The sequence below is a fragment of the Peromyscus californicus genome, unplaced genomic scaffold (assembly GCF_007827085.1).
Source record: "Peromyscus californicus insignis strain IS unplaced genomic scaffold, ASM782708v3 Scaffold_10__1_contigs__length_136768540, whole genome shotgun sequence".
Taxonomy (NCBI): Eukaryota; Metazoa; Chordata; class Mammalia; order Rodentia; family Cricetidae; genus Peromyscus; species Peromyscus californicus.
Genome location: NW_026294391.1, coordinates 115,459,459 through 115,531,547, shown reverse-complemented (window position 1 = coordinate 115,531,547; position 72,089 = coordinate 115,459,459). Strand labels below are relative to the sequence as shown.

At 42.9% G+C, this 72,089-nt stretch overlaps 1 protein-coding gene across 2 annotated transcripts; it reads left to right on the top strand.

Annotated features, from left to right (window-relative positions):
- The first annotated feature begins 33,348 nt into the window (after nucleotides 1-33,348).
- Nucleotides 33,349-59,954, top strand: Mospd1 (motile sperm domain containing 1). 2 transcript variants are annotated; one of them, XM_052739652.1, is made up of 6 exons: nucleotides 33,362-33,511; nucleotides 49,145-49,397; nucleotides 49,501-49,576; nucleotides 51,066-51,283; nucleotides 56,679-56,840; nucleotides 58,538-59,954. In XM_052739652.1, the coding sequence occupies exons 2-6, from the start codon at nucleotides 49,244-49,246 to the stop codon at nucleotides 58,567-58,569; spliced, it is 642 nt and encodes a 213-aa protein (XP_052595612.1). In that variant the 5' UTR covers nucleotides 33,362-33,511; nucleotides 49,145-49,243; the 3' UTR covers nucleotides 58,570-59,954. The 2 variants fall into 2 exon arrangements, with proteins under 2 accessions (XP_052595617.1, XP_052595612.1); XM_052739657.1 differs by lacking the exon at nucleotides 56,679-56,840 and having other exon boundaries at nucleotides 33,349-33,511.
- The last annotated feature ends 12,135 nt before the right edge of the window (nucleotides 59,955-72,089 follow it).

The window sequence follows — 72,089 nt, the reverse complement described above, 5'->3', positions numbered from 1 at the left end:
ATGATGAAGAGCAATTGTGAAAGACACATCAGCCTCTGGCCTCCACGAACATGCATACACATGTGCAGGCACATGCCCATGCATATATATAAACACACATACACACATGTATCTACACTACACACACACATACATGTAAAAAGAAGAGTCTAAACTGAAAAGTGCAAGCATTCCAGAGAGAGTTGGATGTGTTGATGAAGGCCTATAGTATCACATTCAGGAGGCAGAGACGTGAGGATCAGCAGTTCAAGGCCATCATTTGCTAGAGAAGACCCTGTATCAAACAAGTGTTGTAGCAAATCCTCTTACTGTTTTGAAGGGAAAAAGAAACAAAGCTACAAAGTCAAAAGCTAAGTGATGACTGCATGTGGATAATTTCATTAAAGGTCTGGAGCCCAGAAAGAGAGGGGGGAGGGAGGGAGGGAGGGAGGGAGGGAGGGGAGAGAGAGAGAAGAGAGAGAGAGAGAGAGAGAGAGAGAGAGAGAGAGAGAGGAGAGAGAGAGAGAGAGAGAGAGAGAGAGAGAGACTCTGAGTGGATGGGGCTCTGGCCACCCAGCCCTGTGACAACTAAAGAATTTTCGCTTTTATCTGATATCAGTATTCAGTTTTCCAGAGAACAAAACAAATAGGATGTAACTATAGAGAGACAGAGTTTATTCAATGAATTGGCCATTATGATTACTGAGACTGACAAGTGATGAGATATGTGGGATGAAGCCGTGGGCTGGGGACTTGGGAAAATGCTTTAGCTCTAAGTCAAAGGCAGGAACAAAGCCAATATCCAACTTCAAAGACCACCAGCCAAGAAGAAGTCTCTCTTGCACAGGGAAGTTGAGCCTCTTTCTTCTTGTAAGCATTTAACTGACTGGATAAGCCCACCCACATTACGGAGGCCAAGCGCTTTCCCCAGTGTACTGATTTAAATAGTAAGCTCATGCCAAAACACCCACACAGACACATCTAGAGTAATGTTTGGTCAAATATTCTCAACTCTGTGGCACAGCCAAGTTAACACATAAAGTTAACCATCACAATAGCTAAAAAAGGTTTGAACATCACTGACCTAATAAAAAAAAATCCACCATTTTACTGATGACTAATCTGAAGCCAGGGAGTGAGCCTTTGATGTTCTCATTTTCTGAGCTATATTTATTTTTGTTGATCCATTTCAGGGTGCAGGGCTTCATTTCCTTGTAGAGGTGCCAGAAGAATCCATTTCCTTGTTTTGTTCAACTTCTAAAGGCCCCTACATTTCTTGGCTCACTACCTTCTTCCTTTCTGGTGAGAGAGGCAGGTTAAGTCCCCTTTATATCAAATCACTATGGCAGACTCTCCTGAGTCCTTCTTTTACTTTTTTTGGGGGGAGGGCACTGAGGATTGAACCCAGGGCCTTGCATTTGCTAGGCAAGCGCTCTACCACTGAGCTAAATCCCCAACCCTTCTTCTTTTACTTATGAGGACCCTTGTGATTATATTCGTTCCACTTGGACAACTCAGAAGATGCTCTCAATCTCAAAGAGGTCACTGATGGGTTAGCAAGATAAATTCCATCTAACTTGTTATTGATGCAGGGTCTCATGGAGCCCAAGATGCCTTTGAATTAGCTGTATAGCTGAGGATGAGCCTGGAATCCTGACTTCCCTATCTCCACCTGGCATTACAGGCATAGAACACCTAGTTCTTTATTTTTAAAGAAGATTTTAATGCCAGGCATAGCGGCACACGCCTTAAATCCCAGCACTCAGGAGACAGAGGCAGGCAGATTTCTGTGAGTTCAAGGCCAGCCTGGTCTACAGAATGAGTTTCAGGCCAGCCAGGGCAACACAGAGAAACTCTGTCTCAAACAACAAACAAACAAACAAACAAAAATATTTTTTTAAAAAATTATGTGTGGGCTGGAGAGATGGCTCAGAGGTTAAGAGCACTGACTGCTCTTCCAGAAGTCATGAGTTCAATTCCCAGCAACCATATGGTGGTTCACAACCATCTGTAATGAGATCTGGTGCCCTCTTCTGGCCTGCAGTGCAGGCATACATGCAGGCAGAACACTGTATACATAATAAACAAACAAACAAACAAATAAATCTTAAAAAAAAGTATGTGTATGCCTGCTTCTCTCTATGGGCACCATGTACATGCAACACACAGGGAGGCCAGAAGAGGGCATCAGATTCACCGGAACTGTAGTTACATGTGGTTGTGAACCACTCAATCTGTCTTCTGGGAACACAACTTGAGTCCTCTGCAAGAGCAACACGCACTCTTAACTACCGAGCCACTCGTCCAGCCTAACAATTTTATTTATTTCTGAGACACACTGTCCTGTGGCTCAGGCTGGTCTGGAACTATGTAGCTGAGATTACAAGCATGTGCCACCATGCCCAGTTTATGGCGTACTAGGGATCAAAGCTAGGGCTTCCCACATGCTAGTGCAAGCACTGTACCAACTCAAATACATACCCAGCCTGCTCTACCTAGATCTCATTCCTCTTTACCTTGGAACAACTTATGCACGGATGCTGCCTGTGACAGTCAGTGCTGTTCACTTGACAAGGTTGGGAATTACCTAGGATATAAGCCCCTCCCACTTTCTGGAATCTAGGTCCTCCTACAATAGGGTCTTACTCTCCTGAACCAGCATTATCATCTCAGAATTTTTTCTTTCACTGATTGTCCTGTCTAGAAAGTGGTTATATCTCTTACAGCCTAGATTATAGGACCAATCTGATCCAACTTCTCATTATCAAATAGCACACTGAACCAAATTCTAAGAAGGCTCTGTATACATCAGAGCCTTTATACTTACTGTTTTCAGTGCTGGGAGTGTTGTTCCCCCATAATATGACACTCTTTCTCTCTTCCTTCAATCTCTACTGCTTTCAAAGTTGTCATGTGGCCTGGAACAGTGGTGCATGCCTTTAATCTCAGCAGTTGAGAGACAGAGGCAGGCTGATCTCTGTGAGTTCAAGGCCAGCCTGGTCTACATAGTGAATTCCAGGACAGCCAGGACTGTTACACAGAGAAACCCCGTCTTGAAATTAAAAAAAAAAAAAGACTGTCATATAAAAATGGCATGCCTCTATTCCATTCTGCATCTGCCTTGTTTTATTTTCCTGCTTAGTATTTATCATGACCTCATACACCATATGTGAAATTCCTTTTTTTTTTCAAGACAGAGTTTCTCTGTATAGTTTTGGTGCCTGTCCTGGATCTCGCTCTGTAGACCAGGCTGGCCTCGAACTCACAGAGATCCGCCTGGCTCTGCCTCCCGAGTGCTGGGATTAAAGGCGTGTGCCACCACTGCCTGGCGAAATTCCTTTTTGAAAGTTTATTTTTATTTGTGTGTGTGTCTGTGTCTGTATGTCTGTGTGATTGTATGCCACATGTGTGTGAATACCTATGGAGGCCAGAAAAGGGTGTCAGATCTGAAGCTGGAGTTACTTGATGTGAGTTCTGGAAATCAAACTCAGGTCTTCTGGAAGAGTAGTAAATGCCCCATGGAGTTGCTTCTTTGGGGTTTGTCTGTCTGTCTGTTGCTTTGATTAGGTACTAGTAATCAATCAAACCTAAAGCCACAAACATGCTGGGCAAATGCTTTACCTAGCTACATACCCAGCCTTTCTATTTTGAGAAAAGGTCTTATTAAGTTGCATGGGCTGGCCTTGATTTTACAATTGTCCCGCTTTGGCTTTCCAGGCAGCTGGGTTCCGGGCTTGAGCCACCAGACACAGCTTAGCACTAGAATGTGAGGTCTGCCAGTGGAAGTTTGTTTCATTCACTGCAATGTCCCCATCATCTAGGACTAAGCTTGCTGTCAACTAAGTGCTCAATGATTTTCGGAAGCCACCTGAGTTAATCTTCTTATTCCCCTGTCATACATAGCTTCAATGCACGATATCTCGAATTTGGATATTCATTACGGCTTCTATGCAGCCTTCCTTGCCCATTCTACAGTCAAAATGACCTTTGAAAACAACAGATATTTTGCCTTGGTGACTTTGGTGGTGCAGGACCATAATCCTAGCACTTGGGATTCAATAGCAAAAGATCACCACAGGTCTACATGGCAAGTTCCTGGCCAGCCCAGGCTGTATAGTCTCAACAACAAAATATTCAGATATTATTTGCTTGTTCATTTGTTTGTTTGGTTGGTTTTTTGAGACAGGGTTTCTTTGTGTAGCTCTGGCTGTCCTGGAACTCACTCTGTAGACCAGGCTGGCCCCGAACTCACAGGGATCCACCTGCCTCTGCCTCCTGAGTGCTGAGACTTAAAGGCGTGTGCCTCCACTGCCTGGGTTCTTTGTTTTTTAGATAGGGCTTCCTTATTTATCCAAGGCTGGCCTTGAACTCCAAGCAATCCTCCTGCTTCAAAGTTCTGAGGTTACAATCATGTGCCACAATATTCATTTTCATTTTGGTTTGGTTTTTTGAGACAGGGCCTCATTCCGTAGTCCTGGCTGTCCTGGAATTTACTGTCACACAGACTGGCTTCAAACACTCAGCAATCCTAGGAGCCATTTCAGCCACCTGTAATTTATTACAAGAAACAAAGAAATTTGCCTTACAGCAGCTCACCATGGCCTATACTCCTTTATTGATACAAGGTGGAGAGGACGGGCTGGAGAAATGGCTCAGTGGTTAAGAGTACTAGCTGTTCTTCCAGAGGACCAGGGTTTGGATCCCAGGACCACTTGGCTGCTCACAACTGTCTGTAGCTCCAGTCCCAGTGGATCCAATGGTCTTCTGGTCTCCCTAGGCACTCTCCCTGGGCACCAGGCACATAGACATACATGTAGGCAAAACAATCATATACATTAAATAAGTAAATGAAGGTTTTAAAAACACAAGGTAGAGAGGACAGTAGTTTACCTCTAGGAGACTAGGCAAGTACCAAGGCATCACCTGGAAAACAGTCTCAACTCTTTAAATTTTATTTTCTTTTAAATTATGTGTATCTGTACATTTGCATGAGCATGCTAAATGGTTCCATTCCATAATTGACCTTTGGGGTAGATTAGGGAGGTTCTTGGTGGATTAATGGAACTTACTAGTAAACAGAAACTGTGCTTTAGACCTCTGCCCAGTCAAAGGGCTTCTGTTTAGGACATTGTTACCAGTACTGTCATTTGTGGGGTGGGGCTGCTTTGAACCTAACAAGACTTTAAAAAAAGAGACAGGGTCTCATACATGACACACTGGCCTCAGTCTTGCTATGTAGCTCAAGATGAGCTGGAACTCCCAATCCTCTTGCCTTCCCCTCCCAAGTGCTGGGATTACAGGGATGCCCTGTTGGAGTTACCTTTGAACCTCACTAATTCTAGAGCTAATACAGCTGAGTCTGTTAGTGTCCCACTAGCTTGATAAAGCTTGGCAATAGATAACTTTGATGTTTCTGACTTATGGGATAATGATTGACTAGGAGACTCTTCGTGGACTTGAAGGCCATTTTTGTTAAAACCAAAACTCTACTCACATGCATTTGGTGACTTCTTGATGACAGAAGGAGGTTAAGTCCACCTTCAGATCATTTTAACACTGTCATTTTCTTTACATACATGCCATGAAGAGCCACGAAGTTTGATTCCACATGTTTAGACAACTGACTACTTTTAATTCTCTTTCCCCATGTCTGACCACTCTTCTTTTCCTTTTCTTTCTTTTTCTTTAGACAGTGTTTCATGTAGTATGATAGGCTGGTCTCAAGCTCTTTATGTAGCCAAGGATGACCTAGAATTCCTGTTCATCCTGCATCTACCTCCCAACAGCCAGGATTATAGGCATGCACCACCATACTCAGATCTTTATCCCATAAATACCCCTAAGTCCTCTCTTCAGGTTTGAGAGTCTGGTCTTCCCCCTCTATGCTCAGCCATCTTACAAATAATAAATAGATTCCTTTGCAAGACTCATTGTTTTGGTAGTTGACATACTATGAGATGAGCAAAGTCGGCCCAGATTAAAGACATGGGCCTTCAATGTCATCCATTGTGAGAACGTCCCTTGACTGCTTTCTTGAGACAAGAAAGGCATAAAGTTTTTCAAAGCTTGACTGTGAGGCTCCTTTAATTAGAAAGCATAGAGTTTTAGAGTTGTAATGAAAGACCCTAACCCTTCAGGCTTACACCCCCAAGCCCCAGGAAATGAGAAACTAAAAATCTAGTTCCAAGGGCAAGCTGACTCAATCATTATTCAACCACCCCTGCCACAATGTAACAATGTAAAGAGATCTCTGTTAAGAGATGCGCTCAACTGTGACTGGGATAATTGCAAGTGTTCCAGGAAGGACCACTGTGACCTTTGTGTAAACTCCACTCCTGCCCTGATACCCCACTGGAGGTTTTGGGAAGAATGTACATGCGGACGTGACTGTACCCACTCTGTGATCAGACCATGATCTTGTGAAACGAAATTGTATGAGAATTGTAATCTTATGGCTTTTGTGGGTTTTTCCTTTAAAAGTACCCATGTGATTGCAATAGGCGCGACTCTTGCTCTTTGGAGCTGAGTTAGCCCATCTGTACAGTCGCTTCTTCAATAAACCTCGTGCTGTTGCATCAATTGGACCGGAGTCTGGGTTCTTGGGGCACCCACTCAAGACTCTAAACTTTGGGGTCTAACAGTAAAGGGTCCTGAAGGTGTTGACCTTCACTGAGTACAGAGTATCATAGGTCTAATGGGACTGAACTGCTTATATGGCAGATGAGACTTTTCATCCCCTTTGCCTTTTGATATGATCATAGATAAAGGAATGGCAAGGCCTATGATGCCTGCCTTCAAAGGCTATGGAAAAGATTCTAGGAGATGGAGATCACTGCAATAAAATAATAATAGCTAATGCTTACAGAAGGGTAGGTTAGATACAGCACCCTTAACTGAGGTTGTCCCTATAATTACCCCCAATTTGCATACAGAGAACCTGAGACACTGAAGAAGTATTTCGAAGCACTTTGAATGCTCAAGAAACTAGGATAAAGATGTTGAGGAATATGGGGCTGGAGAGAGGGCTCAGTAGTTAGGAGAGTGTACTGCTCTTGTAGAGGACTGGAGTTCAGTTTCCAACAGCCTACACTGGATGGCTCACAACTGCCAGTCTAGCTGCAAGGAGATACAACACCTCTGCCCTCTTCAGGTATATATACTCATGTGCAAAGAATCACACACAGCACATACATACACATAACTAAGAAATAAAATGAATCTGTTTTTTTTTAAATAAATGTTGAGGGATAGAAATACAAATATGTCTCTGAGCAAGTCATATCCCAAATTGAGCCTATTTTTCTCATCTGTAAAATGAGAAGGTTGAACTACTTCAAAATGCACTCCAAAACTTCCAGGGAAAGCTTCTGGAGTTGCACCAGGCATGAAAGCTCATGCTTGTAATCCCAGCACTCAGAAGGCCGAGGCAGGAGGATTGCAAATACTAGGCCAGCATGGGCCACATAGCGAGACCCTATTTGAAAACAAACACAAACAGGAAGTGGAGAGGTGGATCTGGGTGAAGAATACTTGCTGCTCTTGCAGAAGAACAAAGTTTAGTTCCCAGCTGGAGTTGCCTGTAACTCCAACTCTGGGCATTCTGACTCCCTCTTCTGGCCTCCATGTGTATCCACATGTCACACACACACCGAGAGAGAGAGAGAGAGAGAGAGAGAGAGAGAGAGAGAGAGAGAGAGAGAGAGAGAGAAATAAAAAATAAGTAAATCATTAACAAAACCAGAAACTAATGGAAAAGGCTTGGAATGTAATTTGTTGACAAACTGTAAATTATTTTTGAAAATCCTAATCAATTCATGGATCACGATTTCTACAACAGCTCTATTAGATTCACATGTTGAAGCATACATTGCCAAATTACCCCTTATTTTATGTTTATTTGACAAGCATGAATGCTTCAAAGTGTTCTGAATATTTCCTCCTTAGAGTGCAATAAAAAGGCTGAGGAACATTCTCAGTAAGTCTGCTTAATGCAGACTATAATTTAATAATGCATTTATAGCTCTTTTGTTCTGCCTCACTGAAATAGTTAACGTGTACTGTCCTGTGAGATGAACAGAATGGTCATTCCCCACCCCAACACATCCCAATATTGGGAACTGAACCCTGAGAGTTGCACATGCTAGTCAAGTATTCTATCACTGGGCTAATAATGACTGGGTTTCTTTTTACTTTTTATTTTGAGACTGAGTCTGACTAAGTTTCCCAGGCTGACCTTGAATTGACTTTGTAGGTTAGGCCCGCCATGGACTTGGGATGTTCATGCCTCATATTCCCAAGTGCTAAGATTGAAGGTAGACATCAGCATGCTCGGCTTCTGTTTTTTTGTTTTTGTTTTGTTTTGTTTTGAGACAGGATATCTCTGTGTATCCTTGGTTGGCCCAAAGTTCCAATTTGGACCAGGCTAGCCTCAAACTCACCTGTTGCTGCCTTCTGAGTGCTGGGATTAAAGGCACACAGATATGACTTTTTTGAGCACCACTTCAATGAAGACATTGTCTAGTTGATACACACACATTTTAATGCCTTTTATATTCAGCTTAAATATGGCCCTCCTGGGGTTGAAAATACCATCTTGTCTTCATTTTACACTGGAAGGAACAGGCTCAGACTGAAACAATCTAAAAACAGCAGCCAGTCTTTTTCTATGCTGTTCCCCAAATTTCCCTTTACTCATGGGATAGAGTATTACATTGCCCCCATTTGAATTTGGGGGGATATGGAGGGCATGCTCAATTTCTTTCTGCTAGCTAGCTTGCTTGTTTGTTTTGGGGGTACTGAGAACTGAATATAGACCCTTTTGCATGGTAAGCAAGCAAAGTATTGCTTACCTTCATCTTCAGCCATCTGTTTTGGAGAAAATCTTGCTATGTAACCATGGCTAGCCTGGTACTCACTATGCAGCCTAGGTTGGCTGTAAACTCACAGCAATCCTCCTGCCTCAGACTCCTGAGTAGCTGGGATTGTTCCATAGTAACATCCAGGTTTGAAAGGAGACAAAACTAGAAAGGAAATGATATGCAATTTAGATGAATTTAAAGAAAATGAACCTCTTCCGTTTTTCCTTTTCTCACCTCCTGCCCTGCCACTGTAGCACTTATATTTGAAAAAAAAAAACATGAGAAATGGCACAAGCTATTAGCAGCAGCCTGAAACACAAATGACTGGGCTGCAGTAAGTACACTGAATATTCGAGGAATGTCAAAGGCTCATAGCTTTATTACATACATGCGCCAGTGCTTGAAAGGAGGCCAGGGTCACCTTGAACCCTTGAAATATCACCAAGGTAATAATGGCAACAAAAACAAGATTCTAATAATAAGAATCTCTAAGCAGTCGTGAAGCTCTTAACAGACTCAATGGCCTGTCGAGCAGCTTCTCAGATATGAGCAATGTGTAGGCCCTGTCTATCAGGAAGAATTTACTGAGCCCCTTAGTGTTGATGCTTTATTTTAACATTAAATATACAACATCATAAAATGAGATATAAACTCCTTATGCTTCATGCCTTTAGACAACTGTAATATCAGAAGGATTTTGCATGTTAAATGTAAACAAATGAAAGAATCAATACAACTTGAGTTATCAATATTCAGTTAATATGATGGATAGTATTGATTTGTTGAAATAAAACCCCATTCTCCAATGTGAATATTATTATGTGCATTGTTAAAAAACATTTCCTTTGAATTGATTTGATATTGTCTGCCTTCATGTGGAGTAAATATTTATGAATTGGGGTTGACCTCTGTTCTTTTTTCTCTTGGATCCAAAATAGTACTCTCTGGCACTATTAGGATTATGAATGGAGATTCAGATTCTGTTGCTAACTTCATGATAGTACATGGTTCTGAACTGATCATCCTGGGATACAGCTAGAGGGTCAGTTTTGGAGATACAGGTGAAGAAGGGCATAAGCATTGGACTCTGGCAGACTGAAACTGTGTCCTGGCTCTGGCTTTTCCATGTCCTAGCTGTGTGTGCTTGGGTAACTCGCCTAACCTCTCTGTTCCTCAGCCTATCTCCTCTATAAAATGGGGAGAAAAATAACAGCACTTTAATTTTACCAACAAGGTCAGCAAGATGCTTCCATTGTAAAGGCACTTGCTACAAGCCTGACAACCTGAGTTCAAGCCCTAGGACCCACACATGGAAGAAAAGAACCAATTTTTATGAGTTATCCTCTGACCTCCACACATGCCCCATGGCACGCACTCACAGACGCAGACAAAATAAATAAATGTCATTTTCAAAACCAGCCAGCTAGTATGTTGGTATACACCTTTACTTCCAGCACTCAGGAGGCAGAGGCAGGTAGATCTCTACAAGTTCAAGGCCAGCCTGGTCTATATCGTGAGTTCCAGGCCAGCTAGAGCTACACAGTGAGACCATGTCTCAAAAACACCAACCAAGACAGCCAACCGAAATAGGCACCATGACCTACTTTCTCAACATGTGCAATGTTTTAAGAGTAAAACTCTAGAGAAACCAGAAGTCACTCAGTGTCACTTCACAGCTCCTCTGTAACTGGAGAACTACATGGGCAAGATGCAAAAAACCATTCCTCTGCCCCCCACTCTGCCTTCCCGATGTCTGCAACTACTGAGCCAGGTTCATGTTTTAGAGCAGAACTGGAAATGGGATTGAGTCCATAAAGGAGACAGAAAAAAAGACAACGCAAATAAAGAGTTGGGATCAGCGGAACCAATGCCTCCAGACAGCTGATGTTATCTAAAGCCCACCGACAGGGCCTTGCTTATTTGCTTCCTGGCTTGGAACGAGTCCCTTGATTCCTGAGGCCCCCAAGGTTGAAAATAGCCCAGCCACCTGCCAATGGTTGGTGTATTTTTAGGTCTAGCGGGACTGGAAATCCAGCTCTGTATGCCTGGAACTTGAGCCAGACCGCTTGGTGGGTCTTTCACCTCCACTGGGTGGCTTGGTCTGGGCTGCTAGATATATCACAGTGGAAGAAAGAGCTGCTATAACAGGCTGGAACAGAGGAACGAAGATGTGTTTGTTTGGGGAGCATGTATACAAGGTTTTAGCTGGTGGGTACATGGTGAAAGGATATAGGTGAGTTTCATAAACAGCAGGACCCCACAACAAATAGAAATCAGAGCAGTAGACTGTTTCAAAATGGTATTGGGGCTTAGAATGTAATTCAGAACATTCGCCTACTGTACAAGGGCCTGAGTTTGATCCTTAGCATTGAAAAACCAACAACCCCCCCTACACACACTGTGCTGGCCAGGCCTAACAGCACAAATCTATAATCCTAGCTCCTAGGGGAGCTGGGGGAAGAATATTGAGAATTCTAAGATTTCCTGGGCCACAGGAGGAGTTCAAGTCCAGCCTTGGCAACTTTCTGAGACTGTTTCAAAGTGAGAGAGGGATGGTTATTTCTCCCAGTGGCAAGTTCTTTTGACTATCAGGTATGAGGCCCTGGGTTCAATTCTCAGAACCATAGAAAAATTTCTAACATGCCAAAGTAGATGGGGAAAAGTCCATGACAGAGACACTGTCTCAAAAGAAATCAAATGAGAGGCTGAAGGTATAGCATAACGGTAGAACACTTGTTTGGAATATATGAGATCCTAGAATCAATTCCCAGTAATTTAAAAAAAAAAGCTAGATGAGTCACCTCATACTTATAATCCCAGCACTCTGAAGGCTGAAGCAAGAGGATTGTTGAAGGCCATTCTGGGATATATAGTAAATGCAGGCTATCCTAGGTTACAGAGTGAAAGTCTGTCAAGAACAAGAAAAAAAAATGCTGAGTGTTGTGGCACATGCCTTTGATTCCAGCACTCAGGAGGCAGAAGCAGGCACAGGTGGATCTCTGTGAGTTCAAGGCTAGCCTGGTCTACCAAGGGAGTTCTAGGCCTGCCAGGGCCATATAATGAGACAGACCCTGTCTCAAAATACCCTTGAGCAAAAATGTCTTTATCCTTTGTACATGGTAGGCAGGCGTTTATTGCAGCCCAGCTCAGCCCAACACACTTGAAAGTATTTATACATTATGATCTTGTCAAATTATATTAGAATAAGCCAAATTATGCTTTCTTATTTTTAAAAGACAGGGTCTCATGCAGCCCAGGTTGGCCTTCAATTCTCTGTGTGGCCAAGAATGATAGAACTGCTGGTCCTCCTGCCTCCATCTTCCAAGTGCAGGAATTACAGACATCTACTACCAAACAGCCCAGGTTTTTCTCCTCTCATTTATCACCATGCTACATAATAATAATAATAATAATAATAATAATAATAATAATAATAGGAAGAAGAAAATTGTCTGTCTCACTATTGTTTTATCTTGATAATCTGAGCCCTTCTTTTAGCCCAACATGACATCCCATCTGTGTAGAACACACACATCCAGATAAAGAAGAGATGAATAGATGAGATAGTAGAACAGAAGAACTCAAGCTAATAAGGAAGCCAGAAAACACTTCCCTGAGCTGGTTTTGGTGGCCTGTGTCACCAGCACTTGGAATACTGAAGTAGGAGGACTGCAAGTCACTCCAAGACTGGCTAGGGTTAGAAAGTGATAGCCTGGGCAAAACCTTGCAAAAAATGAAAAATAAGGGCTTGGAGTGAGAGCACACCTTTAATTCTAGCACTTGGTAAGCTGTGAGTTCAAAGTCAGCCAGAGTTATATAGCAAAGGCCTGTCCCAAAACAAATAAGCAGGGATGGAGGTTTAGCTCATAGCATGTCTGAAGCTCTTGATATTCAATTATTGTCTTAGTTAGGATTTCTATTGCTGTGGAGAGACATCATGACCACAGAAACTCTTATAAAGGAAAAACATTTAATTGGAGTGCCTTACATTTTCGGGGGTTTAGTGTATTATCATCATGGTGCCACTTGATGGCATGCAGGCAGACATGGTGCTAGAGACAGAGCTGAGAAACCTACTCTACATCTTGACTTGCAGGCAACAGGAAATGGTCTGTCTCACTGGGCGTAGCTTGTGCATAGGAGACCTCAAAGCCCAACCCCACACTGACACACTTCCTCTAACAAAACCAGCTGGGTAAACTTCAGACTCTGCATCTCCTTGTCTGATGTCAAAATGCTCTTCAGATCTCCATTTCCTTTAGCTTTGTTGACTATAACACACTTCTTTCTCTTGGGCTGTTCTACTCCCTGTTAGCAGCTCTCCTCAGCAGATATCACATAGCTCTGGAATCTCTAACATCTTGGGTTCTCCAAAGCAATCCAAGCTTCAACTTCACAGCTTCACACAATAGCCTCTCTTGGTCTCCATTCAGGGACACGCCTGACCTCAGTAACTTTCCTTAGTCATGGAGGCCAATTCCGTAGCCTTTTTCTTCTAGCCTTTAAGCCAGAACCACATGGCCAAAGCTGCCATGGGACTGGAACATGGCCTTCTCATTCAATTACATCTTCACTAACTTTCTGTTTTTGATGGTTTCCTTCACTGCCTAAGCTTGGCTGTCCTGAAGCTAGATTGGTAGACCAGGCTGGCCTTGAACTCAAAGATCTCTCAATTACTTCTTCACCAGCTTTCTGTTTTCAATGATTTCCTTCACTGCCTAAGCTTGGCTGTTCTGGAACTTGCTGTTTTGACCAGCTTGGCCTCAAACTAAGAAATCCACCAGTCTCTACCTTCAGAGTGTTAGGATTAAAGGAGTGCACCACCACACCCAGCTCTAAGCTTTTCTTTAATTCCTTTTCACAACCTTAGCTGGTTGGGACCTTGCCCTGAGGTCCATTTCTTAATCTGTTTATTTCCTTGATTATAGGATTTGGCTCCATTCCACTTTTTTATTTATTTATTGTTTACACAGAAGAGGGTGCCAGATCTCATTACAGATGGTTGTGAGCCACCATGTGGGTGCTGGGAATTGAACTCAGGTCCTCTGGAAGAGCAGTCGGTGCTCTTAACCTCTGAGCCATCTCTCCAGCCCCCATTCCACTTTCTGTTGCTCGTTTTCTCCTCCAATATTTTTCCTTGCTCATCTTGTTCTCTTTCATTATATATCTTCAATGGAGTTAACACTCGTAACCACATGACAGAGTCTATACTAGGCTGTTTTGAGATTTTCCTCTGCCAACAGAATTAATCTAAACCGCTTTACTTTTAGCATCAGGCAGACTCTTTGGACAAAGGCAAAAAGCAGCCACATTCTTCATCAGAGTATCACAAGAATGATCTCTAGGTAACATACTAAAATTCTTCTCCTCTAAAACCTCTTGAGCCAGTCCCTCACAGTTCAAATCATTCTCAGCACCACTGTCTCCCAGACTCCTACTAGTATGGCTCATTAAGCCGTGCTTAAAGCATTCTACTGCTTTCCTAACCCCAAGCACCAAAGTTCATATTACTCCACACAAAAGCATGGTCACGTCAATACTCCACTCCTAGTACCAACTTCTGTCTTAGTTAGGGTTTCTGTTGCTGTGAAGAAACACCATGACTATGGACATTCTTACAAAGGAAAAACATTTAATTGTGGTGGATTGCTTACAGTTTCAGAGGTTTAGTCCATTATCATCATGGTGCCACATAGTGACATGCAGGCAGACATGGTGCTGGAGATGGAGATGAGAGTACTACATCTTGACTTGCAACCAACAGGAAGTGGTCTGTCTCACTGTATGTAGCTTGAGTATAGGAGACCTCAAAGCCCAACCTCACAGTAATACATGTCCTCCAACAAGGCCACACCACCTAATAGTGCCACTCTGTGTGGGGGGCATTTCCTTCCAAACCACCTCAATCATCAGTACTAAAAAACAAAATAAACAAAAGATTCCCTGGAAAAAAATTATAGGGCTAAAAGTCACTGTGCATACATGGTCATAGGTTTTTATGTGGTTTTAGTTTTATAAGACAGAGTTGTAGCATGAATTCTAATTGGTCTTAATAATAAAAACCCAGAGTCATATATAGGGGTAAATGCTGAAAGATTAGAGAGACAAAAGAACAAGCCACAGCCACCACCTCTTACCTCGCCAACTCCTCAGCCTGAATGAGAGAGAACTCCTGTCTCATTCTACCTTATATTCCTCTCCACCCAGCCATATCACTTCCTGCCTCCACCTCCCTAGTGCTGGGATTAAAGGTGTGAGATCCCAAGTGCTGGGATCAAAAGTTTGTGCCACCACTACCTGGCTCTGTTTCTCTTTCAGACTGGATCAATCTTGGGTATCCCAGGGTGGCCTTGAACTCACAGAGATCCGTCTGCCTCTGCCTCCCGAGTGCTGGGATTAAAGATGTGTGCCACCACTGCCTGGCCTCTGTGGCTAACTAGTGGCTTAGCTCCACACTCTGGTCTTCAGGCAAGCTTTATTTGTTAGATCACAAACAAAATATCACCACACAGTCTTAAGAGTCCAGGCTTGCTTGGAACTCCTTGTGTAGGCCAGGATTGTCTCAAACCAACTATATAGCTAATGTTGACCTCAAACTTTCATCCTCCTGCTTCTGTCCCCTGTGTGCTGGCATTACAGGTATGTGATACCCCGCCTATCATGGCAGTTGTTTTTTAAGGTTTTTTTTATGTATACAGTTGTTTCACCTGTCTGTATGTCTGTAGTGCCTGCAGAGGTTAAGGGAGGGCCTCAGATCCTCTAGAACCTCAGGTTGTTAGTCACCATGTGCATGCTGGGAACTGAACTCGGGTCCTCTGCAAGAGCAGCAAGTTGTCTCAACTGCTGAGCCACCTCTTCAGCGCAGGCAATTTTATTTGTAATTACTTCAAATCAAAATCAGCACAAATGTTCATCAACTGGTAAATGGCTAACCTGTGGTATAGCTGTAGAGTGAAATAGTTTCCAGTCGTAAAAGGGAGGATATCAGTTGGGCTTGGTCATGCACACCTGTAATCCAAGCACTTTGGTGATCGGGGCAGGAAAATTGCAAGCTCAAGCCCAGACTGGGTGACCAAAGGAGACTCCAGCTCAAAAAAGGAGGAGGGATGAACTATTATGCACACAGAAACATAGATTAACCTGGAAGTAATCCTGCTGAGTTAGAGAAGGTAAACACATCAAAACTCTGGGGAATTCACATTGTTGCAGAACTGCAGAAAGCATGCCATCAGTGGAAGGGGGTGAGAGGGAGGAGGATGACAAAGGAGCACCAGGAACCTTGGAGGGCTGATGGCTATTCGCTGTCCTGATTTCTGTGCTGTCAGAAATGTCACATGCATCAAAATGAATCAATTGGAGCCTTAAACAAGTGCAATTTGTGGTATGTCGATTCCACTTTAAACAATATGGCTAGAAGATATTTTTTCAATTTAATTTTAGATCTAAAGGACAAATAGGAGGAAATTGTCGCTATGGAGTTGGGGGAACATTTGACAGGATGAGAGAGAGAATGTTCCAGGCAGTGAGAACACTGTGCAAAGGTCCTGATTGAGGAAGATATACTCCAAGAGTTCAGAAATGTCCCGTTGAGATTGAGTTGAGGGATCAAAGAGAATCATTGTAAGGAAATAAGGCTGCAGGGGGCTGAAGGGCCAGGAATATGCAAGATCTGCTAGACTCTATCTCTTCTTTTGGCAAATATCTGCGGAGTCCTCACTGGACACCAAAGCTGTGCTAGGCGTTTTGGAGTAAATTAGTTACTACAGCCACCAAATAACAAGGTACCAAACACTGACTGGCTTAAGCAACAGATTCATTTCCTCCCAGATATGGAGGCTGGGATATTCAAGATCAAGGGTTAGTCTCTCTTGGAGAATTCTTTCTTTGGCTTTTAGACTGGTATCTTCTTGAGCCAGGCATGGTAGAACAAGCCTGTCATTAGAGCATTCAGAGAGGTGGAGGCAGAAAGATTAGGAGTTCAAAGCCAGTCTGGGGTGTATGAGATTCTGTCTTTAGAGAGAGAGAGACAGAGACAGAGACAGAGACAGAGACAGAGAGAGACAGAGACAGAGAGACAGAGACAGAGAGGGACAGAAAGAGACAGAGACAGAGAGAGAAGGAGAGAGAGAGGGAGAGAGGGAGGCAAGAGGGAGGGAGGGAGGAACGAAGGAAGACAGAAGGAAGGGAGGAGGAAAGAAAGAAGAAAACCTAGAGTTTCCTAGTCTCATGGAACTTCCATTCTAAAAGGGGAGACAGGCAATATAAATAAGCAGTCAAAATAAAGTATATAGAAGATGAAAAGTGAGCCAAATGGTGTGGCACATACCTTCAATCCCAGCACTCAGGAGACTGAGACAGAGGCATTTTCCTGAGTGTGAGGCAAGTCTGAGCTGCCAATCCTGATTTCAAAACAACCGAGCAAAGGATGAGAGGTTATTTGGAAAAATGAAAAGGCAGCATGTGGGTCCTGGGAATGTGAGCTGTGGGACAAAGGAATCAGGAGGATCTCTGAAGTATAGAACTACGTTCTTTATTCGAAAGGCGATGAGAATCTATTGAAGGGGTTTAAACAAAGCTGTGCCATATTGGAGCCAGATGTGGTAGTACAGGCTTGTATTTTAGCATTCCAAAGACTGAAGCAGAAAAATTGTAGTGACCTTGAGGCCAGGCTGGGGAAAAAAAAATGAGTTCTGTGTCATGTGCCAAACTTGGGCTTTGCTATAGAGTAAGAGCCCTTCTCATTAAAAAAAAAATGGGCTGGATAGATGGCTAAGTGGTAAGGGTCCTTGCTGAGTTCAGGTGGCTCACAATTGCCTATAACTCTAGCTCCAGAGGATCCAATGCTCTTTTCTGGCCATTGTAGGCGTGTGTGTGTGTGTGTGTGTGTGTGTGTGTGTGTGAGAGAGAGAGAGAGAGAGAGAGAGAGAGAGAGAGAGAGAGAGAGAGAGAGAGAGAGAGAGAGAGAGATTGTGACATAATTTTCTTCTGAAAAGGATCTCACAGGGCTGGCCCTGTGTTTGATCTCTAGTGATTAAAAAATACAGGAGATCTTTAGTGGCCTGGAGAGATGGCTCAGTTGAAAAATTGTCTGCCATGGAAACATGAAGATCTGAGTTTAGATCCCCACTGTCCATGTGAAAATGTGTGAGGTGGTGTGTGCTTGTAAATCCAGAAATGGGAGAAGGTAGCCAGGAGGATTCCTGGGGCTTGCTGACTAACTGGTCTAGCCAGTTGGTGGGCTCTAGGTTCCTTAAGAGAACAGAGAACCTGTCTCAATAAAAACAGAGTGGCAAGCAACAGAGGCATACATCCGACATCTTTGCCTCCTACACATATACCCACATGTACACATATGCCGCATTACCCCACCACATACACACACACACACACACACACACACACACACACACACACACAGAGAGAGAGAGAGAGAGAGAGAGAGAGAGAGAGAGAGAGAGAGAGAGAGAGAGAGAGAGAGAGGTCTTTAAACTACTATGAAAAATAAAATCATAGGTGGGAGAAGGAGAGAAGAGAGTATAACAGTAGTCCAGATGAAAAATAATCTTGACTCTGAAAAGATCAGCATTGGGCAACAAATTTAAGATGGACTGAAGAAATACATGAATAGGACTGGTGATTGATTGTATCTAGAGTGTAGAGAAAATGGACAAGTAAAGCATGACTCCTAGGGCACTGCCTTGCATAACGAGCTGGGTGGTGACATCATTCCCTAAGGAACACTAAGGGAGGACCTGGTTTTAAAAAACCATGAATTTGATTTGGGATGTGGTGAGTGAAATGTGTTTGTGATGCCCAAGGGGAGACATCCAATTACTAGATGTGAGTCTGGAGGTCAGAAGAAATATGTAGACTGGAGGATCAGATTTGGGAAACAGCAATATATAAATGATAGAAACAATGAGAATGGATGAGGTCAACAGTGCCTGGAAAGACAATTTTGTTTCTCCAGTGTGTTTGATCTCCAATTTATATCCCCCAAGGTATTGGAGTTTAGACCTAGAGCCTTGCCCAGGCTAAGCAAGTGTCCTACATCCTCAGTCCACTTTTTATTTTTATTTTGAGACCAGTTCTCACTAAGTTGCCCAACCTGGCCTTGAACTCACTCTCTAGCCTGGTCTTCAACTTGGGATCTTCCTGCCTCCACCTCTTGAGTAGGTGGAATTATAGGTGCTGAGATTATAGGTATGTGTTGCCATACCTAACAAGAAAAAGGGTCTTAAACTCAGCCTCAAGGTACAGGCATTAGAATGAAGCACACGGGGATGGGAGGGAAGGAACTAGGTAACTACTGAAGCTTTCTCTCTCCTAGTTTAGTCCTGACAGGCTCTAAGGGGCACACTTGGGCTTGCCTCTAGATTGGATGAAGGTTTCTAAAACAAACAAACAAATGCCATGAAGCCAGGGGTGGCAGTGCATGACTTTAACCCCAATACCCAGGAGACAGTGGCAGGCAGGTCTATGTGAGTCCCAGGCCTACAGAGAGAGACCCTGTCTCAAAGAAAAAGGTCACAAAAGTCTCATGTCCTCTGGTCCTGTGGATAGCAGGGGCAGGATGAGACAAGTAGGAGCTTTGGTAATTGTTAGACTACAGGACACTTCAGTTAGTTCATTCACACCAAAGGAACCAATCCTAAAAGGAGTGTGAAGAACTATATTTTCTTCAGTTGGTCCTGGTGATGACCCTGGGGCTTGACCATGCTGGGCAAAGTGTTGAGCTACCGAGGTACACTACTGACCTACATGGTCCCTATCCAATTTCATACCTCCTTTTTTTGTTTGAGGGTTTTGTTTGATTGTTTTAAAACAGCTTCTCATTGTACAGGCCTGGCTGGCTGGGAAGTCACCACATTGAACAGGCAGGTCTCAAGGTTCCAAAGATCTTCCTGCCCTTGATTCCCAAGTGCTGAAACCGTAAGTGTGAGTCAACATATCCAGATAGATTTTTGTTCTTTGGTTGGTTTGATTTGAGACAAGTCTCATATAGCCCAGGCTGGCTTTGAACTTTCTATGTAGCCAAGAATGAACTTGAAGTCTTAATCCTCCTGTCTCTACCTCTTAAGTTCTCGGATTGCAAGTGTGCACTAATACGCTTGCCCAGCCTTTCATACCTCTTAAGAGATGGACACAGGACTGGAGAGATGGCTCAGCATGCTTGGCATTTGCTTTGATTGGTTTTAGGATTTTAATTGTTTTTTTAAAATTTGTCACATTTATTTGTGTGTACTGTGAGGCACACAAGGCATGATGAGAGCCTGGAAATCAGAAGACAGCTTTTGGAAGCTGGTTTTCTCCTTCCATCCAACCCAGGTTGTCAGGCTTGATGAAAACACATTTATCTTCTGTGAGGTTTCCTGGGCTGAACTTGAGCTTGCCTCAGCTTCTCAAGGGTGGGATTACACATAAGGGCACCATACCAGACTCATCTCCATTTTACAAATAAGAAAACCAGTGCTACCGTGGGCAAGCTTGATGAAAGTCACACCCAGCTAGGAGGTGTCAGTGATGAAGTGGTAACCTAGGGCTGAATGGATCTTCTCCAAGCTCTTCATCAGACACAGCAGTTCAGGACTCCTGCCTCCTGCCTCCTGCCATGCACTTTTGGAAACAATGCAACTGGATTACAGGGCCAGTTACTTTGAAGTATGAAATCACATGGGCTGAAGTGGAGTATAATTATACACAAGCTACATCTTAAGTATGTGTTACTGAAGGTTCTCCCTGCCTGGCTTACTCATTCCAGTCAGCAAAATCAGATGTGCCTCTGTGAAAAAGCATTCCAGATGTGCTATGCCATCTGTGCTTTCTTTTAAAATACATCGGCTTGTTGTTCTCCACCCAGATATGAGTTCTGATTGTCTTCCAAGTTTGCTTATGGAGAAAACCGAGAAGTGGGTAAATGTGGTGGTATTGTGTTCCCCAAAATATTGTGCACCCTAATAAACTTATCTGGGGTCAGAGACAGAACAGCCACAATATTAAACATAGAAGTTAGGCAGTTGGTAGCACACGCCTTTAATCCTAGCATTCCAGAGGCAGAAATCCATGTGTTCAAGGATACAGCCAAGCATGGTGACTTACACCTTTAATCCCAGAAAGCGAGCCTTTAATCCCAGGAAGTGACAGTAGAAAGCAGAAAGATATATAAGGTGTGAGGACCAGAAACTAGAAGCATTTGGCTGGTTAAGCTTTCAGGCTTTCAAATAGCAGTTCAGCTGAGATTCATTTGGATGAGGACTCAGAAGCTTCCAGTCTGAGTAAACAGGATCAGCTGAGGAATTGGTAAAGTGAGGCGGCTGTGGCTTGTTCTGCCTCTCTGATCTTCCAGCATTCATCCCAATAACTGGCCTCGGGATTGATATTATTAATAAGAACTTTTAAGATTCCTGCTACATCTAAATGTGATATATCCCAGATTATGGATGCCCCCCTGGTGCGTGTGTGTGTGTGTGTGTGTGTGTGTGTGTGTGTGTGTGTGTGTGTGTATGCACACGCATGACATGCACATGCACTGGGATTAAAGACATGCACAGTTTGATTTTTAAGAATACTCATTTTATCATTTTTAAGTTGGTGTGTGCACCAGTGAGTGCATGAGTCCTTAGAGGCCAGAGATGTTGGGTCCTCCTGGATCTTGAGTTACAGGCATTTGTGAGCTGCACAACATGCGTACTGGGAACTTGGGTCCTTTGTAAAAGCAGGATGTACTCCATCCCCTGAGCCATCTCTTCAGACCCCACAGTCTGAACTGTACTGCTGTGGGATGGTCTGTATGTCAAATGTGTTGCTGATTGGTCAATGAATAAATCACTGATTGGCAGTGGCCAGGCAGGAAGTATAGGCGGGACTAACAGAGAGGAAAATTGAGAGAACAGGAAGTTGGGGGGGAGACACTGCCAGCCGCCATCAGGATAAGGAAGATGTAAAGTACCGGTAAGCCACAAGCCACGTGGCAAGGTATAGATTAATAGAAATGGATTAATTTAAGCTGTAAGAACAGTTAGCAAGAAGCCTGCCACGGCCATACAGTTTGAAACCAATATAAGTCTCTGTGTTTATTTGATCGGGTTTGAGCGGCTTGGGACTGGCGGGTGAGAGAGATTAGTCCTGACTGTTGGCCAGGCAGGAAAACTCTAGCAACACTGTACTGTCTTGGCATCTCCCTCATTTTGCTCCGTTCCTTTCTAAAGCCTCTATCACCTGGGACCTTGCTCTTCACATTTACCACATTGACTTTTCTCCTATTTGGCAGGCTATCAGGCAAACCAAAAATTTTCTACCTCAAAATTTAGATGGAATTCAATCAATGCATTTATCTTTAAGACTCACATTTGTATTCAGCCTTTTGGGACATAGTGTAAAGAACACATCAAAGGGCAACACTAAAATTTCATGGTATATCCAAAATGTAAAGCTGGGTAAAGTGGCTAACCCTGGAATCCTTGCACTTGGAAGGCCAATATAGGGACTCTCAAGTTTAAGGCCAGCCTGGAATCCCCCTGCCCTTCAAAAAACAAAAATGGTAGAAAGCTATTTAGAACACACATTGAGACCTCTATAACAACCACTTACACACTGAGGTAAAAGTAGCCTGGTATGGTGGTATACACCTTTAATCCCAGAGGCAGGTGGATCTCTGTGAGTCTGTGGCCAGGTTGGTCTGTATAGTGATTTTCAGGACATTCAGAGATACATAATGAGACCCTGTCTCAAAAAAAAAAATGTTGAGATATTTACCTGATATAGAAAATAGAGTATCTTTGGATTTCTTGTAGAAAATGGTAAAACTTAGTATTTGATATATAACAGAACCAAAATGACATGTACAAAGAGCAGGGGACACAGAAACATGAGGAAGTATAACCTGGACCCTCTGTGTTGAGTACTGAGATATAATCTGGATTTTGGAGTTGAACTAAGACAGTATTTGGGTCGCAGCCTAATTATTATTGTAGAGTCCACTTAACTTTTTTTTCTTTTAAGACAGGGTCTCCAAAGACCTTAAACTCATTCTGTAGCCCTAGCTGGCCTCAAACTTGAAGTGGTCCATACAATTCAAGCCCCCAAGTTTGAGAATTTCAGACACGCAGTAACTATAGCATGCCTACTTTATGCAGTACTGGGGATTGAACCTAGGGCCTCATGCAAGCACTCTACCAAACTGAGCAACATCCCCAGCACCCCCACCCCCTGATGCTGTACAACAAAGTTAACCAGTTTCTGTAACCCTTGAACTTTCTTTAAAACCCTGGATTCTGTGTAGTAGTATAATGGACTGAAGGTCTTCTATGTTCTAGTCTCTATACAAACATACATTATTCCCTCAGCTCAGCTCAGTTAAGCAATTTACCCTAGTTTCCAGAGGTCATTAGTCCCTGTTTTTCTGAAAGTCCATGTGCTTCAGATGCTTCATTCCACAGCTATCTTGTACAGTCAGCAAGAATTCCAAACTAGGTGAGGTGGTGCTCACCTGCAATTGCACCACTTGGGACCTAGAAGCGAGAGAAGCAGGAGTTTAAGAGGCCATGGATGATAGAGTCAGGATGATTGCCCAAGAGTCTGAAGCCAGCCTAGGTCACAGAGTGAAACTCTACCTTAAAAGACAAAAACAGAAACAAAAGCATGGGCTGGGTGTAATGGTGCACATATTTAATCCCAGCACCCAGAAGGCAGAGGCTAGTCTGGTCTACTAGCAAGTGAAATGTTATCTCAATAAACAAACAAACAAATAAATAAAAAAAAAAAGGTTTGGGCTTGAGAGATGGATCACCAGCTAAGAATACTTGTCGCACACTGAGCCTAGGCAGGTCCAAGCCCCTTCCCACTGCACCAAGGCTGCGCAAGGTGTCACACCATAGGCACCAAATTCCCAAAAGCCTGCCCATGCACCAGGGATGGATCCCGATCCCCCTGCCTGGGTCTGCTGATTCCCTATGGGAGACCTTGATTTGGGGATGTGGGTGTCGCGGACTGGGTCTCAGTAGGGCCATCAGACCGAGGGAGAACGGGGTGAAGGTGCTCAGGATAATTGGGATTTGGCGATGACAGATAGATATAGACATTAGAGTATGTTGTGAAACTGTTGTAAATTTATTGAATATCAGGCTGAAATGTTGTACAATCTTAACAAGGAACTAAGTCCAGGGGCAAAAGGAAAACAATAGACGCAATCTTTTGTGGTCACATAATGTGGTTTTTAGAATGATTAATCCTTTTAGACAGAGATATGTTGTGGCCTAAACCCTAAGAGCCAGATCACGTATTTAATAACTAGCGATCCATTTCTAGTAATTTATTAAAGACAGTTATAAAGTTCTTGTTAAGAGCCTTAGCCCACCTCTTTAGTATAGGTGCTATATCCCTCAATATAGCTGACCTTGTCTGTCTATTATATGTATATCATACCTTTTTGTTTTTAACCAGCCTTTCCATAAAAGGCAACTGATTTTATAACATTTTTTTTTTATGATTTACCCAACCCTTCATAGTCATAAGCCCCTGTAAAAGGGGGTGGATCTAAGTAATTTTTATTTTTGGGATTTTAACGAGGGGGTGTTTATTATTTTTTATTAATATGGTATTGAATGTATTTTTTAACCATTCTTGTGGGAGTTGTCAGTTTTCTAAGTTCTCTTTCTTGTGAGTTTGTGAGTTGAGTGAGGGTTACCTAACAATCTTTTTATTTTTATATATATATATTTTTTTAGAATCTGTGGGAACCTGAATCATTAGTTTTTTTTAATCCATCCATGAGTGCCCCCACTGAAGTAGGGGTTTTTTGTGCTATCTGCCCAAGGGCTTGAATCACTGGGGGCGGTGCCGGTGTAACAGTTGAGGAGTTATCAGGTACGTGAGTCCAGGCACAGGGAGGTTGTTATTGTCAGGAAAGAAGAAAGAAGCAGGAGTCTTGCCAACCATCTATGGAAGGCTGGTCTTTAGGGAACAATGTATCTAGGAACCATTGTTGGGGTTGATTGCCAGGGGACCGCCGGGGGACTAGCCTCGAGAGACATGTGACCCCCTTCCTCGTGAGACCATCAGATTGGCATTTGTCACAAGGGCGACACTGTCGCAGGTGTGGCACGTGGGGATGTGGGGTGGCTTGGGAGAGAGGGCTGGGGGGTGGGAGGAGGGAGGAGGTGAGATCTGTGGGTGGTATGTAGAGTAGTAGAAAATTTCTTTTTTTTTTTTTTGACCTTTTGGCACAATGAATTTATTCTAACAATTTAAAGGTTAAATCAATAAAAGCACATAAAACAATTAAAAGGAAAGAACACCCCTCTCCTCGTAAACAATTCAGAGAACAGATGCCCACATCCTCTCTGGAGTTGGCCATGGTGTTGGAGTCTCTCTGTAGGCAGATCTCAGAAGTGGGTAGAAAATTTCTTAGTAAAACAAAAAAGAATACTTGTTGCTTGTGCAGAGGACCCAGGTTTGATTCCCAGCTCACAACCACCCACAACTCCAGGTCTAAGGGATCCAATGCCCTCTTCTGACCTGCATGGGAACCAAGCACGCGCGCGCGCGCGCGCGCACGCACGCGCGCGCACACACACACACACACAGAATAAAATAAATAAATTTTTGTAAACAAACAGATGAAAACTAATTCCTATCTCTTTTATCTCAGCACTATGCCCAAGATATTCTTCTTGTCTTAGTCAACTTTAGTTAGCAACATGACCTGAAAGCCTGTGTAAATAGTGTTGTAATTTGACAGCTACAAATAGCACAGGTGCCATTATTGCCACAACAGAAGATGAAAACCATATTGGCTCTTCCCACGGGCTCTAAGTAACCCGCAGTTCAAGTATGGGCCCCCTTGCCACCTGTAAGCTACCCGCAACTCCTGGAGCATGGAAAATGTTTCTATTCTTTACAAAACAAAACGAACTTTAAAAAGTCATATATACATAATGTGAACATATAGCAGATAACTTAATAAGAATTAAAAAAATACTGATCGTTGTTAATATGGATAAAGATGTGGAGTGGCTATAAAATACAGGACAATTTCTCCTGTGGTTTGATTCTATAAGTTTAGACAAAGAACCAGGTAGGAGATTCAGATGGCAACGGCCATGCTATACGGGTGGAGAGTCCACAACAACTGGGCATGTAATGTAACTCTCTCTCTCTCTCTCTCTCTCTCTCTCTCTCTCTCTCTCTCTCTCTCTCTCTCTCTCTCTCACACACACACACACACACACACACACACACACACACACACATACACACACACACACACAGCATCACGAATGATGACACAAACATGGTATGTGCTTGACATCAAGTTAAGACATGAAGGTTCAAAGTTGAACTGTGCCTGTCCCCAATAAGTTCCTGGTCCTAAATGGTCCAGGAATATAGGACTAAGATAGGAATATAGGACTAAGATAGGAATATAGAAATAAAAGTTGTAAGCTGAAGAGATGGAAACTGACAGCTATCAGCTTTGCCAGCAAATAGGGATTAACCTTTAACTGGGCCTTTCTTTGTTTTATGATGGGCAGCTCCGTCAGCAACACAAATGTTAGGTTTTTATGATTGCTCTCTGCAGCCCTGGGGTTAGCACTCTTGATAACCCCTTACCACTCACTACTGAAACCAAAGTTAACCTTTAATGAGCTCTACGTGACAACCTGCTTTGCATTGTTTGTATTCCCCCTGCTATGGGAACCCAGCTATGTCAGGAAAAGTTGCAGGCTTTGGGCAAACATCAATTAGCTGTCAGGAAGACTGCAAGGATATACAAATATCAGTTAGCTGAAACCCTCTAAAAACTTGTTAATGGAAATTGTAATTCTAGAAAGCAATTTGTCTTTAAAAGTTTAACTTTGAAATTGTAAAAATTCATTTGTCCATGCCTAATGCTTTCCCCTTCCTATAAAAAGGGGCTTATAACCCCCTCCAATCGCCACAGTTACAGAATCCCCAACTCTGGCTGTGGTCTCAGGTAGCTGATAAGCTTTTTGTGCCCCACGGTGATTTTTTTTGGAATAAAGTTTTGCTTCTGGTTTTAGACTGTGGCTTGCACCCCATTATTTTATGTGTTCCCCCTGGACCCAGCAGTGCAGTTGGTAAAGTAGACAGTGAGCTGGCAATTTGAACAGTCAGCTCTGTGGGAGCCCTACACTACATACGGCACAGTGCAACCACCAGCTGTGACAGGGTGGGCAAGACTAGGTCTAGCTCTTGTCACCAGAGACAACAGGAAAACAATGACAGCACTTAAACGCCATCAGAGAAAGGCTGGGGACTGCGAGAACTCTGGAGAAAAGATCTAACAACACCACTAGTTGGTCAGAGCCATTGTAGCACTAAGAAAATTGTGGAATATCATCATCAATTAGTTTGAGACAGTAAAGATCCTGTTTCATCATTTGAGTTCCCTGGTAAGTTAGAGTAGCTGCAATTCTAATTTCCCTGGAGCCAGATTCTAGAACATTAGGAGCAAAGATAAGGAAGTGCAAGGAGGTTTTACCAAGACTAACTGTTGGCATAATTTGACTGTTAGCTTGCTTGGCTGGAGACTCCTTCCAAGCTGTTACATGTCCCCCTCCCTTATCTAAAAGGACTTTTTGTTTTGCTTTGTTTTGTTTTGTTTTGAGACAGAGTTTCTCTGTGTAGCTTTGGAGCCTGTCTTGGAATTCACTTTGTAGACCAGGCCGGCCTCGAACTCACAGAGTTTCGCCTGGCTCTATCTCCCAACTGCTAGGATTAAAGACGTGCGCCACCACTGCCCGGCCTAAAAGGACTTTTTCAGAATGAATCCTAAAGGAGCTTGTATTGATATATGACTAACTGCTCATAGCAGAATCTCCTTCCCACACTTGCCTAAGGGTAAGATCTACCTGGTGTCATTCTCAACTGTATGGCTAACCTTGCTTTTCTCTTAGTAATTGGCATTTGGTGGGTCTGGTGTAGGGTCTGGACTCTGCTTTTTAAAAAGTCATTCTTACCTTTAGGCAAATTTGGAAAGTCATGGTCCAAATACACTGTCCCTAAAAAATAGAAACCTATATACCATATAACCTAGCTAGACCACTCTTGGATAAAGAAAACATGCATATGCACAATGGAGTTTTACTCAGCAACCAAGAAAAAATGAAATTACAACTGTGGAAAAATAGATGCACTTGGAGATCATTATATTAAGTGAAATAAGCCAGACTCAGAAAGATAAATACTGTATGGTTTCTCTCTTCTGTTGATCCTAGATTTAAAAGTGTGTGTGTGTGTGAGTGTGTGTGTGTGTGTGTGTGTGTGTGTGTGTGTGTGTGTGTGTGTGTGTGTAGTGGGAGAGGACAGAGAAGATGATCAGGATCAGGGGTGTGTGTTATGAAATTAGAAAGGGGATCATGAGCGGGGAGGAAGAGGTTTCATGGGGAAACAGTAAATGGAATCCTTGACATGAAAGCAGTAGAGAGACTGCTTTCGAGGACAAAGGGAACCAGTCACAGGAGGAGAGAGCAGACTGAAGGGGGGATGAACCAGAACAAAGAATGCTACAAATGGACGAAAAAGCCATAATGAAACCCTTTACTTTGTATGCTTACTTAAAAAACAAATGTAGACATTAAATAAGGTATTGTCCCCAAGATCTGTTATAAAGCACTTTGATTCCTAAGCACATATGGCTAAGTTGTAGAACATTAAGAATTTTAGTAACAGAGCTGGAGAGAGAGCTCAGTGGTTAGGAACAGTTGATGCTCTTCCAGAGGACCTGGGTTATTTCTCAGCACCCACATAGTGGCTCACAACCACCTGCAACTCCAGTTCCAGGGGATCTGACACCCCCATCTAGCTTCTGTAGCATGCATACAGTGCACAGAACCTCACATGGACACACACATACACACATAAATAAAAATAAATCTTTTTAAAAATTTAAAAATGGAAGAATTTTTAAAAAGAATTTAAATAACAAAACAGACCTTATGTTTGAAAAGCATCATATAGTTTATGATATCATATACACCATACATGTTACCATAACAGAACCTCCTAAGAGCCTTTAAATCATGTAGGCCAGGATCTTTGTGTTTCAGGGTTAAGGAAACCTTGCTGTTGTAGAACATGGTCCTCAGAACACAACAGCTGCTATCTTCATCAGATCAACTGAACTTGTTGGAAGAGACCATCACAAGCAGGTCTGTAGACTGTTGATATTCCCTCAAAGAAAAATGGGCTGGGGTGGGTCACTGGATTCTTACTGGAGGTTCCAGCCATTCTGCCCAGCCATTTGTTTGTGTGTAATTTTGCCTTAATTATTCTGGCCTCTAGAGGTGCTAGAGTCCATAGGCTGGGAAAGGTTAACTAAGGGATGCTCCCTTTATTCTGTTAAAAAGAAGCCATGCTGTGAGAAGACTTTCCATATACATACTTGTAGGTGACCCTTCAGTCATGCTCTATAACTAAGCCTCATACTTCCTGATTTCCCAGGTTGAACTTCAGTGGAATCATACTTTGGTTTGTTATTGGGGCCTTAGAAGGAAATTCCAGGGAAGGAATTTTCTCAACATCTGCCATAATATAGTCTATAACACAATTAGAAAGCAACCACACCTTAAATGGTGGGAGGACCTGTTGTCAGATCACAAAGGCTGCCCCTGGAGAGGGGATCAGCCATGCTTTACATCCTATACAGTATTGTATCGTAGCTGTGAAGCCTGCATGGGACCCGACTAGGCCCTCTGCATGTGGGAGACAGTTGTGTAGCCTGGTCTGTTTGAGGGGCCTCAGGCAGTGGGATCAGGATCTGTCCCTGGTGCACAAGCTGGCTTTTTGAAGCCTATTCCCTATGGTGGGATACCTTACTCAGTCTTGGTGCAGCCGGGGGTGGGGGGAGGGGCTTAGTCCTGCCTCAATTGAATGTACCAGGCTTTCTTGACTCCCCATGAGAGGCTTTACCCTTTTGGAGGAGTGGATGGGTGTGGTGATGTATTGTGTCCCCCAATAAAGTTTATCTGATGATCAGAGGAAAAAGCCAGCCACTATATTAGACATAGAAGTCAGGCAATAGTAGCACATGTCTTTAATCCTCTTGTTTGGGGGGCAGGGATCTGTCTGAATCTCTGTGAGTTCAAGGCCACACTGGGAACAGAGCCAGACGTGGTGGCACACGCCTTAAATTCCAACACTAGTTAACCATGAAGGTCTGGAGGTCTGTACAGACAGACAGGAAGTGACAGAGCTGGGCAGGAAGAGGAAGTGATGTAGCTGGACAGACAGAGCAAATGAGATAGCAGAACAGAAAGGCATATAGGTATGGGTATAGAGGAAGTAGGTCTCTCTTTGGAGACTGAGGAGTCGGTGAGGTGAGGTTAGCTTGTGGCTTTTCCTATTTCTCTGAACTCTCAGGGTTTCACCCCTATATCTGGCTCCGGGTTTTTATTTAATAAGACATTTTAAGATTCGTCTACAGATGGGGGGTGGGTAAGGGGGAGAGGTGAAGGGAGGAGTGGGAGAAGGGAGGGGAGGGGGAACTGTGGTTGGTATGTAAAATGAAAAAAATTAAATAAACAAAAAGACATTGTATCCTATCTAGTACCTTCATTCATCTGCTAGACTTAGAGATCCCTACCCTCTAAGCTCAAAGACCACTTACCTTCTGAAGTCTACAACTGGAAGGCTTTTCCTTTGTTCTGTGGGTGGCTGCTGGGTTGTCACCATATTCCAGCTTCCCCTCAGCACAGCTCTCTATTGAACCTGGAAAGAATCTTTTTTATTTTAATGCCCCACTTTTGCACAATACTTTATGTCACAGACAATGCACATAAGGTTTGACGTGATATGGAGCCCAAGGATAGCCCAAACCAACAGGAGTCAGAAAGCAAACTCAGTTATTTCCTATGGCACCATATACTTCTCTACCCTGGATTCTCACGTGAGCTGCACCGGTTATGCCCTCCACAACCAGTCTGACCTGCAAGAGGAGTACAAGCTTTGGTCCTTTTGCAATGCTCTGCTGCCTAACCAGTTTGTGTTTACCAAAGCGACACTTGGTCAGGTCAAGATGGAGAGACGTCCTAGTGGAGAAAGGGTGACTAGCATATGAAGCCTTGCTTGGAATCCTTTCTGGGCCTACTTAGGCTTTCTGATGCAGTAGAGATGAAGTATCACATTGAATTAAGTTGGATGCATATGTGTTGTAGAAGGGGCACTGTGCTGGCAGCTGTGATCTGTTCTGAGATATTCTTATCCTAGGCAGAGTAGAAAGGAAGATATAAACATGACCATGTTACCTATGTCAGGAAGAATTACAAAACAGAATAAGCAGTCTTCTTCAGTGACAGAGTAGGAGTCAATGGTTCTTATGGAAGAATCTGCTGGACTTGGTGCATGCCTGTAATCCCAGCATGGCAGAGACAGGAGGATCACTGTAAGTTAGAACTATCTTGATCTATATAGTGAGCATCAGGCCAGGGCTACATAGTCAGGCCATGTTTCAGACAAATAAGACACAAGGTTCTTATGGAAGATTCTGAAAGGTTAGTTGGGAAAGTGACATTTCCCCTAGATCCTGAAAGCTAGGTATTCAAAAGACAGATAAGAGCATTACACCCTGAATCTGTGAGTAAAGGGATCATTTAGGCTCTAGCCTCTGCTAGCTACTGGATAGCTATCTGGTGGCTACCCACTGCTTGGGTAGGGCAACCAGGAGGAAGTCTTTGGGTCTTATACTTGTGGGGAGGAGACCTGTGACCATTGCACCTTACTTTTCCTTTTTGACTACAATTAAGTTTGAATTTTCAATTTTTTTTTTTTTGAGACAGGCTCTCTCTATGTAGTCCTGGACCTCACTATGTAAACCAGGCTGGCCTCAAACTCACAGAGATCCGCCTGCCTCTGCCTCCCAAGTGCTGGGATTAAAGGTGTGCGCCACTGGCCCGGCCCAGCAAACTTTTTTTTTTTAAGCACAGGGTGTCCTAGTTAAGCCCAGAAGTTATTGTTGCAATGAAACACCATGACCAAAGCAAGTTGGGGAGGAAAACATTTATTTGACTTACACTCCATATCACAGTTCATCATCGAAGGAAGTCAGGACATCAACTTAAATAGGGTAGGAATCTGGAGGCAGGAGTTGATATGGAGGCCATGGAGAGGTGCTGCTTACTGGCTTGCTCTCCATGGCTTGCTCAGCCTGCTTTCTTTTCTTTTCTTTTTCTTTATTAAGAAATTTTCTACTCACTCTACATACCGCCCACAGATCCCACCTCCTCCCTCTTCCCATCCCCCAGCCCTCTCTTCCAAGCCACCCCACATCTCCACATCCCCCAAATCGAGGTCTCCCATGGGGAGTCAGCAGAGCCCAGCACACGGAGCCTAGGCAGGTCCAAGCCCCTTCCCACTGCACCAAGGCTGCGCAAGGTGTCATACCACAGGCACCGGATTCCCAGAAGCCTGCCCATGCACCAGGGACAGATCCTGATCCCCCTGCCTGTGTGCCCCCCAAACAGTTTGAGCCAAACAACCGTCTTCCGTATCCAGAGTGCCTAGTCCAGTCCCATGGGGGCTCCACAGCCACTAGTCTACAGTTCATGGTCAGCCTGCTTTCTTATAAAAGCCAGGACCACTGGCCCAGGGATGGCACCACCCACAGTGAGCTGTGCCCTCCGCCATCAATCACTAATTAAGAAAATGCCCTAAAGCCTTGCCTACAGCCCGAGCTTTTAGAAGCATTTTCTTAATTGAGGTTCCCTCCTCTCAGATGACTTTAGCTTGTGCCAAATTGACATAAACCAGCCAGCACACTACCACACCACACAGGGTCTTGCTATGCAGACTAGACTGGTTTGGAATGCAGTCCTTGGGATCTTGTTGACTTTGCCTCTTGAGTGATGGGATTACAACTGTGTTCCACCATGCCTAGGTGAAAAACCTATGTCTGATTGGTTTTGAGACAAGGTCTCACGTGTAGCTGGCTGTCCTGGAACCTGCTATGTAGACCAGGCTACGTAGAACTTTAGACAAAAGTAACAGTGGAAGGAATGAATCCAAATTGGAGGCTACTGTAGAACTTTAGACAAAAGTAACAGTGGAAGGAAGGAATCCAAATTGGAGGCTACTGTAGAACTTTAGACAAAAGTAACAGTGGAAGGAAGGAATCCAAATTGGAGGCTACTGTAGCATCATGAACAAATAGTCCTGGAGCCTACCCTGTCTGCCGTGCTGATGTTAGAGTGGAGATAGAGGGTTGGTCATCAAGACATGTCTCAAACAAGAGACAAGCCTTGGGTACTCGTTGAGTGTATTCTGCGTTGGGGAGAGGAGTGAATGAGATATATGTCAATGGTCACCACCAAATGAGTGCAAAGAGAATGCTCTCTGAGAAAGCCTCTAATCCTCTCACGGGTCAGAGGAAGAGGAGGGGCAGCCACAGGACAAAGAAGGAAGTAGTTTGAAGCATCTAGAAGGCAGAAAGCCCAGAAGCCAGGTGGCAACACCGAAGCCACGCCCCCGGTTAGACCCCGCCCCCGGGTCCGCCTTCTCGTCCTCTTCTCACCCACCCTCCAGTTGCGACTCATCCTCCTGGGCGGGGAGAGGTGGCAGTTGAGTCCTCCCGTATCCCAGCAGGCAGTGCAGTCTGGAGACGCTGACAAAGGAGCAAGGAGCAGTCGCAGCTGCTTTGCGAGGAAGCCACTGGTACTGAGGTGAGAGTCCCCCAATGTCCCGTCACCCACTTCCTCTGACTTGGGAGGAAACGTGGAACTTACGTAGCCGAGGCCCCCCGCGTAGACAATGCCCAGGACCCGCAGCCAGAGCGTGGCTCCGTGACTGACAGCAGGGCTGCCCGGTGCCTGGCTGCGGTGGGTGGCTGGGACCGGGGAGCCGGTCCACCGCTCTCTGACTGCTGGTGGCCCTTCCGCAGGGTCGGGCCAGCAGATGTGTAGCTGCCCCTGCCTGGGCAAAGGCAGCCTCCCAAGCTTCCCGCTGCCTGCCTGGCAGAGTTCAGTTGCCCTGGGGATGCGGCTCTAGGGACAACTCTTTGGCGGACATTGCCTGGAGGGCTGCGGGAGGGAAGTCAGTTGACTACCCTGTTCGTGGTGACACTGTCCTCGCCCTTCCTGCAGTTCAGCCGGTCCCCCAGGCGAGGAAATGGGGGTGGGGGCGGGGGCTGGAGCCAAGCGTCCCGGGATGGCTTTGCCTGAAGGGACATGAAAGGAGGTGGAGAAACGGGGAGGGTTGTGGTGGAAGCAAACGTCTTGGAATCATAGGGGAGAAAGGGGGTACGTGGCCTGTATCCTTACCCCTCCCTGGACCTCTGCACGGATCCTGATGGTTGCACCAGCTGCTCAGCTGTAAACAGGCTCACATGACCAGTTTCACATGGAGCCGGGCAGCATGGGGAAAGAGCTGTGAAGGCTGGGCCCCAAGCAGGTGGGGCTGATGTCTTAAGGAGGGTTTTAGTCTCACCCTAGACCTCAGCCTTTAAAGTTCTGTGGTTCCCCTTTGAGGAAAGTAACTGACATTTGTCTTTCTCCTGCTGAAGTAGCATTGCTGTCCCAGTAGAATTGAAGGAAATTTCACTTGGGAGAGTCACAGGGCAAATAGGAAGTGAAAAGGGTCCTAGCATTTTGTCCTTTAAGGAAACGAAGAGAAGTAATCCTGAAAAATTCAAGTTCCCGAATTTTGCCTAAAAGGCAGTCCTGTTCTTTTGGAACGCATTTTGTTCTTAATGTGAATTCCAGACAGAAGGGGAAAGTCTACTCTTTCGGGAAAGGCACACATGGGATTTAACACATTCATAGTGATGAAAATCTTTTCCACACTTCCTGTAAGTATTGGGAAATCTCTTTGCCTATTAAATACTCCATTCAGGAAATTGAGTAAGGGGTAGGTAGACACCCAGCTTTTCGATTACACATGTATTTGGTACAGATCAGTGGTGAGTTTGGAAAACAGGAAACGGCCAAATGTGTCTTTAAAGTTGTACAGTTTATACACTCAAACAGGATGTGAGATTAAACTATTTTCTGAAGGATATGTAGAACTCACATAGCAGCAGTGGTTTCCTAACATGCCAGGGTACTTGAAATTTTAGAATTTTTCAAATCTGTGAGAAATGGTTGTGATAGATTCCCTTTACATATAGTACATAATCAAGTGTGATAGGCAGTATTTCAGTGTAGAATAGTAAACCCTTAACAGGCAAAGACAGAAAATAGATACTACACCTATCTTCCATAAATTGTTCATGTCTATTCTTCTCAAATACTATATACATATATTTTTTTCTCATAAGGAATTTACATTCAAGCCTACTGTCTGAAAACATGAAATAAGAAACTACAAAACCCATCCCATTCCTTACTAAGCCCAATAAAGAAATTATGAGCTGAGTGTGCTGGCACATGCCTTTAATCCCAATACTTAGGTGGCAGAGGCAGGCAGATGGATCTCTGTGAGTTGGAGGCCAGCTCAGTCTTCATAGAGAGTTCCAGGACAGGCAGGGCTACATATGGGATGTCACAAAATATTGCTACTCTTCCATTTTGTATTTATTTATTTTGGTTTTTCGAGAGAGGGTTTGTCTGTGTATCCCTGGATGTCCTGGAACTCACTCTGTAGACCAGACCAGCCTTGAACTCACAGAGATCCACCTGCCTCTGCCTCCCAAGTGCTGGGATTAAAGGTGTGTGCCACCACCACCATCCTACTCCGTTTTTGTTTTTAAAAAAGATTTAAGATAAGCTGGGTAGTCTCCTGAGTTCAAGGCCAGCCTGCTCTACATAATGATTTCCAGGACAGCCAGAGCTACATAATACAGAGACTGTGTCAAAACACAAAACAAAGCCAGGTATGGAGTCACAAGACTTTAATCCCAGCACTCGGGAGGCAGAGCCAGGTGGATCTCTGAGTTCAAGGCCAGTCTGGGCTACAGAGTGAGTTCCAGGAAAGGCACAAAGCTACACAGAGAAACCCTGTCTCAAAAACCAAAACAAACAAACAACCCCCCCACACACACAAAACAAAACCAAAAACCAAATAAACAAAAACCCTATCAAAGCCAAAAAGGGGGTTTAAGATAAAAAATAGGGAACATTTTAATTTCTCCTAAAAGCTAGAAATGAAGATTACCAATGATGTTCTAAAGGCTGTCTTGTCCTCTTTAGCAGTCTGGAGTATCTTTTTTTTTTTTTTTTCTCAAGACAGGGTTTCTCTGTGTTGTTTTGATGCCTGTCCTGGAACTTGCTTTGTAGACCAGGCTGGTCTCGAACTCACAGAGATCCGCCTGCCTCTGCCTCCTGAGTACTGGGATAAAAGGCGTGCACCACCGCCGCCCAGCTTAGGAGTATCTTTCCTTAGAATAAATATATTAAGTGATTTATTCTTTAAGTCCTCAATTTCTTCATCTCTATTACGAGGCTTTCATTATAATTTCTGTGGACCTCTCTTGCTCTCAAGTTACCTAAAAGTGTACAGTTTGAGGTGGAGGGGTTGCGACAGTCTTATATGAATTCCTGTCTAGCCTGGAGCTCATGTAATCCAGGTCAGCTTCAAAGTCTAGACAATCTGTCTGCCATGGGCTCCCAAATGTGGGGAGTACAGGTGTGAGGCACCATGTCTGGCCGGTTTGCAGTTGTGAACAGGGGCCTATTTTTGGACAAATGTGTTGGCCAAATAAGGCAAGATATTGGTAGCAACTAAAAAGCATGAAGTAACAAGAGGTGTCCAGAATCATGATGAAAACAGGAATTGTATCCTGCAAGAGTCTTGAGGCAGGTGGGTCTATGTGAGTTTGAGCCAGCCTAATCTACACTACTAGCTGGGTTATATAGTGACACTCCGTCTCAAAAACCCCAAAGTCTTTTAGGAGGTCAATTAGCCATATAGGTTGACCTGTACCTGACTTGCTTTTCATCAGGTAATTGAAGATGGCCCCAGCTAAATCATGCCTCCCAAATTAGAAATAACAGCTCTGCTTGGCTTTCTTGACCTTCAGGGTGTATGTAGCCCAAAAGCTAATTCTTTCACTCAGTTCCGTTCAAACTTCCTGCTGAATGAACCGGGTTCTGTGAGTTTAGTGCTGGCTTTAGAAATGAGGAGGAGGTTAACAGCCTCCCTTTGACAGTACCTGACTTTGATCAGCTGCACCAGCGCCTGCTCTCTAGCCTTCCCAGGTTCAGAATTTGTTTCTGTCAGCACATCATAATATTATCAGTCTCAGAGATTAGTTTGTACCAAGTAAATGCACAGAACATATGAATATGTTAGTACGTCAGCGTACTAGCTTACAGTGAGAGGCAGGATAAGCAAGTAGGCTAGAAGGCTCCTTTACAAACCAGGACACCCTTGCTCTTGGCTATAAAGAAACACATAGAAACTGCTCTCAGGGGCTGGAGAGATGGCTCAGCCGTTAAAGGCTAGGCTCACAACCTAAAATATAAGAAACTGCTCTCAGCCTCCCTTTTTCTGGGGTCTATAAATTGACAGACTCAGCAAGACTACAGCATTTACGTAAAAGCCACGTCAGTGACACATCTGTATGACTGTCCTTTAGTCACCTGAGTGACCTTTGGTCACTTGAAACATCTCTTAAATCTGATTCCATTCCTACTGCCTTAGCCCTGGCTTACATCATCTCCTCATGGCATAGACATCCAACAGTTCTTTTTTGTCTTGTATCTACACTGCAGTCAGGTGTTGGAGTTGGATAGTCAATGGCCACCACTCACCCACCTCCAAACTCATCAGGTCAGTTTCTGTGGCTTAAAACTCCTTCAGAGGTCTCCTACTGCCTGCAGCAGTGGTCCTCTACGTTGGTGAATCTGACCGCTACCCAGACAGCTCCTTACAAACTTGACTCCCACCATTTCGGATTCCTGATTCAGTAGGTCTCCGGTGGGGACTAAGAATTTCCATTTCTGACAAGCTCCAAACATAGGAAAGTTAATGATCTTCCACAATCTACCTCCAACTTAACCTTCCCAGTTTTCCCTCTGCTTGTTACTATGCCCATACATATTTTTTTCTTTTCTTTTTCTTTCTTTCTTTTTTTTTTTTTTTCAAGACAGGGCTTCTCTGTGTTGTTTTGGTGCCTGTCCTGGATCTCACTCTATAGACCAGGCTGGCTTTGAACTCACAGAGATCCGCCTGGCTCTGCCTCCTGAGTGCTGGGATTAAAGGCGTGCACCACCACCGCCTGGCCACCCATACCTATTTAAATCATATGCAGTGTGCTCACTGTGAAGTACCCCCTGTCCCTTTTATGCCTCTGCACATTTTTCTTGCAATTAATCCTTTTCACTCTGGATATAGGCCATCATTTTTGCTCCCAGAGCACACTGTGTCAACTGGTATTTAAATATATGTCCTAATATCGCAATAGCATCATATTCTAACACCTGTTGTATTTTTTTTCTTGCTAGTCTGGGATTTATGAAGGATGGAAATATTGTTTTTGTCTTTTCTCCATGTTCCCTACCATAATTCCTGATAAATAATAAGTCTAAGTATATGGTAAATAAATTAAAGATATTGTTATTTCGTTTTGTTTTGAGACAGGCTTTCACTATATAGCCTTGGCTAGCCTGGCACTAGCTATGTAGATCAGGCTGGCCTCCAATTCAGAACTCCTTTTGCTTCTGCCTCTTGAGTGTTAGGCTCAATGATGTGCTCCCCCAAGCCTGGAATTAAAGATCTTAAAACTCCATGTGCCACATGTAGCAGCCTACATAGTCTAAAAACTGAAGTAATATAGATTTTTCTTTGCACATCATGTAATAACCAAAGACACAACAATGTTGTAAATTGTGGAAATAATGTATATATTAAAATGGAGATATAAAGCTGTCTTTGGTTTAGAGGGGTATTTTATTTTCTGTATATGTGTGTGTGTGTGTGTGTGTGTGTGTGTGTGTGTGTGTGTGTGTGTGTGTGTGTTTGGGGTTTGATGTTGTTGTTGCTTGAGATAGGGTCTCACTATACTATGTAGGCTTAGCTGACCTAGAACTTACTACGTAGACCAGGCTGCCCTAAAAGTAATAGACAGCTGCCTATCTCTGCCTTGTGAGTTCTGGAATTAGAGTAGTATACCATCACACCCAGCTTTGTTTTCTTTTTGAGACAGGATCTTGCTATGTAACTCTAGCTGGTCTGGAACTCGCTATGTAGACCAGGCTGCCCACAAACTTGTAGTAACCCTTCTGTATCTATATGCCAAGTGTTGGCATTGCAGGCTTGTGTCACCATACACAGCCATATATTTACAAAAAGACTTTTCTTTTTGTGTGGTACTTGAGATCAATTCTAGTGTTTTATGCATGCTAGGCAAGCTCTCCACCACCAAGCCACACTCCCAGCCCTTTTAAAAGTTTTGTTTGCCTATATATTTATTTATCTATTCATTTGCTTTTTGCTTTTTTCTTTTTTTTTTTTTTTTGAGACAGGGTTTCACTCTAGCCGAAGCCGACTTAGAACTCACTATGTAGCCCAGGTTAGCCTTGAATGCACCATTCTTCACTAATTTTACTTATTTTTGAGACAGGATCTTACTTTGTTGCCCAGGTTGGCCTGGATATGCTATGTAGACCAGGCTAATCTTGAGCTCTCAGAGTTCTATTTGCCTGTGCATCTCAAGTACTGGGATTATAGGCATTGTGCCACATTATGCCACTAATTTTATTTTGATATGGGGTCTTGTTATGTGGCCCAGGCTGTCCTTGAACTTGGGATCTTCCTATCTGAAATTTATAGGCCTGTCCCACTGCTCCTGACTAGGGTGTTCTTTTAAAGTCTTTTATATATACTACTCAGCTTTTATTTTTGAATGTGGATTAGTTCATGACTCTGTATGATTTGTAGTAGTCAGCTCCACCAAGGAAGATAACATATTATTCCAAAACCCTAAAAAATATGCTCTTGAATAATGGGCATTAAGATATAAAATGAGCATTATGATTTCATTTCTGGCATTAAAATTCTGATAGGTGATGCTGGAATTCATGTTTTATTGCTGAGTTTATACCATGGAGGAGAAAGGGCTTTTATACTAAAGACCCTAAAGTAGTAAAACTTAGTGCTCTTACCTAATTTGCATTTTTCTCGTATTTTGGCCAAGACTACCCAGTGTGGAGGACTAAGATAGCCCCTGCACTCAGATAAAAGGGGCCTGACTTAAAGGTGGAGCTGAAAAACAGAATAAATATCTAGAGCCAGAAACATGTAGTTTAAGTAGGTGGCCCTCTGTGGCTAAGCAGATGGCTCACTAATTCCTGCTGCGTGGGGGCTAGACTTTGAGTAATACTGAACTGTTTTGTAAACTTTATTTGTTTTATGTGTATTTGTGTGTGTCTGAGTGTATGTATGTCCACTACATGTGTGCTGGTGTCTAGAGAAGGCAGAAGAGGACATTGGATCTCATGTTGACTGTGGAATTACAGGTTGTTATGAGCCACCAAATGTGGGTGCTGGCAACTGAACCAGGGTCCTGTGCAAGAGCAACAAGTGCTCTTAACCTCTGTGTCATCTCTAGCCCCATTCTTAACTGGTTAAATTTGGAACCATAGTACAAGAATCCAGAAGGACTGCGTGTGCCCTTCTGAGAGGCTCCATTTTCCCAAAAGCGGAGGGGATGAGAATATACTTTTACTGGAGTTCCCATGCTTGCCAGTAGCCCCAGTGTTTGAAGTCTACAGTGTTGAAGTCTTTTGAAACTCCCTTGTCTGTCCCCGACTCTTATCTTTCCATTCCTCTGCTCAATGCAAAGAGAGGAAGATAGCAAATGATCTGGACCAACAGCAGAGAGTGGGAAATTTCAATGTTGCCAGAAATGGTGGCATCCACCTGGGATCCCAGCATTCAGGAGGCAGAAGCAGGTGACCTCTAGTGTGAAGCTAGCCTGGGCTGCATGGCAAGACCCTGCCTCAGACAATCCGGAGAAACCATTCAGGGTTGACATTGCTTCCCGTGGGAGAGTAGTTTGCAAATTAGTCACAAGGTAGTGTGCATACATAAGGTTTTCTTTCTAATTTTATTCAAGAATGTTCTGTACTTTTAGGAGAGGGTCAAGGACAAGGCAGTTTCCCATATCTCTTCTCAGCAGGACTGCCTGCCTTTATGGTCAGGGCCATGTGGGAGCGTCATGATTTATAAACACTGCTGGCGCAGATTGACTCTGAGGGATGAAAGAGAAGCAGAAGGCAGGGGGAGAAGAGAGGGACATGCTGGGAGTGTGGATTCCTTCTTCTTTCCTCTCACCCTAGTCCATGGTCAGCAGCCACCTATCTGTATATAGTGCTGTCTCAGTTAGGGTTTCTATTGCTGTGAAGAGACACCATGACCACTGCAACTCTTATAAAGGAAAACATTTAACTGAGGTGGCAGCTTACAGTTCAGAGGTTCAGTCCACTACCATCATGGCAGGGAACATGGCGACATGCAGGCAGATATGGTTCTGGAGAGGTAGCTGAGAGGTCTATATCTTGCAGGCAACAGGAAGTGGTCTGGGACACTGGAAGGTATCAAAGCCCCCACAGTGACACACTTCCTCCAACAAGACCACACCTCCTAATAGTGACACTTTCCTTTGGGTTCCATTCTCTTTCAAACCACCACAAATGCCTTTAACTAAGATCCTTTGCCTGCCTTTTATGTAAACAGCACATTCCCCGCATGCTCACAGATGAAAGAACTGATTATTAGTAGATACTTATAGGAAAACCAATGACCTCAGTGTCTTCCAAGTGCCTGCACTGAACTTGGGTTTATCATGAATTTAGAACAAGATAAAAATAATGTAATATTAGGGCTAATATATAACTGAAGAGACAAAATATCAAAATACTGAATCCATACAAGCAAGAACATTAAAAATACAACATTGGTCCCAGGCCTGGTAGCACAGGCCTGTAATCGTAGCACTTGAGAGGTAGAGGAAAGAGGATTAGGACTTAAAGGCTAGCCTGGGCTGTGTGAGACCCTGTCTCAAATACAGTCCTTATACAATGCCCTGGGTTCAATATCTGGAATAGGAAAAGGAAAAAAAAATGATAACACAGTGATAAATTTAAATTTCGTTTGGGTCAGGCTACTTGAGACTAGGGTACATATAACAGAGTCATGAGGGTAGGACCTTCTAATTGAGATGCAGAGGAGATAAATACTATAAAAGAGAGTGAGTGGACAATATAATTCTGCCTTTAATAACCTGTGCAACTCTGGGAAAATGTCTTAACCATCCTGGGCTTTTTTTTTTTTAATCTGTGAGGCACTATAACACACTTTGACTTGGCGTACACTGGACTTTCGGACAACACCTTCATAAACTGATCTGCAGGAAGGCTTTTGCCAGCTTAGTATACAATCTTTCCCCTGGATTTTTGCACTTTATCATTTTGTGATATGGAGTAGGGCAAAGAGAAAGTATTACTCTCCCGGAAAACCATCCATCAAAGGTAAGTGGTGTGCTTCATGATGCTTGTTGGCAATGCTAACGCTACTCTGCTGACCTGGTGCTAATTCTTCCCTTATCACCCCGGCTTGGAGTTGGGGAGGCAACTTCTATCTCAGCCAAGATAAGTGCTGGATGGGAAAAGGGATATGAAAAGAAACACTAAACTGCTCAAAAGCAATTAAACACTTCTTTAATGTTGACAAGGAGATGGCCTGTGTGTGATTCATGGGGAAATGAGGAAGGGCATCTTTAACTCACAAAGAGAAAGCCTCAAGATGCAAAGGATAAAATTTTCTAAGCCTTTATTCCAAGCTAATAAAATTCTTCCTCTGACCTGTGCCAACTAAATTCTCCTTAAAATTACAACAGCAGCTTAGCACTTGTCTGTGCGGTTATTTTTGACTTCACAGTAAGATTTGTGAATCATCTCACATTCCTCTTTTTGTTGTTGTTGGGGATAATCTCATTCTATAGTCCTCCTGCCTCAGTTTCCCTACTAGGATGGCCTTTGCCACCACATCTGGCTTAAAAGACTTGAAAAGTACATATTTTTGTTATTTATTTATTTACTTATTTGGGATGGGATCTCATGTAGCCCATGCTGGTATGGAACTCCCTGTGTAGCTCAGGCTGACCTTGAACACCTGATCTCTTGCTTTAGACTATGAAATGCTGGGATTACAGGCATGCGTCATCAAGCCCAGTTCATCACTCATTCTTTTCTCTTTCCTTTGCATACAAATGATAGTATGTGCTTCACAAGGTACTCCTTGCTTTTCTCATTCAACTCTACATCTTTTGGTGGGGCAAAGCATGCTGGGAATTGAATCTAGGCCCTACCACTGAGCTTTATCCCAGACCTCTTTTTACTTTTTGCTCCCTCTCCAACTTTTTATTTGTGGTCAATCTTTTATTTGGTATTAGGGATTGAACCTGGGACTTCATACATGCTAGGCAAGTGTTCTACCACTAAACTACAGACTTTTTGTTTTGATACAGAGTCCCGTTAAGTATCCAGGCAAATCTTGAATTTGATATCCTCCTTTTTTAATTTCCTGAGTAGCTGAGATTACAGTTCTATGTTAGCAGGTCCAGCTTTATCTTACACTGTGAGGCTTGTTTCATGTCTGGCTACACAAAGAACTTTCTCTATTGTTTTGACAGGTATCTTGTATCTCAATGAGTGGATATAGCACACTTTAATAAATCCCCTACTAATGGATAGCTGGACTGTTTCCAGTCTTTTGCTATGAACTACTGGTTTATATTGAGTACCAAAGTCTTTTCACCAAGCTTCACATAAATCATTTCCTTTAAAACTTAACTCGTCATTTAAACGCTTTCACGTATGTAACTTCACATCAGTTGGTGATGGCAGTGGCGGCGGCGGCGGTGGATATATGTTCCAGACATATTCTCAAAGTTAAATTAGTGGCTCTGAGGATATGAGTATTTCATTCTGCAGGATAGTAGTTGTTGCAGTTTATATCCCCATCAGTAATATAAGAGTGTGCTTGATTTCTGATTTCTCTCACCATGTGCTAGCAAGGTTTTTTTTTTTCCTAATCTGATATCCTTTTAAAAATGTATCAAAACATGGCTTTAGTTTATGTTTCTCTTGTGATGTTAAATTAAATAGCCTTTTGTAAGCTAAGTCCCTTTCCTATAAAATAATTTGCTTGTTTGTGTGTGACAGACTCTCTCTCATGTTGTTCAGACTGGTCTCAAAATTGCTGTACAAGTAAGGCTGACTTTGAACTTCTGATCCTCCTGCCTCCACTGCCCAAGTGCTGGGATTACAGGCCAGCCATGCGTACTTGTAAAAAGTTTATGTAACTAAATTTGTCAATATTTCTGGGTTTAGTTTTATCCCATTGTTAGCCTGAGAGTTTCTTTTTAAATTTTCTATGGTTTCTTCTAGTACTTTGGCTTTTCTTTCCCCTTTTAACACTTAAAGTCTTAATCTGTTTGGAATTGGCCATGGTATTAAGCAAAGGCTTAATTCAACTTTATTGTTTTCTAGATGGCTCTGCCTGGTTATGTCTTCCGTAAGTTAAAGCTGCTACCTTTTAATCCTAAACTCTTTCCCTCAGAACTGAGTTTTAGAATGAGTCAGAGCATATTACTGAGTCATGTCAAATTTGGATCTTCCTAACAGCCAAGTTTCTTAAGAATCAACTTACGGAGCTCATTGTTGTATTGAAAAATATATAGCAAACTTCTGAGAGTGAATTATCCAAATAGCAATGTGTGTGACTTAGAGTAAACGAGAGAAATGCAGAGCCCTGTGTGGCTTCTGCCTGTAGGCCCAGGACTTGGGAAGCTGGTGCAGGAGCATGGCTGTGCAATTGAGAAAGAAAGTGGGAGTAGGGGGGTGGGGAAGAGTGGACAAGGATGGAAAGGAAAGAAAAATAGATTCTGAGAAAATATGTTAAATTATAATCACTTGAGTCAGATACTTTTCAAAATAATCTTTCTCTTGTGAAAATATTTTGGTACAGTGCAAAGAATACTGGACTAGAAGGCAGGAAGCCTGATGATATTGGATTTTCTGTTTGTTTGTTTCAGGCTGGTCTATTCATAATTAAATATATCACTATGACCAATAATAGTAGGAAATACTTAGCACTTAGTATAGTCCAAGCAACACTCTATCTAAGAGCTTATTAATCATTCAGTCTATGTAATTAATAAAAGTCTGGGTAATCTGTTATGAATTATACAAACATTAGATATTGTTACTCATAAAAATGTCAGCAGGCTCAGTCAGCTTATTGAAAACCAAACTCAGGAACACAGCCAACATTGTCATGAACTGTGTACACGCTCTGAAGTAGTGGAGAGAGCTGGAGGATTATCTGAGACAGCCTGGGGCTTGCTGCCTTCCTCCCCCCTCGTCCCCCCTTCAGGCTTCCATGCCTTTGCATGTGCAGCTCTCTCTTTTTTTTTTCTTCTTTCTTTTTTGGTTTTTTTCGAGACAGGGTTTCTCTGTGTAGTTTTGGTGCCTGTCCTGGATCTCGCTCTGTAGACCAGGCTGGCCTTGAACTCACAGAGATCCACCTGGCTCTGCCTCCTGAGTGCTGGCATTAAAGGCAAGCACCACCACTGCCCGGCTCTGGTTTTCTTTTCTTTTTTTCTTTTTCTTTTCTTTTTTTTTTTTTTTTTTTTTTTTGAGACCAGGTCTCACTTGGTAGCCCAGAATAGCTTCAAATTGTGGGTCCTCTTGTCAGCCTCCCAAAAGCCTGAGACTACAGGGGTACACCACAACACCTCACCTCCAGGGTTGAAATTCTTTTTTTCCTTCTTTTCTTTTATTCTATTTTTGGGTTTTTTTTTTTTTTTGTGTGTGTGTGTGTGTGTGTGTGTGTGTGTGTGTGTGTGTGTGTGTGTGTGTGTGTGTTTGTTTTGTTTTTGAGATGGGATCTTACTTATGTGCCCCACCTGGCCTAGATCTTGCTATATAGTCCAGGATAGCCTCAAAATCAGAGAGGCACACCTGTCTGTGCCCCTGAATGCTGAGATTAAAGGTGTGAATCACTATGCCCCAGTTTAGAGTGTCTAGATGGCAGGGCCTGTGTATGACTTCCATCTACATTTTTACATATGATGGTACCATATCCTATATTGGTGAAAGTTCAGAAAGCCTCATTAAGGATCAGAGCCCTGGCAGCTGATAAAACTAAATAAAGTGTTCATTGATTGTAGTCCTCTTTGAATATATATGAAGCTCAACTCACAGTAATGGTTTAGAGCCTGTTTTAAAAGTGTGTTCTACAGAATGAAAACTGGACGTTTTCTTTTCTTTCTTTTATTTAAATTTTTTTATTCATTTTACATACCAACCACAGATCCCCTCTCATCCTTCATCCTGCTCCCCCTGAGCCTTCCCTCCCACCCCTACCCACTCCCCATCCCTTCCTCCAAAAGAGTAGGTAGGGCCTCCCATAGCGGGACAGCAAAGCCCTGGTACATTCAGTTGAGGCAGGACCAACCCCCCCACCACCACCACCACCACCAGCATCAAGGGTGAGCAAGGCACTGGATGTTTTCTGAGTGTTAGCTTTTCCACTTTGTTGGGTTGGTTGGTTTTAAGAGAGAGGGCTTCAGTGTGTTGCCCAGAAACATGAGCTTCAAATTTACAAGCAGTCCTCTTCCCTCAGTCTCCCAAGTGCTAGAGTACAAATATGCATCACCATGGCTGGCCCAATTTTGCATTGGGTGGTGGTGGTGGGGTTCTGGGAGCCTTGAATTTTTTATTATTTTTTCTTGAGACAGAGTCTCATGTCACTCAGGCTGGTCTCAAACTTTCTGTGTAGCCAAGGAGGACTTTGAAATTTAATCTTCCTGCCTCTGCTTCTTTTTTGTAAACTTTTATTCTTTTCTCATAGATTACATCCTCACCTCAGTTTCCCCTCCCTGCACTCTTCCCAATCCCTTCCCCCACTTCGCCTCTCCCCCAGATCAATTCCTCCTCTATCCCCCCCCCAAAAAAAAAGAGCAGCCCCCCAGGGATATCAACTGAACATAGCCTAACAAGATACAGTTAAGAGTAAGCACAAACCTTTATGTTGAGACCGGATGAGGCAACCCAGTAGGAGGAAAAGGGTCCCAAGAGCAGGTAAAAGAGTCAGAGACACCCCACTCCCACGGTTAGGACCCATAAGAAAACCAAGCTATGCAACCATAGAGTACATGCAGAGGACCTAGCCCAGACCCATATAGGGTCCATGGTTGTCACTTCAGTCTCTGTGAGCCACTATGAGCCCTGCTTAGTTGATTCTGTGGGTCATGTTCTCCTGCTGTCCTTGACCCACTCTGCTTCCTACAATCCTTCCTTCCCCTCTTCTTCAGGATTCCCCTTGCTCCTCCTAATGTTGGGCTGTGAGTCTCTGCATCTGTCCCACAAGTTGCTGGATAACAAACAATTGGGCTGGGCACTGATATATGAGTGAGTACAGCACAATATCATTAGGAATCATTTCACTGATTTTTTTTTTTTTCCCGCAGTCATGTTTGGCTCTATCCTGGGTCTCTGGACTGTCCTGCCTCTGGTTCCTAGCCATTCCAGCAGTGTCAGGTGTGGGCTCCCTCTCATGGCATGGGCCTCAAGTTGGACCAGTCATGGGTTGGCCACTCCTACAAGTTCTGTGTCACCATTGCCTCAGCACATCTTGTAGGCGGGACAGATTGTAGGTTGAAGGTTTTCATGGCTAGGTTGATGTTCCAGTCTTGGTGCAAGGATCCTTTCCTGATTATAGAAGAGAGTACTGGGAGAGATGAATGGAATTGGGGACATTTGGGGGGGTGTAGAAACCTGGTGCTGTGGAAACTCTCTGCCTCTGCTTCTTCAATGCTGGGATTATAGGCATGTGTCTCCACAGTTGGTTTTATGCAATCCTGGGAATTGAAGCCAGTGTTCTGTGCATGCCAGGTAGGCACTCTACCAACTGAGCCACATTCTCAGACCGTGTATTTTATGTTGCTTTTAGGAGGTTTGCTAAATACGAGTATTGCTTACAATGAGATTAGGAAATAGAAGCAGAAGCATCACATTTGACAGACCGCCTTCTGCCAGCTCCAGCTACCTGGAACATATTCAAATACAGCCCAGAAGGAGTCCTAAAGTGCCTCTGAAACTGGAACAAAGCAGCGCTCGTGATGCCTGTGTAACTTGACATACGAGTGGAAGAACAGAGCCACGTGGGCCAAAGAGCACTTACTCACTCTGAATTTTCAAAGGAAATGCCAAGGACTGCTTAGCGAGGACAGTCATTCAGCTCCCAGACAGCTTGGCTGTCTTGGTTTCAGTAGGAAAAAAAAAGATGAAGAGAACCATCTTCTCCATCCTTCTACACAGCACTATATAAATCATTGTTAATGTCAGTGTAAAAGTGATTCTTAAGTTTTCTACAAGAAATAATGGAAAGTTTTAGTTTTTTTTTAAAAAGAGACTTTATTTTTTAGTGTATGTGTGTGGGCATGTCCATGTGTATGGGGGTGTCTGAGGAGGCCAAAAGAGGACATCAGATACCCTAGAGCTAGAGTTACAGGTAGTTATGAGTCATCTGAGGTGGGGTCTGTAAACTAAATTCTAGTCCTCTAAGAGAGCAGGAAGTACTCTAAACAACTGAGCCATCTCTCCAGACCCAAATTTGGTTCCCAGCACCCACATAGACCACCTATAACTCCAGCTTCAGGTCAGACAGGCAGACAGACATGCACACTCATACTCACACACAAATACACACAAATAAATAAAAATCAATCTTTAGGGGCTGGAGAGATGTCTGCTTTTCCAGGGCATCCTGGTTTAATTCCCAACACCCACAGCATCTCATAACTATGTAGCCCTGGATGGCCTGGAACTCACACGAGATTTACCTGCCTCTGCCTTCTGAGTTCTGGATTAAAGGCATGTGCACCACCACACCCAGCTTGTTTAACTTTTTTCTTTTCTTGCCTTCCTTCCTTCCTTCCTTCCTTCCTTCCTTCCTTCCTTCCTCCCTCCCTCCCTCCCTCCCTCCCTCCCTCCCTCCCTCTCTCCCTCCCTCCTCCCTCACCCTCCCTCCCTCCCTCCTTCCTTCCTCTCTCTCTCTCTGTCTCTCTGTCTCTCTGTCTCTCTCTCTCTCTCTCTCTCTCTCTCTCTCTCTCTCTCTCTCTCTCTGTATGTGTGTGTGTGTGTGAGAGAGAGAGAGAGAGAGAGTTAGGCCAGCTCACCTGACTTGCTCTCTGTGGACTTGCGGATGGAATGTGGGCCCTCAGGCCTGGTATGGCATCAAGCATCTTCAGCCACTGAGCCGTCTTGCTGTTCCCTAAATACGCCATTTTGGCAGAGTGACTGTAGATTGCTGAAAATTAGTATCATGCAGTTTCTTTTTCTCATTTCTAGATTGCCAAAATGGTTTGGAGTTTTTAACTGAATCTAAGAAAGTCCAAAATAGCTTTGAGACGGTAAAGACAGAGCTGCAGCAAGGGGGATTCAGTGCCAATGCATCAACAAAAAAGACAACCAGAGTTAGTGGAAGGAAACCTTCCTGTTTTTGTGTTTCCCACGGAGCTGATATTTTATGCAGATGATCAGTCAACACATAAGCAAGTGTTGACTCTGTACAACCCCTATGAGTTTGCCTTAAAGTTCAAAGGTGAGTCTCCTAGTCTCCGAATTTTAACCAGGTCCTACTAATTGTTACCTGTAAAAATGAATTGACTTAATCACACTAATGGCATTGTGACTTTTTCTTTCAGTTTTATGTACGACTCCAAATAAGTATGTTGTCGTTGACGCTGCAGGTGCAGTGAAGCCTCAGTGCTGTGTGGATATGTAAGTCAGACTCATGTAACATGCTCTCAGTGTGTGGATATGTGTGTCTGAACTTTAAAATGGTCTTCTCAAAGCGATTCTTCACTTTGTGTTTCTCTTTTTTAATTTGGGGCTGAAAGTTTATCAAAATTTAAGACATTTCTGGAGGAGTCTATATAAAGTAATCAAATACTTAAACAGTCTGGACCAGCATTTTCTTTAATAATTCCTCATTGTTTCGGTTGAGACAGTGATGTTTATGGTCAAGTTCTGGCTTATTCCTTTAAATTTCTCCAGCTATAATAGAGAATTTAGCTTTCTTTGAGACATCCTGCTATTATAGTGACATTTGTGAAATGAATAAATACAACATTCTAGAACAATCGCAGTATAAGATCATCTGAAATGATTCAACTAATAAGCCTGGAATTGAATCTAAACAGGCAGCGAGTATGTGTAACTGCTCATCTGTAAAAGGTTATCTGAGTGCTTCCAGATAATTTCATTGTAGAGTGTCAGACGATTGTTTGTTCAAGCTGTTCAGATTGAATTTTTGCTTTAGAAACCAGTGGTGACCAAATGAATCCACTTGGCCAGCCCTTAATTTAAGCTACCAAGTCAACTGTATTTGTCAAAGTCTTCTATGAGAGGCAGCCTTTTCCTCAGCTCAAAGCCATAGAGCAGTGGTTCTCAGCCTGTGGGTCGCAACCCCCTTGGCAAACCTCTGTCTCCAAAAATATTTACATTACATTCATAACAGTAGCAAAATTACAGTTATAAAGTGGCAATGAAATAACTTTGTGGTTGGGGGTCCCCACAGCATGAGGAACTGTGTTAAAGGGTCGCAGCATCAGGCAGGTTGAGAACCACTGTTGTAGGTGAAGTGTGTTTTTAGAGCAGATTTTTGCACATTGCTTTGGGTTGTCATTCAGTGCACAATAAGCAAGGATATTCCAAAGAATTCTAGTCTTACCAAATAAACACACTACCCTTGACCTAACTGTGTTTGCATTCTCTCAGAAGAACCAGGCACAATAAAGGGAATATTCTTACTTCAATCACAAATAAGTAACAATAGGAATTTATTATGTTTGTGAGGAAGAAACTATTTTATGTGTTCCAATTTAGGAAAGAAATCTTCAACAGATGTACAGAAAAAATTCACTGCTAAAGGCAACTTTCTTTATCATTCTTTTACTCAAGACTTGATTCTGGGCTGAGGGCATAACTCAATAGGAGACTGCTTGCTTATTCAGCATGTTTGAGGCCCTGGGTTCAATGTTCATCTAATAGTTCACAATTGCCCATTTTTTCCTTAGACTATATGGTTAGTTTTTTCCAGCATCATTAGCAAATTTTGAGTATTTAGTTATAGTCAGAAAGATTATTTTTACCCTATTGAAATTTCTGATGCCTTCTGTTCGATAGATCCCCAGACACCTAAACAGACTTTGTAATTATTTATTTATTATTATTATTGCTGTTGTTGTTGTTGTTTTGCTCTTTTCAGTGTGATTCGTCATAGAGATGTTCGATCCTGTCACTATGGTGTGATAGACAAATTCCGCCTCCAAGTTTCTGAGCAAAGCCAGAGGAAGGCTTTAGGAAGGAAAGAGGTTATTGCTACTCTCCTCCCATCTGCGAAAGAACAACAGAAGGAAGAAGAGGAGAAAAGAATAAAGGAACATTTAACTGAAAGTGTATTTTTTGAGCAGTCATGTCAACCAGGTAGTATTGTTTTTAAAGACCCTTAAAGCCCTGTAGACTTCCAGCTGTAATCCGTGGAGCTAAGACTACTAACAAGATAACCACTTTCAACCTAGTCAGCAAATGGAGCTTCAGGGAAGAGCGGAGTGCCTGCTACTACCGTAGGTAGAAGGAGTAGACGATTGCCATCCTAGGCTTTGAAATGTATGAAATGCCATATATCTCCAATATATATAAACTTAAAGAAGGCGGGTACCAACTTTATAATACCAGTACAATTTAGCAATTATATACTATTGTTTCTATGACTTTCCTATATCCTTTCTCATTTAATTAGTTTAAAGGAGGAGAGAGGTTCATTTTGGCAATAGGCCAAGCTTAGTATGCTGTTCATATTATTTTGAAAAAAAATCTCATTAAAGTTGAAGTTAATTAAACTAAGTAGATTATAATATCCCCTGTGGGCTATTAATTGAATCCCTCTCCATTCCTCATTTCCTTCCAGCTTAGATACTCAGAATCGCTATGATATATATTTTCAACAATGACACTCTCCTCATATCCAACTTTCAGACAGCATTCCCCCTTTTTTCCAACGTCTAATTATTGTCCTCCAATCCTGTTAGAAGAATAGGGAGATAAAAGTTTACATAGAAAAACAAAGGTCTTTTCAGAGAATGATACATGAATGTGGTACTAGCTGTCTGTAAAACTGAAATGTAAAAGTCAGGAGTGGTGGCACATGCTGGTAATCCCAGCCTGCTAGAGGCTGAAGCAGGAGGATTGCCACAAGTTAGTGAGACTCTATCAAAACAGAGAAAGGGCTCGGGAAGTGACTCAGTGGTAGAGCATGTGCCCAGCTTGAGCAAGGCCCTAGGTTCCATCCCCAACAAAAACAAAGAAAAGAAACATTTTGTAAATATAGTACGTGTATATGAAGTTAAAATAAATTAAAACTAAAAAGTAAATTAAAACAAAGGTAAAAAGGAAAGAAACTGAAGCTTATATTGGGGATATTTTATAAATGTCCTTGTCATTATATCAACCGTCTATCAGTATGTTCATCTTCAAATATTTATTGTAGAAGACAGGAAGTGCTATCTTTTTGGTGTGGCTCTGAAGTTTTTCCATTCTGCACAGGGAGTGCCTAGACTTTCTGCTTAATCCCAGAACTATGGACTAGGTATTAGCTTCCTAGCAGTAACTGTTCGTTGACAGGGCCATCTTTTTATCTTTGGATGAAAGAGAACATTTGACTGGTGTGGTGCTCCCAGGCCTTTTAATCTCAGCCCTTCCTTGGTAGGTGATGGAAGGTAGAGTCAATAGGATTAGGAGTTCAGAGTGATCCTCAGTCAGGGGACAACTTGTAGGACTAGGTGCTTCCCTTGTACCGTGTAAATCCCAGGGACGGAGCAGAGGTCATCGGGCCTGGCAGCCGTCTTGCTGACAGTCACCCTCTGTTAGAGAGTGGAAGGCCAGCCTGGGCCACATGAGAACCTGCTCCCCCCGAATAACAAACTACACAGCACTAACCAACTTGAAAAAGAAAAAAGCCACCTACAGTTTCACATACTTAACAAGTTTGCTTGTGTAAGTGTTGCCTGCATAATAAAAATAGTTTTATATTTTATGGATCTTTTCATGTAATAAAAATAAACTGTAAAATTAAGAGAAATACATAAAATATGCTTTCATAAAATACTAGCCAAGGCTATTAAGGACATTTTTAAAAGGTAGAGCTGAATATTGGTAGATTTTTCTTAATTACATGCATTAATAATGAACTGCAAAGGCTTTATCACACACATTGGAGTCTGTACTTTCTGGCTTCAGAAAATGATGTTCTGTATTATTGTTTGTAAAAATAAAAAGCTGAAAGTGACCTGAAACCATCAGTTGAGAATTGATTATGGTATGACTGTTGAGGAAATGGAATGTCAGGCAGGCATTCACAAGGATCTGTTAGAATGAAGTGCAAAAATCTTCATCAAATATGGGGCTAGGGAGAGGCTCAGCAGTTAAGAGCACTTGCTGCTCTTCTAGAGAACCCAGATTGGATGCCAAGCACCCACATGGTGGCTCACAACTGCCTGTAGCTCCAGTTCCAGGGGATCTGACACCCTCTTCTGGCCACCATACTCACCAGGCACACATATGGTACATAGCCATATATACAGGTAAAACACTCATATACATAAAATAAAAGTAATTAAATCTTTTCAAAAGTTTCAAGTACGTTAGTAAAGGGAGAAAGCAGTTATATGTATATATATATATATATATATATATATATACATATATATGTATATATATATATCATGTACTATTTATATAAAATTGTACATTTTTGTCTTTGCATGTGTAAGATGTGTATATGTGGGCAGTTCTGTGTGGATGCAGGTGTATGCATGACATAGTATATGTAGGGGTCAACCTCAGGGGTCAGTCTACCTTGTAGAGGCAGGATCTCTTATTCACAGCTGTGCTCAGCAGGTCTCTGCCTCCCACCTTGCTGTTGGAATTACAGACAAATTTGCTGTGTCCAGCTTCATGTAGGTTCTAGGAATTCAAACTCAAAGTCTTCATATTGATACAGCAAGCACTTTATCCATGGAGCATCTTTCCAGCCCCTATTTTACATGTTTATGTGGGCATTTATAAAATCTGAAAGTTGTCAGTAGTGCTATCTATAGGAAGAGATGATGGAGGACACTGTTTTGTCTTTATTATTTTTCTTTGAGACAGGCTTTTGCTCTGTAGACCCAAGTTACCCCTCATCCTCCCACCTCTATCTCCCAAGTACAATTAGAGCTGTGTGCTACCACACCCAGATTGGAATTTCAAGGCTAGCCTCAAACTCACTGAGTCTTGCTATGTAACCCAAACTGCCTGCAATCTGCTATGTAGAGCAGCCTTGCCTTGAACTTACGCAATCTTCCTGCCTCTGTCTCCCAAGTGCTTAGATTACAAGTGTTTGCCACCACACCCAGCTCTTTGAAATCATCTTTATTTTAATTTGCAGTCAATGGTGTAGTTGTTATATTTTCCTTAAAATCAGTCTTGCAATAGATGTAAATACAAAGTTGTTTGCTTATGAACTAAGGGTTTTTAAAGTTATTTATGCTATTGTTTCATCCCAAGCAATCATTGCTATGAAATTTGACTTTGTTTTACCTATTTAGCTTTGGTGAAGTTCAATTAAATTTCACAATAGCTAAGGTATTAATAATTTAGAAAAGTTCCACTTAATAATAGAATGAACAGCATTATTTCATTAATAAAACACAAATTGTGTTGCTCTTGGCTATTCCTTTTAATGAAAGGAAGATTAGTGGGGAAAGGTACATGGTAGAAAAATGCTGTTACTGGGTTATTAGTCAGGGTTCTCTAAGGAACAGAACTGATAGAATGAACTAGTATATATAAAATCTGCTATATATTATAGTGTATATAGTATATGTATATGTGTGTATGTATGTATGTATGTATATGGATTAATTAGGGTGGTTTGCTGTGGTCCAAGTAGTCTGACAAAGGCTGTTTCCTGAGAGAAGGGCCAAGGATCCAGTAGCTGTCCAGTTCTTGACACTGGATGTCTCAACTGTCCCAATCTGGTGCTGGAGTACCAGGGTCATCCTAGAGAGCTGCCAGTTTTCAGTCAGTGTTGGAATCCTGAACAAGTAGGTTATAACACCATCGAAAGAATGGGTCAGGCAGGATACGTGAGCTTACCAATGAGTGTGAGGGCAAGCAGACAGAAAGCATGCGCTTCCTTCTTCCAAGTCCTTTTATGTGGGATGCCACCAGAATGTCTGGCCCAGATTTAGGGTGGATCTTCTGACTTCAAATGATCTGGAATTAGGGTGAATCTCCCACCTCAAATAATCCAACCAAGAAAATTAACTCAACAGTATACCTAGCTGTTTGGGTTTTAGTTACTTTCGGATGTAGTCAAGTTGGCAACCAAGATTAACCATCACACTGGGTTTCTTCAAAAGATGGATATAATAAAAGATGGATATATATTGCAGATATACACTCAGAACTATGTCACATCAGGCTTGACAGCAGGGGTGTGTGTGTGTGTGTGTGTGTGTGTGATTTTGCAGAGGTTCTGGGTCAAATTCAGATCCTCATGCTTGTACAACAAGCACTTTTCCCAATGAGTCATCTTTCTAGCCCTGAATTTATTTTTGGGACAGAGCCTCACTAAGTTGTCCAAGTTGGCCTTATAGTTTCAAAGCTCCTACCTCAGCATCTGAAATAGATGGGATCACCAACTTGTGCCGCCATTTCCTCTGGAATACATAGGATTACAGGTGTGAGCCACCGTGTTTGGTCATATTTCATTTTTATTTTAAGAATATTCAACATGAGATTAAAGTATGCTATCTATCATAGGCTGACCTTGAACTTATGATCCTCTGACCTCGGCATTCTGAGTGCTAGGATAATAGGCCTACACCACTACATCGGGTTCTCAACTAATTTTTAGGTGTATAAAAGAGTATTGCATTTTTTGTTGTTTGAGACAGGGTCTTACTAGGTAGTCTTGACCATCCTGGAACTCGATCTGTAGCCCAGGCTGTCCTCAAACTCACAGAGATCCGCCTGCCTCTGCTGAGTGCTGAGATTAAAGGCGTGCGCCACCACTACCACCCCAAATATAGTGTTGTTAAATATAGGTCCTATGTGACAGAGTGTATCTTTAGACATGTAAATCTCATAGGATTGAGACTTGTGTGAACTGAATCACAGCTCCCATTAGTCTCTTCTCCCAAGTCCTGGGAAGCCACAATTCTCTCTGATTCTATGAGTTTGACTATTTAAAACCCTGCAATGGATTGTGTTGGTGTTTTCCTCTTGGGATGGCTATGCCAACAGAATGCTGTAGCTCACTGCCAAAGCCCAGTATCCTAACTGTCCTCAAACTCACAGAGATCCGCCTGCCTCTGCTGAGTGCTGAGATTAAAGGCTGAGATTTAATCCCAGCACTGGGCAAACAGAGGCAGGTGGATTTCCGTGAGTTTGAGGCCAGCCTGATCTACATATTGAGTTCCTGGACAGCCAGGACTACATAGAGAGAACAAACAAAGGAAATCATAAAGGTATTTATGATACACACTTGAAAGACTATTTTCTACTGTAGACTACAGTCAGGGGGTTGGGGAATTTGTAATCACTGTTCTTTTCATGACCTCCCTTTACCATTTAAGGAGGCCAATGCATAATGACTGAGGGTTAAATTATAGACTTCCATATAAGTGCAGCATGGAGGTCTCCATGGAGTTAGAGCAGTGGCGAAAGGTTGACAGATGCATGCTGGCCACTATCTGTGGAGCAACTTCTGACTTTCATCTTACATTGGTTTTAGAAGCAAGCTCAGAGATTATCTTCTTCTTTTTTTTTAATACAGAAAACAGAACGGTCTCTTCAGGACCTAGTTTGCTAACTGTCTTCCTGGGTGTGATATGTATTGCGGCCCTGATGCTGCCTACTCTGGGGGATATGGAATCGCTGGTGCCTCTCTACCTCCACTTAAGTGTGAATCAAAAATTAGTGGCTGCTTATATCTTAGGTAAGGGTTCTACAGATGCTTTGGTACTGATCTGAGGGGTTACTGATTTCCAATGTTATCAAATATTTATAAAACACATACATTCAAGTTGGGCATGTGTAATTGGGAGGTGGAGGAAGGAGAATGAGGAGTTCAGAGTCATCTCACCTCATAGTTTGAGGCCAGCCTCCGCTAGAGGAGATAAAGTCTTTAAAAAGTCTTTCCTTCCCTCATGTTCTCCTGACACTTCTACTTTCGTGCCATTTTTTTCCTTGGATTTGCACTCAGTGTTCCCTGGAGTGCTCTTTTGTTCAACTTTTCTTTTCCTGAGACAAGGTCTCCTGCAGCCCAGGCTTTCCGTGACCTCCTGACCTTCCTCACCCTGCTCACCTCCCCAGTTCTGGGATTGCAAGCATGCACCACCACACTGGGCTTTCTTTTTTTACTTTTATTTGTCTGTATGTGTTTTTTCATTTGTTCTGAGACAGGGTCTCACTTTAGTCCATGCTGTCCTGGAGCTTACTGTGTATCCCAGGCTAGCCTCAAATTCACAGGAATCCTCCTGTTTCTGCCTCCCAGAAGCTGGAATTACAGGCGTGTGTGTGCCGTCATACCTGGATTTCTGTTTTGCTTTTTTTTTACTTCAACATTGCTCTTTCTACTCTCTCCTTGTATTCCTACTCGCCCCGTTCTCCCCCTTTGACCTTATTCCTCAGCCGTCCATCACATTGTCATGAGGTCGATTTCTCTTCTATTTCAGTTTCATGGTGTCTCTCTACTCTAAAGGTCTCCATTGGTTCCCCAAAGTCCCTGGGATAACGTGTAACAGCACAGCTTGGCGTTTACAACAGTGCTGTCTTACAAACCTCCCGGAGCTGATTTCTAGCTATTCTGCTCTACAAATCCTCGAATAGAACCTGCTGAAGTAGTCATTGATTCTAGAAAAATCTCATCTGGAATTTCTGGGCCTCTTGATCATGCCATAACCTTTCTTGAAATGTCCGCCTTTGTTCTGTATCTTCTTTCCTGTCCATCTTCTGAGATTTAGCTGGTGTTCTGTTTGGAGACAGTGTTTCTGACTGCTTCAGTGCTAGGCAGTCATCTTCCTTCACTGTGCTCCTCTTTATTACCTCCTGACATTCATATAAGACTGAGCATGCAAGCCAGTGTGCTTACACACACCTTTAGTGCCAGCACTCGGGAGGCAGAGGCAGGCGGAGCTCTGTGAGTTCAAGGCCAGCCTGGGCTACAGAGTGAGTTCCATGAGAGACCTTATCTCAAAAAAAAAAAAAAAAAAAAAGAGTGAGAGGGGATGGAAAGGAAAGTGGCAACATTGTGCTGCTGTGTCTTTGTGGCCCTAAAGCCCCGCCATAAATAGGCTGTTGAAGTCTGTTTGGTTTTACAGACACTTTTAAATGGCATGTCTGCTGTTCTTACGGCTGATGTGACTGGATAAAGTAGGAGGTATGTTTGATAGTGAAATTAGCTCTGACCAGACGTAAGTGATTTCATTAAATCTATCCAGTGACTGCCTATTGTTGTGAATTGGATTTCTTCTGTATAATTTCAACTAAATTCAAGTCGACTTTGAGATTTTGGTAGAGGGCCTGCCTGTGGCACTATATTTTATTTGCTTGCCGAGCTCCAAACACTTGTTATTGAATGGTAGATTTGGTAAAATGCATTTCTCTAACTGTCCTCCATTTTTTCCCTTCCAGGTCTTATCACAATGGCTATACTTAGAACATGAGCAAGGATTACAACTGACTTCTGAAGTAAATTGATCTTAAATATGAATGTGGACTGCCTTTTATCTCTATTTCACTCCATTAACACACTACAAATTATGAATGATTTCAAGTAACTGCAAATGTATAATATATATTTTCAATTAGTCTCTAATTTTATTTGAAGGACTCTAGCACTTTATGTTCCAGACAACAAAAAGATACTTCCAAGTGATACAGAGGGAATTATTGGAAGACATTCTTTTAAAAGCTATGCCTATTGTGCAAACAATTTTAAATGTTATTTTTCATCTTTTTTTTTTTTTGCCTAATTCACTTTGATAAGGGTCATGGGTCCTTCAAAGTGTAAGACCTAAGTGAGCAACCGCACAGCTTGAAAATGAAGTGACATTCATTGCTAGACACATGCATCAGCATTACTATGTAAATCATGTCTCCCTCAGTCATTACAAGGAGTTGCTGTAGTGGTTTTCAAGCAAATCCGTTCCAAGCAGTGTGTGAGAGGCTTGAGAAAGCAAGGGACTTACTGGGGGGCCACACGTACCCTAGAGTCTCACAGAAGACAAGATGGATTTAAGTCATCTTGTGAACTACAGAACAGGTTGTGGTCCAGACACCAGGCACCTCATACAAGTAAACTGGCTTCTCTGGCCTGAGAGTTCTAAAGGAAGGTAGACATTTTTTAAAATGACTTTGTTCATCCTAGCTTTACCTCTGGTTACCCCTTCATGTTATTAAGGGGAAAATCACCTTTTGGTTTTCTCCCAAGTCTCTTACTTGCCTGAATGTAAGTGACTTGCTCTGACTAGGAAAGTCAGATGACAGTTTCCAAGGACATGGTTTTTTCACCTTCAAACTCTAAGCCAAGTAGAGAAAGCCCTAAATACCCATGTCTATTTTGTATCAGTCACTGAGACATTTTTTAAGTTTTTATTTATTAAAATAATTTACCAAAAAAGTCCCCTAAGCACAACTATTTCCATTTCTTTATAGCATTTTCTGACCTCTGACATCTGTGCAGTTTTAACTGTTCTTGTCACAGCAACTGATCTTTTTTGTCTTAGGATTTTTATCTGAAAGCACAATGCATTGAGTCTCTTGAACATCCATTTCTCTTTCAGCTCTTTTTAATAAACTTTATGCACTGCTAATGTAGCATTCTCAAGGAATATATGTAAACATAAATGTATGCCTGAAGTTGATTTTTTGCAGGAAACAGTACTCTGCTTCTAGAAGCTTTTTGTCTAGTATTTCATAGGGAATCATTGTTTAACCATTTATGGAGCATAAATCATTCAGTGGATCATGTCTGTACATTGTATAATGACTGAAAAGCACATAAGTGTAATCAACTTTGAACTCATAAAAACATGTTTGTGAGGCTCTATCTTGTTTCTCTATTCATTTCTTGAAGTGTGTGTATGTGTGTGTGCGCGTGTGTGCGCGAGAGAGAACCCATCAGAAAGAACAGACATTACTTTCAAAAAGAAAAGAAAATAGGGATCCGAGTTTTACTGACTTAAACATTTTCTTTGCATCACTTCTGAGGAATGCCGAAGTATTATCTGAACTCTTTCTTCAAGTTGACTCATTCTTCTGTGAGTTAACATGGAAAATAATAACAGGGAAATAGCTGGGCTGCAACTTAGCAGCGGAGCTATTCTTGCTTAGAATGTATAAGGTTCAGTTACCAGTATCATACAAAAAAGAAGAAAAACATACTGAAATAAATGATAGAAATAGCTTGAGTTTCTAGACATCCCAAGACAGTTGTCTATCTTTTAAAAGAATTTGTATTTTCTTTTATGTGTGTCAGTTTTTTTCCTTCTTTTTTAAAATTATATCTCATTTTGTTTAAGGCTAGCGAAGATTAGTAGTTCTCTTCACATTGCCTTGTACTGTTTTGTGAACTGTGTTATTAAAAATCCTGAGCTTGCCGGGCAGTGGTGGCGCACACCTTTAATCCCAGCACTCGGGAGGCAGAGCCAGGCGGATCTCTGTGAGTTCGAGGTCAGCCTGGGCTACCAAGTGAGTCCCAGGAAAAGGCGCAAAGCTACACAGAGAAACCCTGTCTCGAAAAACCAAAAAAAAAAAAAAAAAAAGAAAAGAAAATCCTGAGCTTAACAAAATCTTTACAGGTTACCTCATGAAAATAGGTATTTGGCCAATAAGAGTGTGTCAGTTTTCTATGTATCAGTTTCATGTATGTATATGCACACAAATATGCTTGATACTCACACAGGCCAGAAGAGTATGCCACTTTCCCTGGAACTGGAGTTACACACACACACACACACACACACACACACACACACACACACACACACACACGCATGCATGTGAAAGAGAGAGAGAACTGAATGAGTATGGATACCATTAGAGGCCAGAAGAGGGAGTTGGTGCCCGGGAGCTGGAGTTACGGGGATTTGGGAGGCACTCAGTGTGACTGCTGGAAGAAGCTTCAGCAGCAGAGCTCTGATGGCCTGAGCCATCTTTCCAGCCGCTTACGTTTCTTCGTTTTATTTGCTTGTTTTTGAGACATGCCCTCACTCTAGCTCGTGCTGGAGTCAAATTCCAGCCCCTAACTCACAGCCCTCTTCCTGCCCCGGTCTCCCAAATGCTGGGGTTACAGGTACTGTACCCAGCTATGTTGTTTTAATCATTCATTTTTTTACCCCACTTCTTTTTCTATTTCTAACTCTTTGCCTCTTTTTGTGTAGTTCAGGCTGGCCTTGAACTGGCTATGTAACTGAAGATGACCAAAACTGATTTTCCTGCCTCCTACATTCCCAGTGCTAGGGTTATAGACCTGTACCCCTATACCTGGTTCAATTCATTTTTAACTTCTTATATAACTTAACAGTCGTCTTTCAAAACCTAAATGTGTATGAACCCAGCAATTGCAAGTCTGAGTCCAGAGGATCAGAAGTTCAAGGATATAGCCTGGGCTACATAGTGAGACCCTGTGTCCAGAATAAACAAGCAAACACATTAAAAATATTACGAAGTGCACAGTGAAAACATCCACCCTACCCAAATGACTCCTTTCAGTAGTTTAAATATGCTTTTCAGGCGCTGAGGCATGGCTCAGATGGCTCAGGAGTTAGGATCACTGCTGCTTTTTCAGAGGCCACAAGTTTGGTTTCCCACATGGCAGCTGGAAACCATCTGTAGCTCTAGTCCCAGGGAATCCAATGCCCTCTTCTGGCCCCTGTGTGTACTACATTCTTGTGCACGGACAGACAAGCAGACAAAGTAAAAATATACTTGAAGAATAAAATATACACCGGGCAGTGGTGGCGCACGCCTTTAATCCCAGCACTCGGGAGGTAGAGGCAGGTGGATCTTTGTGAGTTTGAGGCCAGCCTGGTCTACAGAGTGAGATTCAGGACAGGCACCAAAACTACACAGAGAAACCCTGTCTCAAAAAACCAAAATAAATAAATAAATAAAATATACAAAGTATGCCTTTATATAAAACCTAAGAATTGTGAGTGTTCAAAGACCTGGGAGTTAAGCCAGTCTTGTTTCGGTAAATTTGGTTACTATACAGAGACAAGTTCACAGAAAGGGCAAGGCTGAGCACAAGGTAAGAGTGGTTTGAAACAATGTCTGGGGAGATACTTGAGACTGATGCGTGAGCCATTAGTTCCAGTCCACTCTGAAAGAAACTTCACTCTCAGTGACTTAAAGGAATGAACGTGGACTAGTGAAGAAAGGACCCAGCTAGACAAGGAGCTGCCATATGTATTCCAAAGTGCAGAGCAGAGGAGGCAAAGCTGTCTCTGGGGAAACAAGTATGATTCATCCTGAAAGCAGCTACCAAACAGGAAACTTGCAACAAGAGACAGGGCAGCGGTTGTAATTATCTGTCACAGAAGGTGTGTCTGCCACCTCAGTATTGTTAGGCCAGCATCATCCTGTCATCTCAGTTCACTTCAAAAGGAACTGTGCAAGGACAGTATATAAAGTCGGGGCTTTCTAGAGGAATTCTGGGAAGAAGTTCTAGATATTTTCATTTCGGCAAGCGATTAAGCGGGAGGGCTGTGACAGCTTCTCAGGAGATAGCTACGGTAGCCTGTGCACACATGGAAGCAGAGGCTGGGATTTAGAAAGTGCTATTATGACAAAGATTGAAGATTGCTCTGCCATTTAGAGAGAGCATGCCTAGAAAGAGCAATTTAGAACTGAAGGAAGTTGGAGATGCTGTGACTGTTCGCCCGTGATAAAAGATTCAAAATGGAGGAATCCACCAGAGCCTCGCTGCATTCTTCTAGCTGCAGAATGTCAAGTTAGGATTATTGCTTTGAGAAAATACTTGCTACACCTATAATCTGGAAGTGATAAACAACATGCCAGGGTAGAACATTAGTCACCAGGACTAAGTATGAACCAGGGTAACGAACGTGGACCCAGCGACAGGCATTAAGGTCCCACTTACTACATCAAAGGCAGTTGAAGTCAGTCCCAGAGAAAGGAGGAATGAACCACAACACTGTCCTTGAGGCTGGCTAGGCCCAAGATCACTAACTCTGGCTCTTTCCCTCATTCTGTTCATTTAGTTTTTGACTGATCACTTGGTTAGTCCAAAGATTTTCAACACATTAAAGAGACACCTACTCTGAGTTCTGACAGAGAAGGGGAGGTGGCTGTGGGGATTGTCCAGCTCACTAAATGCATTTTCTAATTAGCTGGGTAATTGCTTTGTGAATCACTGACTTCATGAACACGTGAGGTGGCGGTGATTCAGGCTGCAATCAACACAGACAGCAGACAAACTTGTTTCTGTAAAGTAAAAAGAAATGATTTCTTGGGGAGGTGGGCTGATTTTAGTCCATCAAGGGAGAGAAAAACAATGTAATTCTGTCTTGAATCAACAAATTGTAAATTGTGCCAGTGTTGAGAAAACTGATTAATCCTGACATGGAAGGTAGATGGCAAAATTGGCATGCACACACAGGTACACACACACACACACACACACACACACACACACACACACACACACACACACGTGTGCGCAAATGAAACTCCACGGTAAATGTGTACAATTGTAAGTCTTGGGAGTCAAAGTTAGGAATTAATTTACTTGGACATTGAAACAAAATTTGAAATAATTTATTTTTGGAGCCAAGCACAGCGACACACACATGCAAACAACCAGTATTTGGTGGGTAGAAGCAAGAAGATCAAGAATTAGAGAGTTCAAGAACATCCTTGGCTATAGTCAATTTAAGGCCATGTGACTTCTGTTTCAAAAACTCAAACCAAACAACACAATGTGTATTGGATTTTTTTTTTTTTTTTTGAGATGGGAATTCTCACTATGTTATCCACGCTAATCCTGAACTCCTGGGCTCAAGTGATCCTCTTATTTCTCTTCTTGGTACTTTTAAAATGAGTGATTTAGCTTTGCACTGTTGCTTGCACTACCATCCCAGGATGTGAGAGGCAAAGGCAACAGGGGGCTGGAGAGATGGTCTAGCCATTCACAGCACTGGCTGCTCTTCAGAGAACCTAGTACAATTCTCAGCACCCATATGGTGGCCAACAATTCATCTGTAACTTCAGTTTCAGGAAATCTACCGCCCTCTTCTGGCCTCTGTGGGTACTGCATGTGGTGCACAGGCAGACATATATGCAGGCAAAATAATTATACCCATAAAATAATTTTTAAGAGCGAGTCAAAAAGACAGGAGGATTAAAGCAAATTTAAGGTGAACCTAACATATATAGTAAGTTCCTAGTTAGCCTAGGATACACAGAGAGACACTGTCTGGAAAAATAAACAAAATGAATGCTTAAAGTATTTTGTGGTAACTATTATAAGTAACTATTTTGTAGTAACTATTATTAAGCACTAACTATGGTAAGCTCTTTCAAATGATAACAAGCCCCCTTGCTAGGACTTAGAGTACTTGTGCATGCCTATATATCCTAGCACCTGGGAAGTAGAGGCAGAAGGTGGGAGACCAAGGTCATCCTCCTATATACCAAGTTCAGGGCCAGCCTAGACTATAAGATATCCTATCTCAAAGCAAGGAAGGAAAGAAGGAAGAAAGGAAGGGAGGGAGGGAGGGAGGCAGGGAACAAGAAGACTTGCTATTCCAAGTGTGGTACCAGCAGCACATACATCACCTAGGAACTTAGCAATAGAGACCTTGAGCTTCACCCTAAAGCAGCTCATCCAGGGTCAGAATCTCACCAAGATCCCCAAGCTAAAGAGTTGTGTTAAAAGTTGAGAAGCACCGTCTGCCTGTCACAGTGTAGACAAAAAAATCTTGCAGCAATTCTACCGATGTTTGCCCAGTTACAGATGAGATGCCGAGTATTGAGACATAGTGTTTGACTTTTCCAAGACCCCACAGCTAACAAATTCAGATCTGTCTACCTTCCCCGTGTATGATTTATAGCATGTCTCTACCAGCTAAAGAGTTCGATTCAATGGCAATTCTGTAAAAAAAAAAAAAAAAAAAAAAAAAAAAAAAAAAAAAAAAAAAAAAAAGAAAAAGAAAGAAACCAAACGCTATGTATTCCTGCAACAGCTTGTCCTCTCAGACACAACAGCGGCAAACCAAGGCATCTGCTACTGTGCTAGCAATCACGTGCTCCACTGAAAATCCTGTTCACTGTCAGCCACTTATTATGGTATCTTGCAGACAGCTAAATATTTCAGTGGTGGGGGGAAAAAATGGAGGAGTTGTCAAAGTTATTCCCTCTTACCAGTTCCTGTTGACCAAACATGCATCAGACTGCAAACTACAAGCTCTTTCGGAAGAAAATGAAGATTTGCTATAGACCCAAATAATTGGTAAATGCATTTCAAAAGCTGTCAGAGCAGTTTGGCATCATATAAGCAGGAAGGGTAGATCGTTGACTGACAGCTGTTTCCAACCAGTTGAAAATTGTGTACAGGGAGACGGCTATTTGAAAGGCTTGGATCTGGCTGGCCAATACAATGGGCCTTTGTATTTCTGGGTAGTGGTTTTTTTTTTTTTGAATATGACTGGAAAAGGTAGAAAAAGTACTGAGTCAGGAGCATACTTCCAGGTTACCAGGAACTCATTACATCTCAGGAACTTCTATCTGCTAATCCTAGAAGGAGATTAGGCTGTTTCCTTCTCTTTCGATGCCCTAATGATTTGGGAGGCCTGCATTAGTGGATCAGCATGGCCACTTGGTTTTGCAATGAGCTGATGTGATGATTAATTAGCCTGTAGCAGGAGTCTGATGATGATCTCAGCTCAAAGCCCCAGGGATCTAGTACAGGCAGTCAGTCTCACAAGCATGCATGCACACACACACACACACAGGCACGCACTCACGCACATACTCACGTATGCACACACGCACACACAGCTGGTGATGAACTCTGAAAATTGAATTAGATTGGTGATAGGCCACCACTGGATTTCTGACTGACTTTTACAATCAAATAATATGGACATAATTTATGGTTGGGAAACCACAATCCTACTTTGTTTGAGACATCGGAGTCTCACTATGTAGTGCAAATTCACAGATATTCCCTTGTCTCTTCAGTGCTGGGATTACAAGTGTGTACCATCATGCCTTGCTTAGGTGTCCTTACTAAGGAGATAACATTCTGTTGTTGTTCTATTTTCCTTTTGAGATAAGGTCGCGTGTAGTCTAAGCTGGCCTTTAACTTGCTGCTCTATATTAAGGGTGATCTGGAACTCCTTAACCTCCTGCCTCGGCTTCCCTAGTGCTGTGATTACAGGCATGAGCCACCACATATGGTTTATGCATTGCTGGGGATGGAACCCAGTCCTGTGTGAATTCTACCCACTATATCCCCAGCACGGGATCAAATTCTATTTGTAAATTGTATTTATTCTGTATGTGCATAGAGGTCAGAGGCCAACTTGCAGGAATCGGTTCTCTCCTCCCCACCATGTGGGGCCTGGGCATGGAACTTTGGTTGTTAGGCTTGGCAGCAAGCACCTTTACTTGCTGAGCCAAACTCTTCATGTATCTTTTTTTGTCATTTAAATGGCTATTGGGTTAATTTGATGTCACATTTTAATTATTTATTAATATCCCATGGCCTTTTCCTTGTACCGAAAAATATAATGAACAATGCTAAAAGTCAACATAAGAGAAAAAGAACACCAAAGAAACAAACCAAATCTACAACACAGAACCCCTTAAGGTAAAGCATGGAAGCCTTTGTAAGAGTTGTGATGCAAGCCGATATTCCCAGAAGCGCTTGGGAGGCTTAAACGGAAGAGCTTTGTTAGTTTGTAGTCTTGCTTACATAGTGAATTCCAGGTGGACTTAGGCTAGAATGAGACTTTGTCTCAGAGACAAACAAAACAAAATAGTGTCAGCTCTTTATGATAAGACAGTATTATCTAAATTGTGTTGAGCCTCATTCAAAGCTATCCTGGAATGCATGTGGCCCATGGGCCTCAGGTCAGAGGTGCCTACAAGAGTTACTTTAGCAGTGTTTTCTTAATGCTGGGGAGATGACTCAGCAGTTAGGCCAAGTTGGGTTCAGTTCCCAGCACCCACATGGTGGCTCACAACCTTCTATAACTCCAGTTCCGGGGGATCTGATACCTTCTTCTGGCCTTTGCAGCCACCAGGCGTGCACGTGGTCCACAGACATAAAAATAAGTACGTGAAAACTTAAAAATAAATGAAAAGTCCAGCCTGGGTGTGGTGACTAACACCTTTAATCCCGGCACTCTGGAGGCAGAGGCAGGTGGATCTCTGTGAATTCAAAGCCAGCCTGGTTTACAGAGCGAGTTCCAGGCCAGTCAGGGCCACACAATGAGACTTTGTCTCAGAAAAAAAAATGAATTAAAAATCTAAGAAGCCAAGGATGGAGGGAAAAAAACAAACACTTGCTATTCTTGGTACAGGACCTGATTGTCTCCCAGCCCCCACATTGGGCAGTTCACAATCGCATGTCATTCCAGCTCCATGGACTCCAATACCTTTTTGGGCCTTTTCGGATACCCTTGGTGTGAGCACATGCAGACACACACACATACACACACACACACACACACACACACACACACACACACACGCACACGCACGCACGCGCACACACACACAAACACGCACACACACTTAAAAATAAATCTTTGAAAAACAGAGTACTGGCAACATTGTATTTTAATACTGCCTTGGTCACTGTATTTTCTCTCCCAAACCTTTACACTGATGTCACAGTTCCCCTTCGACCTCAATGTTTGTCTTTGGGAAGGCAGAAGAGCTGTTGGTGTCTGTCCATAGTTTGTAGGTAAGGAAACCGAGGCTCTGAGTGTTCTGATTCCTTGCTCTTCGAAGTAGGGCCTCACAGCAAGTAAGGGACAGAGCCGACACCAACGTGCTAGCCAGCATAGCTGTGCTTTTCCATTCCCCAGAAACTGGAGACTGCACAGGATGAGCCACTCAGAGGGATCCCCCCAAGAAACCAAAGCAGCTGAGAATGGGGGAAGTGACGGTAGTTCTGGGAGGCAATGGAGTTCTTCCTGAGAAAGCAGGGAACTGGGCCTGATGGCCAGGACTGGAAGTCTCCTCTGAGGTAGATACTAGCCCCTCTGTCTCTGGCCCTGGCTGTGGAGGGAGCCACTAGTCTGAAGCCATTTCTTCTAAAGGGTGCCACATGCTTTGTTGTTTGTAATGTTTAAAGATACTATGTGTATGGCCACTTTCCCTGCAAGTGTGTCTATCTGTGCACATGTATGCAGCACCAGCAAATGCCAGAAGATAGAGTCAGATCCACTGGACCTGGAGGTACAGACAGCTGTGAGCCTCCGTGTGTGCTAGTATCCAACCCAGGTCCTCTGGAAGAGCGGCCGGTACTTTTCACCACTGAGCCATCTCTCCAGCCCAGGACACCACATCTTAAAGGGTCTCAGCCTGGTTGTGTGTATGTACTACTGGTAAGGAAAGGAGACCTTGGAGTTCTTTGTGATGAGAAAAGTGAATTAGACCCAAGTATAAAGATGGGTTTTTTTTTAATTAAACAAAAAACCAGCCCAAGAGAGAAGGTAGTGGATCCAAATTAATCCCAATCATGGAACAGCCAGGACCTCCTTTGGCCTTCTTCTTCCAGCCGTTGCATGACTTGGAGTCCTTTCCTGACGTCATTTCAGTGGGCTAGAGTGTCTTGGAGAGATGCTCTGCTCACACAAGTCCTTTTGAGGTGTTGTTCCATTTAGATTATCTCAGAGAATGAGCCTTGTAGATATCTATCAGGTAGATGACATGCTCACAGTCCACCTTGGAATTCAAGTCATCCCACGTATCACAGTCAGTCATTCTGGAAAACTTCAGTTGCTGGAGGCCAGATTATTTGACCTGTTGTTAAAAGAATTCTGGGATTTCCTGTGAGCCTTCCAGGCTTCCTGAGACTCAAACCTTTCCACTAGGTAAAAGGAATAGAAAAAGGTGATGCTTGTTTGAGAGAAAAAGACACTTAAAAATTGCTTGTGCTGAAAAACACCCACTCTGAAACCCACCATAGTGGTTCCCACATCATTCCAGCACTTGGGAAGTAGAGGCAGGAGGATCAACAGTTCAAGGTCATCCTTGGCTACATAGTAAGTTCCAGGCCAATCTGGCCTACATGAAGTTCAGTTTCAAACAAACAATTCATTCCTCAGAGAGTGTCAAAGGAACCAAATACAGCATAAAAGGCTGACATCTCTGCTTCATTTTGTGTTTATCCCCTTTACTCAGGCCGAAGGCACAGTGATAAAGCATTTTCCTGAACCTCCAGCCATCTTGGATTCCAGGAAGAAGAAAACCTCATAGAACAGGCCCTATCCCAGTTAGGGGCAATTCCGATGATGAGATCACATAGTTACCAGAGCAGAAGCAATCGTCATATAAGGACCAGATAGCTGCCCTCAAGCCAAGACTGCAGTAAGAGTTTGAGCACCTTGGAGACCCCAAACTAAGACAACGATCAACCAGGCTTCAGCTCATTTCCACATGCCTCCTGTCCCACTTCATTTCCTCCTCAAACTGAAAACCTGTGCTTTTCCCCCCAACATGGACTCGGGAAGCACGAGACACCTTTCCCTAGCCCTCTTTCCAGTCCGCCCTGATAAACAGCCTGTCTGTATTTTCGCCATTGGTTCTCTCTGTATTGTGGCTGGTTGGCTGAATCTAGATTTTTTCAGGTGGGGGGATTGCCCAGGCTTTTGTCCCCTCTAAACTCCAGCTGCAACAGGACACTGTGTGATGGGGACATGAGAGTACAAGAGGGCATCTCTAAAGTTAAGCTAAATAAAGATAAGAGTTTGCTAATCGCAGAATGGATAGACAGGAGGACTGTCCTTGCTCTAAACATTAACGTTAGAGTCAATACCTCTAGAATGGCAGAGCAGGCTTTAGCCGTGTAAATGGAGCTTCTAGGTTGAAAGTCTAGGCACTGCTAACCCCCGAACACTAGCCTTGACCACCCCTCCCCGACACACCACTCCAAGGTGTGAGTAATATTGAAAAGCAGGGCAAGATTTATTCAGTATGGCCACACTGGAAAAGGAACAAAAGGGGGGTCAAAATTTCCCCCTTTTGACATGAGATTATGTTTAACCATAGGCAAGTCATATTGATAATTAGACAGTCCTGGTCGAGGTGTGGTCCTCATCAACACTGACTCATTGTCTTAGGTGGCTCTCTGCAGTCTGTCTTACAAGGTGGTCTGCTAAGTTGTCAGAACTATGGGAAGTCCCTTCCTGTGAGCACCCGAGTCTCATACTTAACTTGCCCCCCGAGTGAAATTTCTGGGAAAATCTCAGTTCTAATAGCTAGAGGTATAAGTGTCTCTCTTCAGAGCATTTCCCTTCTTGACAGGACAGTTGCAATTTGTGTGTGGTTTACAGCTGGCTGTACATTCAGCTTGGACATTGCAAAAGGGTTGGGTGCATGCCTGAGATTCTGTTAAAACTAGAGATGTTGATCTATTTTCTTGAGTAAATTACCTTTGGGAGCTGTTGGTTTTTGAAACAGGATATCACTGTGTACCCCATCCATGCTGGTCCTGAATGTATTATACTCCAGTCTCAGCCTGAGTGCTGGGGTTCTAGGTCTGTATTACCACACTCGGAAATTGTACTTTAAAGTGTCGAAAGAATAGAATGGAGAATAAAGTAATAGCAGGGGTCGGGCTAGTGGAGGAGAGGTCGGGGAGACTACAGTAGTAAGGGGTGCAGGAGGGAGATCTTTGTGGTGAGGGAATAGCTCAATAGTTTGATTGCGTTGGTAGGTCCACAAATCTATACATGTAATAAGATAGGATAGAAGTGGACATGCATTGTGCCTATGTCAAATGTTCTAGTATATATCCTTTCTAGTATATATTGTTGTGTGCAATATATTTGTTGAGGGAGACTGGGAAAAGGGCAACTTCTTGTAACTCTATACATTATTTCAAGATACAAAGTTAAGAAGAGAGCCCAGGGAGATGGCTCAATGGATAAAATCCTTCCTGTGCAAGCAAGCATAAGGACCCGAGTGTTCCAATTTCCAACACCTGATTCAAAACAAGCATGGTGCCATACGTGTGTAACCAAATCAACAGGTAACAAAGACACACACGTAGCTACTGGGAGCTTGCTGGTCAGACACGTTAGCCAAAATGACTCATTCTGGGTCCAGTCACAAGCCCTGTCTCAAGACCTAAGGTGAAAGGCTAGAGTCATGAATCAGCAATTAGAGAGCAGAGGTTCTGAGTTCAGGTCCCAGAAGCCACACTGAGTGGCTCACAGGCTATCGTAACTCCAGCTCCAAGGGATCCAGTGCTCCCTTTTGTGCTCACATATGAACACACATGATTAAAATATAGAAATAGATCTTTAAGGCAAACAGTGCAATGAAGAAATGATTTCGGAGGAATTTCTTTTCAGTGGCCTACAAAACCCTTCATTTTCCAATTTCCCCTTTGTGAGAAGTCTTTTCCCCAAATACTTCATAAATTCCTTGCCTCTTTTTGGTGTTGTTATTGTTGAAGCCCAGAATGACCGTAAACTCACAGTGCTTCTCCTGCCTCAGTCTCCAAATACTGGGATTACAGGCATGTGCCACCAAGTCTGTCCAGTCCTTGACTCAGTGTGTGTTGGGTGGTAGGAGTACCATGGGAGAAACCATGGCTTCAAACATGCTAGGCAATGCTCTACTAATGAGTAACATCCACAGCCTCAAACATTGAGATGGAAAATGAAAGTTTGTTTTGAAGTCTGTACTTCTGTTTGTCTGTTTTCTCAACTTGTCAACTGAGAATCATCCAGGAAGAGAGTCTCAATGAAGGATTTTCTACATTGAGTAGAATTATAGGCATGTTGGGGGGGAGGTTGTTTTAATTCATTGGTGTGGGAAGAACCAGCCCACTGTGGGCAGCACCATCCCTAGGCAGGGGATCCTGAACTGTATGAGTGAAGAAATTGAGCTGAGTGCAGGCTCATGAACATTTATGCATTCACTCTTCTTTGCTTTTGACTTGTGGATATGATGTGATCAGATTGCTTCAACTTCCCGC

Bases quoted from the DNA above. Each gene is read 5' to 3' on its own strand.
- Mospd1 (XM_052739652.1), top strand. From the start codon at position 49,244: ATGCATCAACAAAAAAGACAACCAGAGTTAGTGGAAGGAAACCTTCCT. The intron at 49,398-49,500 runs GTGAGTCTCCTA...TTTTTCTTTCAG, and splicing joins GTTTGCCTTAAAGTTCAAAG to TTTTATGTACGACTCCAAAT. The intron at 51,284-56,678 runs GTAGTATTGTTT...TTTTTAATACAG, and splicing joins TGAGCAGTCATGTCAACCAG to AAAACAGAACGGTCTCTTCA.